The 72089-nt window shown below is 35.7% G+C and overlaps 2 protein-coding genes across 2 annotated transcripts; both read right to left on the bottom strand.

The window, feature by feature from the left end:
* Positions 1–37139: 37139 nt before the first annotated feature.
* LOC149173618 (subtilisin-like protease SBT5.3) lies at positions 37140–49209 on the bottom strand. The gene is made up of 11 exons (XM_089426759.1): positions 49099–49209; positions 48792–48889; positions 43616–43713; positions 43246–43428; positions 43017–43128; positions 41331–41883; positions 40278–40375; positions 39923–40168; positions 39694–39805; positions 39395–39608; positions 37140–37684 (listed from the first exon to the last, which is right to left on the bottom strand). Exons 1-11 carry the CDS (start codon positions 49207–49209, stop codon positions 37140–37142), a joined length of 2370 nt encoding a protein of 789 aa, XP_089282885.1.
* A 9559-nt stretch (positions 49210–58768) lies between these two features.
* LOC149173617 (uncharacterized) lies at positions 58769–62980 on the bottom strand. The gene is made up of 2 exons (XM_089426758.1): positions 60919–62980; positions 58769–60624 (listed from the first exon to the last, which is right to left on the bottom strand). Exons 1-2 carry the CDS (start codon positions 62978–62980, stop codon positions 58769–58771), a joined length of 3918 nt encoding a protein of 1305 aa, XP_089282884.1.
* Positions 62981–72089: the final 9109 nt, after the last annotated feature.

Below are 72089 nucleotides of genomic sequence, written 5' to 3'. Positions count from 1 at the left end.
AATTGTTCATTTCTATAATGTAAAGGAGGTTTCCCCCTCAAAGAGATTGATTTTGAAGTCGTTCATCTATCTTTTGTATCTTTTTGTGAGCTTGTTTCATAACATTTGGTATCAGAGCTTTGGATTCTAGGGTTTCGCTACTCCAAACAGGTCATCATGGAATTTTCGCTATAACTTTGTTTCTGCAATGTTTCAGACGTTAAAAAAACAACCCATTTGAACTGAAATTGTTCTGAACCTCAGGTCTAAATTTCAGATCTTGTCTCACTATATTTTCAAATATATGAGCTGAGGAATTTAGGTTTTGCAGACTCTCGAATTACATCCCAAATAGTTGGCCTTGGGAAAATCATCATAAGTATCTCTTGGAGCATCTGATTCAAATTTAGTAAAAAAGTGATAGAAATCAAACATATTGTAGTTTGTTGGGTATCATTTTTAGAACATAAGGTCGAAAGAGTAACACATGGCACATCGTACAAGTCGCTCTACTGAACTAGTCTATAATTAGGTCATTACGGGATATTGGACATAACTATTCCTTTGGGAATACAATTGTGATCAAACTTGTGGGGTTAGAAAGAGGACTTAGAGAGCTATGACAGACCAAAATTTCAGAACCTAAAGATCTGAAATTACAGGGTTATAGTCGTTTCAAGATCGAGCTCTTAAAATCAAGAAAAGGCAATATGAGGAAGTTTGATGGCAAGGATCTAGTAAATTGGATACTACAGATGGAACAATATTTTGATCTATATGAGGTGCAACTATTACGAAAGGTACTTATTGCATCTTATATTTAGAATCGAATCAATATTTATGTCATAAAGGTCTTTGTTCTTGTAAACCACTTGTCACATGGTCAATTTTCATAGAGTAAATGATATCACATTATGAGGATACAAAGAGAAACACCTTCTTTAGCCAATTGATAAATCTCAAACAAAAGGGTTCAATGGAAAAGCACATTGAGGAGTTTCAAAAATTGAATATAAGGGTGAATTATATTCTAGAGAAACATATGATTGATGTCTTCATAGGGACTTTAAAGGATAACATTCAACATGAGGTTCGTCTTTGGGAACCCAATTCATTGGAGAAGACATTCAGGTTGGCAAGACAAATTCAAAGCAAAATTATGGCAACAAGAAATCCTACCACTCACAATTATAAATACGGAAGTGTTTGATCCAAGTGGATGTTGGTGGCCACCCACCTATCCCATTTGGACCCCCACAACTGTCTCTTTCAGTCTTTTCAATTTCCTAAATTGTAGCACAATTTACTATTTTTAGCAATTTTTCGGGTCCTGAACTTCTGGAGCCGTTTTGAGGCCCTAAACGACGTTTTTTTGGGAATCTGGGGCAACATGGGTCTATGGACCCATGTTGCCTCCCAAACTGGTAGTACTCGGATAGATATTTCTAACGAGCTATCGTACGCGTCAAACGGAGATCGTATGCCAAAGTTACGACCCCGGCAAATTGATGTACAATTTACCCAAACGGGGCCCACAATTTGGCGTTTCATCTTCTAGGGTTAGATTTCGGAATGTTAAGGGTTTTCCATTGTTTATCAACAATAAATAGGCCTTCGAGCTTCATTGTAACACAGTTGAGAACAGTTCAGAGGCATGTAGCCACACATCTCTTCTCAGAGATAAGCTACCATCGCCCTAGCTAGTTTATTTCCATTTCTGGTTGTAAGCATATTTAAGTATTTTCCATTAATGAAATGAAGTACTATTTCCGTTGCATATCTATGTTTATGGTTATCTCTGTGTTTTATTGCGTTCCTGTTTAAATCTGGATCAGTGGTATCAGAGCGGTCTGCTTTTTCTCTGTTTTTTTTCGCATGTCCCCAACGAGGTCGGGATATAAGGAGTTAGGGCTTGAACTGGTCGAACCTTTGCAAGACCAGCCTCGCAAATCCCGACAGCCTCCCATGGCGGATGAGAAGAAAGACGAGGGGGCAGAAGATCCTATCAAAATCTTTCTCGAAGAAGCGCTCGAGTGGCAAAGAAACGCGATGATGGATACTTTGTGCAGATCCTTCAGCGGCTACCCAGAGGTGACGCATCGTCTTCCAACAGCTACTCTGGAAATGCCACACCGTTTAAGGTACAAGTTAATTTTGAAATCCCCATCTTCGAGGGTAAAATAGACGCAGATGTCGTAGATAAATGGTTAAATCTACTAGATGGGTATTTTTTTGTTCATGAATTTTCAAATCGGGAAAAGATTGTTTTCGCTCTTCTCAAAGTAGCCCCCCACGTCAAGGACTGGTGGGAAACCTACTGCGAGCAGAAGGATGAAAGTACAGGCTCACTATTTTCAGTCGCACCCACTTGGAATGACTTCTGGGATGCCATCAAGGAGCACTACTACCCTGTCAGAAGCTATGAGGACAAATACATCGAATGGACCACACTGCGGCAGGGACGAGACCAAGATGTGCCGGAGTTCACAAACATTTTTCATACCCTTTGCACACAGTTGTGTATCAAATATTCTGAGCTGCATCTGGTACTCAAATACCGGGGCTACCTACACAGATACATCCAGGAAGAGATGCGGTTCTTGAACATCTCCTCACTCGGCACAACATACCAATACGTTGTCAAAATCGAGCAAAAGTTCAAACAGAAGAAGCGAGACTTTGGATCTGCAAATCCGGAGCCCAAAGGACAAAGCTAAGGCAGGGTGACCGAGACAACCCGTCGAAGCTGCAAGAAAAGAACAACACCATGAAGCCAAAGAAGGACACAGGAAAGTGGTGTGAGTTCCACAAGGGTCCCACTCATAACACCAGTGAGTGTCGGACCAAGCAATCGTTGGTGGCCGAATTCAAGGCTTCCGAATCAGATGCATGTTCTGACCCTGAGCCAGAACCTGACAAGGGGAATGGCAAAGGGAAGTAGATCATTGATGTGGATCCCAGCGTCACTGTTGCCACCACCAAGATCCAGAAGAATGAACCTGAAGAACCAGAAGAGGGGGAATGTCTTTTCCACTCACAGATGTGGGTGAAGGGTTCGCCGCTGCAATTCATTGTCGACAGTGGCAGCCAAAAGAACCTCATTTCAGCAAAGTTCGTGAAGCGGTTGGGCCTACCAACTACAACACACCCACAACCGTACAGTATCGAGTGGCTTCACGAAGGATGAGATCTCAAAGTTTACCAGTAGTACCGCCTTATCTACAGCATCAAGCCCTTCACAGACGAGGTATTTTGTGATGTTACACCTTTGGATATTTGTGATGTATTATTAGGCCAACCATACCTGTGGAGGCGACATGCTGTGTATGAGTCAAGGCCTCGTGTTGTCATTATTTCTTTAAATAATTTGTTATACAGGATACCGGAGGTAGCCCCACCTACTGCCACATCTTTGATCACTGCTAAGAAAGACAGCAAGCTCATCTCCCAGACCAGGAAATTTATCTGTCTGGTTCACTCCCAAAGTAAGGGGAAGATCGTTGCTACATCCATGACCCCCTCAAAGGGTTCCTCCACGCAGCAGCAGCAGCAAAGGGATACAGTCATGATAGAACACAGGAACAACTTCTCCTCACCCACAGGGGTACCACACAAGTTTCAGGTGAGCAACAAAGTCTGGTTGCATCGACAGAGAGAACGCCTTACCAAAACCCATCAGAAACTCAGACCACTTCGACATGGTCCTTACACCAGTACCAAGCCTATGGGCCGCAATGCTTTGAAGCACAACATTCCTCCATTCCTTTGCCTGCACCAAGTGTTCAATATGGACCATCGTCGACCATGTTTCTCACCATTACTAGACACATCAGAGATTGCAAGACAAGTTCAGCAGATGGAGGAACTCAACGCAATGGGGACCATTGCTTCTTAAGGGGGGAGGAATGATCCAGGTGGATTTTGGTGGCCACCCACCTATCCCATTTGGACCCCCACAACTATCTCTTTCAGTATTTTCCGTTTCCTAAATTGTAGCATAGTTTACTATTTTTAGCAGTTTTTCGGGTCCTGAACTTCTGGAGCCGTTTTGAGGCCCTAAACGACGTTTTTTTGGGAATCTGGGGCGACATGGATCCACTGACCATGTTTCCTCCAAAAGTTGTATTATTCAGATAGATCTTTCTAACGAGCTATCGTACGCGTCAAACGGAGATCGTATGCCAAAGTTACAACCCCGGGAAATTGATGTACCAATTTACCCAAATGGGGCCCACAATTTGGCGTTTCATCTTCTAGGGTTAGATTTTGGAATGTTAAGGGTTTTCCATTGTTTATCAACAATAAATAGGCGTTCGAGCCTCATTGTAACACAGTTGAGAACAGTTCAGAGGCATGTAGCCACACATCTCTTCTCAGAGATAAGCTACCATCTCCTAGCTAGTTTATTTCCATTTTTGGTTGTAAGCATATTTCAGTATTTTCCATTAATGAAATGAAGTACTATTTCCGTTGCATATCTATGTTTATGGTTATCTTTGTGTTTTATTGCGTTCCTTTTTAAATCCGGATCAGTGTCGTTGCTCCTAGCCTTCCACAACCTACAAGGTTGACACCACAACAATTGGAAGAAAAAGGAGAAAATGACCTTTATTATAGTTGCGATAGCAAATATACTAAAGGTCATAAGTGTGATGAGAAGAAATTACTTTACATTGATTATGAAGAGGAGGAAGAAAATGATCAATAAATGTCAAAAGAATAGGATATACACCAAGAACCATCCCCAAAGAAAGAAGAAATGAATCTGACTATATCTTTTAATGGATTGGCAGGAATCACCACTCCTCAAACTCTCAGTATAGAAGGACATATGAAGAAGAAAAAAGTTCAAGAAGTGAAAGATCACATCGAGAACCAAGAAATGAATCCGACCATATCTTGTAATGCATTGGTAGGAATTACCACTCCTCAAACTCTCAAGATATAAGGACATATCAAGAAGAAAAAGGTTCAATAAGTGAAAGATCACATCAAGCATCAAGAAATGAATCCGACCATATCTTGTAATCCATTGGTAGGAATTACCACTCCTCAAACTCTCAAGATGGAAGGACATATGAAGAAGAAAAAGGTTCAAGTAGTGGAATATCACATGGAGCATCAACAACAAGTTCTCCAACTTTTAAAGGATAACGCCACTTTGGTGCAAAATCGAATGAAACAACAAGAAGATAAACATTGCAATGAAAGAATTTTTGATGTAGATGATTGGGTATTTTTACGGCTGCAACCATACAAACAAATGTCCCTTAAGCAAGACAAGAAGGATAATAAATTATTACCAAATTACTATGGTCCTTACAAGGTGATGCAAAATATTGGTTGATCCGGATTTAAATAGGAATCCAACAACATATAGAGATAACCATATACACAAAGATGCAGTGGAAATAATGCTTCATTTCATTAATGTAAAATATTGAAATATGCTTACAAATAGTAATGGAAATAAACCAGCTAGGGCGATGGTAGCTTATCTCTGAGAAGAGATGTGGTGACTACATGCCTCTGAACTGTGTTACCATGAGGCTCAAAGGCCTACTTATTGTTGAGAAACAATGGAAAACACTTAACATTCCAAAACCTAACCCTAGAAGATGAAACACCAAACTGTGGGCCCCGTTTGGGTAAATTGGTACATCAACTTCACATGGACGTAACTTTGGCATACGATCTTCGTTTGATGCGTACAATAGCTCGTTAGAAAGATCTATCTGAGCACTACCACTTTGGGAAGGTCAAAATCAATCCATGGATGCATGTTGCCCCCAGATTTCCCAAAAAAACGTTGTTTAGGGCCTCAAAACGTCTCCGGAAGTTCATGACCTGAAAAACTCCTAAAAATAGTAAGTTGTGCTACAATTAAGGAAATTGAAAATTCTAAGAGAAACAATGGTGGGGGTCCAAGTGGACTTGGTAGGTGGCCACCAATATCCACCTGGATTATTCCTCCCCCCTTAGGAAGAAATGGTCCCCATTGCATTGAGTTCCTCCATGAGATGAGGAAACTTTTACTGAACTTGGTCCCTTGTGAGCCACTTGCCCTGGTGAAGGAGTTGGCCTGCTTTGAAAACTCGATACAGTTGGATATCCTGTTGGCGAGTGTTCTTGATCTGTGTGTCCATGATCAGAACAGTTGCAGCTTGTTGCATGCAATCTAGATTTAATTATGTGGGTGTGAGCTGTTCTGCAATGTCGGATGTGTCTAGCAATGGTGGAAAGTATGGCCGCAGGCGGTCCACATTGAACACTGGGTGCAGGCCAAGGAATGGGCGAATGTTGAGCTTAAATGAATTGTCTCCCACAACCTTAGTAATGGTGTAAGGACCATATTGAAGTGGTCTCAGTTTCCGATAAGCCCCAGTAAGGCGTTCCTTTTGCAAATGCAACCAGACTTTTTCGCCCACCTAAAGATTGTGTGGCATCCGATGTTGATCATGTCGTTGCTTGTACTTGGCATTTTATTTCTCCAGAATGTCATGAACCTGCTCGCGAATATGTTGGATGTGCTCGATGAAGCTAGTTGCCTTGTCTATTTCGCACTGGACATGAGCCAAATCTGTGTGAGTAGCTACAAGTGGCATGGCCACATCAATGGGGCATAGTGGCTCGAATCCCAAGCCCACATGAAAAGGGTTGTGGCCAGTCGAGCTGTGAAGAGCTCGGTTGTAGCTGTGCTAAAGATAGGGGAGGCTCTCATCCCATGTGTGTGGATGCTTTGAATTGTACGTGCGCAGAATGTGTACAATCATCCTATTGACAACCTCTGTCTAGCCATCAGTTTGAGGATGGAAGTCTATGGACTTAGTGAGTTTGGTTTCCAGCATTGACCAGAGATTGGATCAAAATGTACTAAGGAAACGACTATCCCGATCTGAGATTATAGACTGTGGGATCCCAAAGTGCACCCACACTCGTTCAAAGAAGAGTTTAGCAGTGGCTTCTGCTGTGATATTCTTCTTGCAGGTCACCATAATGGCCATCTTCGATAACCTATTGATGACCACAAAACACAGCCATTTCCATGTTTAGTGGAAGGAAGGCCTAACATGTAATCCATGGAGATGGATTCCCAAGGTCGGCTAGGGGTAGGCGATGGGGTATAGAGGCCTTGCTTCTTGATGGTCGGTTTTGCAATGGCATAGGCAGTACATGATTTGATGTACTTCCTGACATCCTCTGAAAGATTCAGCCAATAGAAATAGTTTTGCAATACTGCCACCATTTTCTTGACCCCGAAATGCCTAGCAGCCCGATTGTAGTGTGCTTCCCAAATCATCTTGGCACGCTCGCTTGAAGGAACACAAAGGTGACCCAGGTGGCATAACAGGGCATCCTAGAGGTGAAAATTTGGAACATGTTGACCCTCCAAGAGTGTCTGGTATGTGTGGCCGAATTTTGGGTTGCTTTTGTAGAGAAGTGGCCAGTCAGAAGTCTCATGCCCATAAGAGTTGAGCACGGTGGTTAACGCCATGATCGGTGGTCAACTGAGGCAATCTGCAACATTATTGGTGCTGCCCTTCTTATATGTGATATTCAAATGGAACTGTTGCAGGTATGTAGACCACTTCTGATGGCTATCATTCTGCAATTTCGCTTGGGTCTGTATGAACTGCAGGGGTTGGTGGTCTATGTGGATGACCTTTTTCCTTCCCCAAAATGTAATGCTTCCATTGTTGGCAGACCTGCATAATGGAATACATTTCTTTATCATAAGTGGGATACTTCCGGACTGTGTCTGAAAGTGTTTCACTGTGATATGCCACTGGATGCCCGTGTTGAGTAAGGACTGCCCCAATAGCATAGTCAGAGGCATTTGTCTCGACCTCAAATGGTTGTAAATCTGGTAATGCGAGCACTGGTGCCGTGCAGAGGTGATCTTTCAACTCTATGAATTCCTTCTGTTGAGATTCAGACCAAAAGAATTTTTCTTTCGCTCCTCCCTTGGTGACTTGACTCAAGGGCCAAGTGATATGAGAAAACCCCAACACGAACCTGTGGTAGAAGTTGGTAAGACCTAGAAAGTTGCGGAGTTCTATCAGAGTGGTTGGAGATGGCCAATCCCGAATGACTTGGATATTGGCTGGATCCACATGCACCCCTATTCATCAATAATGTATCCTAGATACTGAACCTCGGTCATGCCAAAAGTGCATTTCTCCAAATTGGCACATAGCTTGTGTTGCCGCAGTGTTTGGATAACCTGTCAGATGTGGTGGAGGTGCTCTTCCCAACTCTGGCTGAAGATCAGAATGTCATCCAAGTATACCACTACAAATGAGTTGGTGAATGGCCACAATATGTCATCCATTCGCCTCATGAAGGTTGCAGGAGCATTTGTCAATCCGAAAGGCATAACCAACCATTCGAAAAGGACCTCCTTGATTTTGAAGGCAGTGTTCCACACGTCAGAGGGTTCGATTGGTACCTGGTGATATCCTGACTTCAGATCGATCTTGCTGAAATATTTTGCCCCCTTTAGTTGGTCCAGGAGGTCATCAATCCGCGGGATCGGGTACCTATTACGGACAGTGATCTTGTTCAGCACCCGATAGTCAATACAGAGTCTCCAAGTCCCATCCTTCTTTTGTACCAACACGATCGGGATCTCGCAAGGTGATGAACTTGGGCAGATGTGACCTTTCTACAGCAGCTCCTGAATCTACCTCTTGATTTCATTGTTCTCTAGAATGGAGCGCCGATAAATTGGTCCATTGGGTAGCAGCACACCTGGGGTCAGATCGATGGAGTGCTTGACCTGGTAGTGCAGAGGAACCCCTGTGGGGGAGGTGAAGATGTCCTCATACTCCTCCACGACCTTGTCCATCTGTAGTTGTCGTGTGGAGGGGCCTTGTCTGGAGGCTATGGCCACCGTCTTCTTCTTCCCTTGAGGGCGTATCATTAGGAAAAAAAAATTCCCGGTTTTTGAAATGAGCTTACTGCATTGTTTTGCAGTAATCAAAGGGATGGTTGTAGGTGGTGCTACCTTTGGTATCCTGTACAACTTATTTCCCAATGTAATAATAACAACACGCGGCCTTGATTCATACACAGCATGTCACTTCCACAAGTATGGTTGTCCTAATAATACATCACAAACTTCAAGGGGAGCAATGTCACCCAATACCTCAGCCGTGAACGACTTGATGTTGTATGGAAGGCGACACTGCTGGCTCACGCGAAGATCTCGTCCTTGGTGAAGCCACCCGATGGTGTACAGTTGTGGATGTGCTGTGGTCGGTAAGCCCAACCGCTTCACGACCTCTACCGAAATGAGGTTCTTTTGGCTCCCGCTATCGATAATTAACTATAGCGGGGAGCCCTTTATCCACATCTGGGAGTCGAAGAGACGCTCCTCCTCCTCTGGATCGTCGGGTTCATTTTTCTGGATCTTGGCAGTAACAACAATGGTGTTGGGATCCGCATCAATGATCTGCTTCCCTTTGTCATTCCCCTTGTCAGGTTCTGACTCAGAGTCAGAACATGCATCTGATTCTGAAACCTTTAGCTCAGCCACCAGTGACTGCTTAGCCCAACACTCACTTGTGTTGTGAGTGGAGCTCTTATGGAACTCACACCATTTTCCCATGTCCTTTTTCGGCTTCGCGACACTGTTCTTTGCTTGCAACTTTGGTGGGTTGTCTTGGGCTGCCCTGCCTTGGCTTTGTCCTTTGTTCTGTGGTTTAGGGGCACCTTTCCCTTGCTTCAGATTCACAGATCCAAAGTCTCACTTCTTTTGTTTAAACTTCTGCTCGACCTTGATGGCATATCGGTATGTTGTGCCGAGCAAGGAGATGTTCAGGAATTCTATTTCTTCCTGGATGTACTTGTGCAGGTAGCCGCGGTATTTGAGTATCAAATGCTGCTCTGAGTCCTTGTTACCCAAATTTGTGTGAAGGGTATGGAAAATATTGGTGAACTTCGGCACGTCTTGGTCCCTTCCCTGCCGCAGCGTGGTCCACTTTATGTATTCATCCTCATAACTTCCGACAGGGTAGTATTGCTCATTGATGGCATCCCGGAATGAATTCCAGGTGGGTGCAGCTGAAAATATGAGCCGGTATTTTCATCCTTCTGCTCGCAGTAGGTTTCCCACCAGTCCTTGACGTGGGGGGATTCTTTGAGAAGAGTGAAAACAATCTTTTCCCGACTCAAAAATTCATGAACACAAAAATAACCCTCTAGCAGATTTAACCATTTATCTATGGCATCTGCGTCTATTTGACCCTCGAATATGGGGATTTCAAAGTTAACTTGTACCTTAAAGGGCGTGGCATTTCCAGAGTAGCTGTTGGAAGCCGATGCGTCGCTTCTGGGTAGCCGCTGAAGGATCTGGGCAAAGGAATGAAATGCTAAAAGCCTCCACTTATATGCAGTTATGGAAACAAACAATTGTTTCTTAGGACATATTACTATCAGCCTTCGACTTAGAGAAGGGAAAAAAGCAGATAGCATTTCTCGAAGCCAAAGTACCGGCTCCCATGTCACCTGCAGATTACAAGGAATCTGTGTTCACTTTTAATGCACAACATATTCATCCCATAGACTAGATGGACATGCACAAACAAACAAGTTAGATGATATATTCCACACTCACTAACATTGCTACATCTGTCTCTAAATTGTAGGTATCACTAAATATTGTACTGTCCCAACTCAAGTTAGAGAATATTTTCAAGTATCACTAAATAGTTTTTCAAGTATGTTTTTTGCCTGTAAATGGCATGCTACTGCTTGGTGGTGCAAGACTAAGATCTGCAACAACAATTCTTATCTCCTCAAAATGATGCGAGAGCCCAAGTGGGTGTGTTGTACTTTCATTATCTACTATGAACTACATGGGAACTATATAGGGGAGAAACCATACTGAATATTGATATCCCGACATATTATACATGTTAAACATAAATCCAAATGCATAATCTGACACATACTACTCCAATATCGACAACGACTCTTTGACACTCCACCATCCACAACCGACTGCCACCCACCGTTAGTTTACTTTGAACCTCACAGTGTCCATGAATTTCACATGAAAAATTTTGGATCCTTCTTTTCCCTCTATCAATTTGTATGTGCCTCTCCTTTTGCAGAGCAAGCCAAGGCAAGGTCTATCCTTTAATGTGAAGTGTGATTTCATTCTCATTGTTAATGTATTATGTTCTCCATTGATAATTTATTGATATGTGTCTAATTTTTTTATAGATCTTGTGTTCCTCTACGCTCCTCTGAACCCATCAACTGGTATGAGAGATTTGGGTATACAAAGTAGTTTGTGCCCACCCATTCTTTTGTAGTTTGGTGATCCTTGGTAATACCCTACCTACAAGCCATCTACAATTATATTTCTAAAATACATGCAGTGCTTCTCAAGTAGATCCTAGTTTAATATTGTTCCTCCTAAGTAGTAGCAAGTCACATGTTCTCTACAAGAAGTCGTTACTCAAAATCAACAAGTCGCCTGTTCTCTGCAAGAAGTTGTTAGATTTCTTCTTCCAAACTTGCTAGATGAGGTAGAGGTCTTGGCCTGAAAGGACCATCACAGATTGCACCGGGACCAGGAGGGAAGCCATGTAAAAGAAAACAAAATAGGACGGTTGTTGTCGTAGGAGTGTGTAACGTAGAGTCTTTGTCGTGAGTGTTTTGGGTTGAATATGTAATTTTATGAATGTATGTGTATTGGAATGTGTATTAGAGTTATATTAGTGTGTATTGGAGGATTAGTGAATGTATGTGTGGAAGGTGTTTTTTTTAATTTATTGCTACTGTAGGCTCCACACATTTTAATGTTGGACTTTATGCTTTTTAAATAAAAGCATAGTTTATTAAATGTGAAAAAAGATGGAAGGAGATTGATTTTTATTTTAAAAGGAAGCTGATATATGATAAAAATAGTTATTAAAGGAAATGAATTTGGCCTTTATTTAAAGGTGTAGTAACTAAATTTTTATATCGTATAAGTGGAGTCTCGATTTATTTTGGGGGTGAATTTTATTGAGAATGGAGACAACAATTATTGATATGGAGAAGTTGAGCAGGGCTAATTTTTCCCTATGGAAATCACAAATGTAGGATATATTGATTTTGAAGGATCAAGATTTTTGATTGAGGGTGTAACAAAGAAACCCTCATTGATGACAGATGAGGAATGGAATAAGATAGATAGAAAGGTGATTGTGATAATTGCCAATATCTAGCAAAGAATGTGTATTTTAATGTGTCCAGAGAAAAGACAACAAAAGGATTATGGAAGAAGCTCCATGATATATATAAGAAGAACACCAAACAAAGTGTTCTTGATGAAGAAGTTTTACAATCTCAGAATGAAGGAGGGTGCTTTAGTTGCTGAGCACTTGAATTAATTCAATATTATTATGAGTCAACTTGCCTCTATTAAAATCATACTAGAAGATGAAATTAGAGATATTTTGTTAATGTGTTCTATGCTAGACAACTGGGAAAATTTACTTGTACTTCAACACTTGTAGATACCCTGAAGTTTGATGATGTCAGTGACAATTTAATGAATAAGGAGTTGTGACACAATTCAATTGTGGAAAACCGGGGAGGATAAGTTATAGCTCTAACTAATCATAGTAGGAGAATTGATCGAGGCTGACAAGAGTGATCAAGATCGAGAGGCCGATCGAAATCAAGGGGGGGCATTCTCATTTTCTTTCATTGTGTCAAACCCAGGCACATGAAGAAAGAATGTCGAGTCTGGAAGAAAGGACAAAAGGATCAAAGACCGACCAGTACAAATCACAAGTCATCCAACACAAATGAAGGTGAGATTACTACTATAGCCATAAATGGTGATGTGTTGTGTACTGTTTCAGAAGAAGATGCATTTTTATATACACCTAGCAGTAGATTTGATTGGATCATTGAATCTTGGGCATCTCACCATGTAACCCAATGCAAAGATAGTTTTTTACATATAATCTTGGTGATTAGGGTAGAGTGCATTTCGGGAATAACAATTTTTGCAGTATTGTTGGAGTGGGAGATGTCTAGATCAAGATGAAGGATAGACAAGATATATTTTTGAAGCAGCTCAGACATGTAACATAAATGTGCATGAGTTTTATCTCTATGGGGTGACTAGATGATGAAGGCTATTCCACAAGCTTTGGAAAAGGAGGCTGGAAAATTAGCAAAGGAGCATTTGTTGTGGCCAAAGGACCCAAGACCGAAACATTATGTACATTGAAGAAAATGATAGGGAAATGTGATTTGGTTGCTAGCAAAAAAGAAGGAAATTCCGTAGATGTGTTGCATAAGCGCTTGGGTCACATGAGTGAGAAGGGCTTAAAAATCCTTGTTGGTAAAAATTTATTTCCAAGTTTGAAATCCTACAATATTGATATTTGTGAGCATTGATTATATGGTAAAAAAGAAGGGTTTCATTCCTTAGAGGTGGCCAAGACAGAAAGAAAAAATTGTTAGAATTGATACACTCAGATGTGTTTGGTCCTATCAACATCAAGTCATTAGGAGCATCATATTTTGTAACATTTATAGATGATGTATCTAGGAAGGTTTGGGCCTACCCTATGAAAAATAAAAGTGAAGTTATTGAAATATTTAAAAAATTCCATGTTGCTACTGAAAGAGAGATTGACAAATTTCTCAAGTGCTTGAGAACAAATAACGGTGGAGAATATTACTCAAATGCATTTAAGGAATATTGTAACAGGTTTGGCATAAAGCATGAGAAGATTGTGCCTGGTATTCCACAACATAATGGTGTCGTAGAAAGGATGAAGCACACCATTATGGAAAAGGTGAGAAGTATGTTTTCCAATTCTGGTTTGGAGAAGAATTTTTGGGTGAAAGTTGTAAGGACAACTTACTACCTTATAAATTGATCTCCAGCTACAATATTGGATGGCGAGTAAGAAGTTGAATTATTCTCACTTGAAAATATTTGGATGTGAAGCATTTGTACATATTCCCAAAGAAAATAGAACTAAGCTAGATGATAAATCTATGAAATGGATTTTTCTCGCATATGTGGATGAAGAATTTGGTTATCGTCTACGAGGTCCAGTCAAACATAAAATTATTAAAAGCGAAGATGTTATATTTAATGGGTCAGAATTGTTTAAGAGGACTCTAGGTGAGGTGGAGGTTAAGAAAGTTATTGACAGGTTTGAAGAGCAATAGAAAAACATCCCACCAATGTAATAAAATGGACAAGAAGTTCAATACCAGGAAGGAAAACAAGTGGAAAGTGATGAACATCATGAAGAAGGAATATTGCGAGAACCTTTACATGAGATTCAACCTAATAATGCACCACCACAGTTAGTTTGCAAATATTCTAGGCCTGATAAGCCTTCACAAAGGTATCCTCCTTCAAACTATATTTTATTGAGTGATGAAGGTGAGCCTGATTGTTTTCAAGAGGCTTGTAAAGTTGAGCACAATAAAGATGTAAGAAAGCAATGGAGGAAGAAATGAAATCTTTGCTAGAAAATAAAACTTGGGAGTTGGTAAATCTCCCAAAGGGTAGAAAGGCTCTACAAAACAAATGGGTTTACAAGATTAAGCATGAAGGTGATGATAATAAGGAGAGGTATAAAGCAAGGCTGGTAGTGAAGGGATTTTACCAAAAATAAGGTATTGACTTCACCGAAATTTTCTCACATATTGTTAAGATGTTATCCATTAGAGTCATTCTTGGTCTTGTTAATACTTTAAACTTAGAATGTAAACAATTAGATGTAAAAATTGTTTTCCTTCATGGTGAATTAGAGGAATAAATTTATATGGAGCTAATAGAAGGCTTCATAGAAGAAGGAAAAGAATACCTAGTTTGAAGGTTTAAAAAGAGTCTCTATGGGTTGAAACAGGCACCTCGAAAATGGTACAATAAATTTGATTCATTCATGTTAGAACATGGTTTTCACAGGTTGGATGTTGACCAGTGTGTTTATATCAAGAGATATGATCAAGGAAAGTATATAATATTATTGTTATATGTGTATGACATGTTGATTGTTGGGCATGATAAGAATATGATCAATAGGTTGAAGAAGGATTTGGGCAGAAAATTGGCAATAAAGAATTTGGGTCCAGCAAAAAAGATATTGGGCATGAGGATCGCGCGTGACAGTAAAAACAAAAGGTTGTGGTTGTCATAAGAAAAACATATCAATAAGGTGTTTGACAAGTTTATTATGAAGGATGCCAAGCCAGTTGGTACACCCCTTGCAACTCACTTCAAGTTGAGTACTGAGTTATGTCCTAATGATGACAAGGAGAAGGAAGAAATCAGTAATACTCCTTATGCTTCATTAGTTGGAAGATTGATGTATTCCATGGTATACACACAACCATACATTGCATATTTAGAGGGAGTAGTAATCAGGTTCCTGCTAATCCAGGAAAACAACATTGGAAAATAGTAAAATTGATTTTGAGGTATCTTAAGGATACTAGTCATTATTGTTTATGTTTTCGTCATAATGAGGTTTTGCTTGAAGAATTTAGAGATGCAAATATGGTTGGAGACATGGACACCAGGAATTCCACTACAGGTTATTTGTATACATTTGCAGGAGCAACAATATCTTGGGTGTCAAGGCTAAAAAGAATAGTAGCTCTCTCTACAAAAGAAGCAAAGTACATAACAACAACATAAGCTTGTAAAGAGATGTTGTAGATGTAGCGATTCCTAAGAGAGATAGGAATAAAGAAAGACAAGTACGTGCTATATTGTGATAGTGAGAGTGTCATTCACATCGTGAAAAACCCATCATTTCACTCAAAAACCAAGAACATTGACTTAAGGTATCATTGGATCTGGCATGTGTTGGAGGAAGGAAAATTATCCTTGGAAAAAATCCATACAGATAGGATCCCTGTTGATATTCTCACTAAGATTATACCAAGAAATAAACATGAGTTACGTAGAGGCATGATTGGACTTCGTGTGACTTGATTAAGGACTCGTATTTGGCTTCAAGTAGAAGAATGTTAAACGTGAAGCCAAATGCAGAAGCTAACACATACTGCTCCAACGCCAACGTTGACTCTCCGACACTCCGCCATCCACAACCAACTGCCACCCACTGTCATTTGACTTTTAACCTCACAGTGTCCATGAATTTCACATGCAGAATTCTAAATCCTTCTTTTGTCTCTATAAATTTGTATTTGCCTCTGCCTCAGCAACGCAAGCTAAGGCAAAGCCTCTCGTGTAAGGCCATTAATAATATATTAATTTATCTCTGATTTTTTAATAAATCTTATGTTCATCTGCACTCCTCTGTACCCATCTACCATGCTAGTTTGCGCTTCTCTAAACCCATCAATACCATACTAGTTTTCATTAATTTCTTTCTAAATATTAGTGTGACTCTATCTCTTCAATATAAGTATACATTGATGATGCTCCTAAGTAAATAAATAGTGTTTTCGCTGATCACAATTAATGGCCTTATCGACATCCTTTCATGATTTCAAATCATGGAAGGTCATTTATTTACCAACAGCATAAATAATTTGTATTTGGTTCTCAGATTATTCGAAAGTATATATTGTTTTCAATTATTTAGTGGGGTGCATGGATAAAATGGGATTAAGATTCACAAATATGGCGCAAGGTTTTATTACATTGAAGTTCAAGATGACAATTAGAATATAAATAAAACATTTATTTAAAAAAGATATTTAACTTTAAATAAATATTATTAATCAATAAGATTCTACAATAAAAGATGGAAGGAGATTTTTTTTAAGTTATTGCTACTGTAGGCTCCACACATTTTTAATGTTGGACTTTATGCTTTTTAAATAAAAGCATAGTTTATTAAATTTGAAAAAAGATGGAAGGAGATTGATTTTTATTTTAAAAGGAAGGTGATATATGATAAAAACAGTTATTAAAGGAAATGAATTTGGCCTTTATTTAAAGATGTAGTAACTAAATTTTTATATCGTATAAGTGGAGTCTTGATTTCTTTTGGGGGTGAATTTTATTGAGAATGGAGACAACAGTTATTGAGATGGAGAAGTTGAGGAGGGCTAGTTTTTCCCTGTGGAAATCACAAATGGAGGATATATTGATTTTGAAGGATCAAGATTTTTGATTGAGGGTGTAACAAAGAAACCCTCATTGATGATAGATGAGGAAAGGAATAAGCTAGATAGAAAGGTGATTGCGACAATCCACTAATATCTAGCAAAGAATGTGTATTTTAATGTGTCCAAAGAAAAGACAACAAAAGGATTATGGAAGAAGCTCCATGATATATATGAGAAGAACACCAAACAAAGTGTTCTTGATGAAGAAGCTTTACAATCTCAAAATGAAGGAGGGTGCTTTAGTTGCTGAGAACTTGAATGAATTCAATATTATTATGAGTCAGCTTGCCTCTATTAAAATCATACTAGAAGATGAAATTAGAGATATTTTGTTAATGTGTTCTATGCTAGACAGCTTGGAAATTTTAATTGTACTTCAAAACTTGCAGATACCCTGAAGTTTGATGATGTCAGTGATAATTTAATGAATAAGGAGTTGTGACACAATTCAATTGCGGAAAACCAGGGAGGAGAAGTTATAATTCTAATTGATCATAGTAGGAGAATTGATCGAGGCCGACAAGGGTGATCAAGATCGAGAGGCCAATTGAAATCAAGGAGGGACATTCGCATTTTCTTTCATTGTGTTAAACCCGGGCACATGAAGAAATAATGTCAAGTCTGTAAGAAAGGACAAAAGGATCAAAGACCGGCGAATAAAAATCACAAGTCACCCAGCACAAATGAAGGTGAGATTAATACTATAGTCATAAATGGTGATGTGTTGTTTACTGTTTCAAAAGAAGATGCATTTTTATATACATCTAGTAGTAGCTTTGATTGGATCGTTGACTCTCGGGCATCTCACCATGTAACCCCATGCAAAAATAGTTACATATAATCCTGGTGATTAGGGTAGAGTGCATTTTGAGAATAATAATTTTTGTAGTATTGTTGGAGTGGGAGATGTCTAGATCAAGATGAAGGATAGACAAGATATATTGTTGAAACAAGTCAGACATGTAACACAAATGTGCATGATTTTTATCTCTATGGGGTGACTAGATGATGAAGGCTATTCCACAAGCTTTGGAAAAGGAGGCTGGAAAATTAGAAAAGGAGCATTGGTTGTGGTCAGAGGACCCAAGACCGAAACATTATGTACATTGAAGAAAATGATAGGGAAATATGATTTGGCTACTGGCACAAAAGAAGGAAATTCCTCAGATGTATCACATAAACGCTTGGATCACATGAGTGAGAAGGGCTTAAAAATCCTTGTTGGTAAACATTTATTGCCAAGTTTGAAATCCTACAATATTGATATTTGTGAGCATTGCATATATGGTAAAAAAGAAGGGTTTCATTCCTTAGAGGTGGCCAAGACAGAAAGAAAAAATTGTTAGAATTGATACACTTATATGTGTTTGGTCCTATCAACATCAAGTCATTAGGAGCATCATATTTTGTAACATTTATAGATGATGCATCTAGGAAGGTTTGGGCCTACCCTATGAAAAATAAAAGTGAAGTTTTTGAAATATTTAAAAAATTCCATGTTACTGTTGAAAGAGAGATTGACAAATTTCTCAAGTGATTAAGAACAAATAATGGTGGAGAATATTACTCAAATGCATTTAAGGAATATTGTAATAGGTTTGGCATAAAGCATGAGAAGATTGTGCCTGGTATTCCTCAACATAATGGTGTCGTAGAAAGGATGAAACACATCATTATGGAAAAGGTGAGAAGTATGGTGTCCAATTCTGGTTTGGAGAAGAATTTTTGGGCAAAATTTGTAAGGACAACTTACTACCTTATAAATCGATCTCCAGCTACAATATTGGATGGCGAGTAAGAAGTTGAATTATTCTCACTTGAAAATATTTGGATGTGAAGCATTTGTACATATTCCCAAAGAAAATAGAACTAAGCTAGATGATAAATCTATGAAATGGATTTTTCTCCGATATGCAGATGAAGAATTTGGTTATCGTCTGTGGGGTCCAGTCAAACATAAAATTATTAAAAGCAGAGATGTTATATTTAATGGGTCGGAATTGTTTAAGAGGACTCTAGGTGAGGTGGAGGTTAAGAAAGTTATTGATAGGTTTGAAGAGCAATAGAGAAACATCCCACCAATGTAAGAAAATGGACAACAAATTCAATACCAAGAAGGAAAACAAGTGGAAAGTGATGAACATCAAGAAGAAGGAATATTGCAAGAACCTTTACGTGAGATTCAACCTAATAATGCACCACCACAGTTAGTTTGCAGATATTCTAGCCCTCATAAGCCTTCACAAAGGTATCCTCCTTCAAACTATATTTTATTGACTGATGAAGGTGAGCTTGATTGTTTTCAAGAGGCTTGTAAAGTTGAGCACAATAAAGAATGGAAGAAAGCAATGGAGGAAGAAATGAACTCTTTGCTAGAAAATAAAACTTGGGAGTTGGTAAATCTCCCAAAGGGTAGAAAGGCTCTACAAAACAAATGGGTTTACAAAATTAAGCATGAAGGTGACAAAAATAAGGAGAGGTATAAAGCAAGGCTGGTGGTGAAGGGATTTTCCCAAAAATAAGGTATTGACTTCACTGAAATTTTCTCACATGTTGTTAAGATGTTATCCATTAGAGTCATTCTTGGTCTTGTTGCTGCTTTAGACTTAGAATGTAAACAGTTAGATGTAAAAACTGCTTTCCTTCATTGTGAATTAGAGGAATAAATTTATATGGAGCTGATAGAAGGCTTCATAGAAGAAGGAAAAGAATACCTAGTTTGAAGGTTTAAAAAGAGTCTCTATGGGTTGAAACAGGCACCTTGAAAATGGTACAATAAATTTGATTCATTCATGTTAGAAAATGGTTTTCATAGGTTGGATGTTGACCATTGTGTTTATATCAAGAGGTATGATCAACGAAAGTATATAATATTATTTTTATATGTGCATGACAGGTTGATTGTTGGGTGTGATAAGAATATGATCAAAAGGTTGAAGAAGGATTTGGGCAGCAAATTTGCAATAAAGAATTTGGGTCCAGCACAACAGATACTGGGCATGAGGATCATGTGTGACAATAAAAACAAAAGGTTGTGGTTGTCACAAGAAAAACATATCAATAAGGTGTTTGACAGGTTTAATATGAGGGATGCCAAGCCAGTTGGTACACCCCTTGCAACTCACTTCAAGCTTAGTACTGAGCTATGTCCCAATGATGACAAGGAGAAGGAAGAAATCGGTAATATTCCTTATGCTTCATTAGTTGGCAGCTTGATGTATTCCATGGTATACACATGACCAGACATTGCATATTTAGAGGGAGTAGTAAGCAGATTCCTTGCTAATCCAGGCAAACAACATTGGAAAACAGTAAAATGGATTTTGAGGTAACTTAAGGGTACTCATCATTATTGTTTATGTTTTGGTCATAATGAGGTTTTGTTTGAAGAATTTAGAGATGCAGATATGGCTGGAGACATGGACACCAGAAAGTCCATTGCAGGTTATTTCTATACAGTTGCAGGAGCAACAGTATCTTGGGTGTCAAGGCTACAAAGAATAGTAGCTCTCTCTACAAAAGAAGCAAAGTACATAACCGCAACATAAGCTTGTAAAGAGATGTTGTGGATGTAGCGATTCCTAGGAGAGATAGGAAGAAAGCAAGACAAGTATGTGCTATATTGTGATAGTGAGAGTGTCATTCACTTAGCGAAAAACACATCATTTCACCAAAAACCAAGAACAATGACTTAAGGTATCATTGGATCTGGCATGTGTTGGAAGAAGGAAAATTATCCTTAGAAAAGATCCATACAGATAGGATCCCTGTTGATATTCTCACTAAGATTATACCAAGAAATAAACATGAGTTATCTAGAGGCATGATAGGACTTTGTGTGACTTGATTAAGGACTCGTATTTGGCTTCAAGTGGAAGAATGTTAAACGTGAACCCAAATGCAGAAGTTAACGCATACTGCTCCAACACCAGCGTTGACTCTCCGACACTCCGCCATATACAACCAACTGCCACTCACCGTCATTTGACTTTTAACCTCATAGTGTCCATGAATTTCACATGCAGAATTCTAGATCCTTCTTTTCTCTCTATAAATTTGTATTTGCCTTTGCCTCAGCTAAGCAAGCTAAGGCAAAGCCTCTCATGTAATGCCATTAATAATATATTAATTTATCTCTGATTTTTTAATAAATCTTATGTTCTTTTGCGCTCCTCTAAACCCATCAATACCATGCTAGTTTGCGCTCCTCTAAACCCATTAATACCATGCTAGTTTTCATTAATTTCTTTGACTTTATCTCTACAATATAAGTATACATTGATGATGCTCCTGAGTAAATAAATAGCGTTTTTGCTCATCACAATTAATGCCCTTATCGACATCCTTTCCTGATTTCATATCATGGAAGGTCATTTATTTATCAACAACATAAATAATTTGTATTTGGTTCTCAGATTATCCGAAAGTATATATTGTTTTCATTTATTTAGTGGGGTGCATGGATAAAATGGGATTAAGATTCACAAATATGGCACGAGGTTTTATTACATTGAAGTTCAAGATGGGAATTAGAATATAAATAAAACGTTTATTTAAAGAAGATATTTAACTTTAAATAAATATTATTAATCGATAAGATTCCACAATAAGAGAGAAGACTTGAAAGCTAAAAAGCATCATCGAATTCACATTATAACCTCTTCTGGCCCAGTGGTGGAGCCTCTTGCCAATGATTAGATATATACTCAATATTTTTGTGAAATTATATTAACATATGTGGAATATTTGATCCTAGCTTCAGATTACTCAGATTCACCGTTACAAAAAAAAAATGAGCAGATGTTTACCCTAAATAAGCCAGCCTGGCGAAATGAAAAAATAAGAAACCCAACGACTTGGCCGTTATGGAAATGCGAAACATTTTAAATGCACACAGGTTGAATACGGTAGGTTAAATACACACGAGTCAAAATCAAGTTAAATTCAAGCGTGAAAAATTAGTGAACGGATACAATGAAGGAACCGCGAGTGCGGGCCCCCCTCTCCCTTATGTAAGGGACCTCTTGCCTTGCTAGCAGTCCGTCATTGGAAACTTTCATGGTCGATACTTCTCATCATAGCATTAGCACATACTACAATGTCTACAGTCTAGTGTCTCTATAGCGACGGCCAATCACTTAATTCATTTTTGCTTATGTGACATTAATGCTCACATATATTTGAAATGAAGACTCTTACTAAGAGCTTGTTTATTGCATTCAAAATATGACCTAGCCAGAGAATCTATAGGAATTCCACCGTCATTTACTTTTTCCCTAAACTTGTCAACTATCACCAATTAAGGAACAATGAGAGTGATTATTATTCTGACATCTCTCTTTAGTCACGACCTATACTTTAACTTGCTTGTTGGTCTCAGTCTTAGCTATGCTTAAAAACATGACTCAAATATTTCGTTTTGACTTTCTTTGCTAAAGTATAATGATTACACTTTTTCTTGAACTTGTTGCTCCAAACTTCTTTCTTCTTTATCTCTAGACCATGAACATTGGATTTTGTTCCTTGTTACAACTAGGATGTTGTCAATTCATTTCAACTCATTTTTCAACATGTTCACTTCCATCATTAAGAGTTTTTAGGTATAGTTCAATTGCAACTGAGTTATATTCTTCTTTTTCTGTTGCTTCTTCTTGGTAGCTACCAATACCTGCACACTCATAAACATTAGTGAGATTTACAACATAATCATAATTTGGGTTCTTCCCAATGTTATCTCTGTCTTCCTCTTGGTAGCTACCAATACCAGCACATTCGTAAACATTAGTGAGATTTACAAAATAATCATAATTTGGGTTCTCCCCAACTATCTTTGTCCTCCTCTGCCACATCTTTATACCAATTCTAGCACACTCATAAACATTAGTGAGATTTACAAAATAATCATAATTTGGGTTCTCCCAAACTTTGTCTTTGTCTTCCTCTGCCACATCTTTATACTGAATTTCTTTTGGCCCATCCAATTGATTTACAAGCAAAGTTACTCTATTTTTAGCTATAGACATACTTTCAGTGTTGATCCCAATTATGATGCTTTCAACACAATCATCATTTTTAACAATAACTTCATCAACTTCATCTTTCTCGCTCCACTTTATGTTGTACTTCATTTCAAGAATATCCCAAAAAAAATTTGCATCACACATTTCACCAAATTTTTATAAAACAATAGGCAAAATGTTTTCATTCAGAGTTGATATAATGAGAAGCAATGCTAATGCACCTCTACTCTTATCATGGGCATTTATTGAAGTTTCATGAACAAATTGCCATAAATCTACTGAACCAACTAGTTTCTCCATTTTAGTTGCACAAAGCTTAAAATTTTTACCTAAGAAAGATGATAAAACTAGCATTAATCATTTCAATGTTGCACCGGTGTCTTCAAATTCTTTCAGCTAATACAGATCTATATTTGGATTCATGTCTTCATTGATCATGAATTATATGGCTTGAAACATTCCATATTCTTCTTCTTCCATCTCATTCTTTATATTCAGCGCTTTCGATTCTCTTTGGCACTATTTAATTTTCCTTTGTTGACTCATAACTTTTATGCATTCTCATTTTATCTTCTTCTTCTGTGCATTATTAGTGCAATTATCCCTTCAATAAATCCTTCTACAATACTCTTCCATGGTTGTACATGCCCAGTTTTTACTTCCTTGGGAAACTCAACACAAGCTTCGATGTACATGTTGGTTCAACTTTCTTCCACATTACATTATCTGATTTTAGAAATTTCGACTTGCTTGAGGGCTTTAGGCACCACACGATAAATCCATTTAGGCTAATTGCACACCACAAAAGAAATGTTATGTGTTGGTGTTCTACCACACACTCCACTTATCCCACGTATCCACTTATTTCATGAGTCAATTCAGGTCTCCGTTGAATACTACACTAAACACCGCATTAGCCTTTTCCACGCTTCACTGTCACACAAAACTTCAAATGGTTGGGGCAAGAAATATCAAATATAAGATACCAAAAGAAATTCAAAATAAAAAACGACATCAACCAATGGCAACAACACCTCCTTTATATAAGTCTCCCAACACCTCCACCTCAGGTCCACAACTATCAATACATGCTTTCACTGACTGCACCTCAGGAAATCGAATTGAGAAAGACGCGGTCACTAGGTAGACTTTTGTTAAAAAATGGAAAGACAAATTAGAATGCAACCGACCTCCAAATTAGAATGTCAACATATATAGGCCTCCAACTCTTACTCCTAATGCAATCGAATTCCGATGATACAACAAATCCTTTACAACACAATAAGTTTTGAAAAAATCTAAAGTAGCCAAAGAAAATGCATACATGTTGAATACAGTTGGTTAGATGCACACGAGTCAAAATCAAGTTAAATTCAAGCGTGAAAAATTAGTGAACGGATGCAATGAAGGAACCGGGAGTTTGGCGCCCCCTCTCCCTTATGTAAGGGACCTCTTGCCTTGCTAGCAGTCCATCATTGTAAACTTTCATGGTCGATACTTCTCATCATAGCATTAGCACATACTACAATGTCTAGAGTCTAGTGTCTCTATAGGGACGGCCAATTACTTAATTCATTTTTTCTTATCTTAGGTTTTTTTCTTCCATTATGTGACATTAATGCTCACTTATATTTGAAATGAAGACTCTTACGAAGAGCTTGTTTATTGCATTCAAAAGATGACCTAGCCTCAGAATATATAGGAATTTCACCAACTATCATTTACTTTTTCCCTAAATTTGTCGACTATCACCAACTAAGGAACAATGGGAGGAATTATTATTCTGACACCTCCCCTTAGTCACGACCTATACTTTAACTTACTTGTTGGTCTCAATCTTAGTTACGCTTAAAAACATGACTCAAATATTTCATTTTGACTTTTTTTGCTAAAGTATAATGATGACACTTTTTCTTGAACTTGTTGCTCCAAACTTCTTTCTTCTTCGTCCTACTCTAGATCATGAACATTGGATATTGTTCCTTGTTACAACTAGGATGTTGTCAATTCATTTCAACTCATTTTCAACATGTTCACTTCCATAATTAAGAGTTTTTAGGTATAGTTCAATTGCAACTGAGTTATATTCTTCTTTTTCTGTTGCTTCTTCCTAGTAGCTACCAATACCTACACACTCATAAACATTAGTGAGATTTACAACATAATCGTAATTTGGGTTCTTCCCAACGTTATCTCTGTCTTCCTCTTGGTAGCTACCAATACCAGCACATTCGTAAACATTAGTGAGATTTACAAAATAATCATAATTTGGGTTCTCCCCAACTATCTTTGTCTTCCTCTGCCACATCTTTATACCAATTCTAGCACACTCATAAACATTAGTGAGATTTACAAAATAACCATAATTTCGGTTCTCCCCAACTTTGTCTCTATCTTCCTCTACCACATCTTTATACTGAATTTCTTTTGGACCATCCAATTGATTTACAAGCAAAGTTACTCTATTTTTAGCTATAGACATACTTTCAGTCTTGATCCCAATTATGATGCTTTCAACACAATCATCATTTTTAACAATAACTTCATCAACTTCATCTTTCTCGCTCCACTTTATGTTGTACTTCATTTCAAGAATATCCCAAAACTTTTTCGCATCACACATTTCACCAAATTTTTATAAAACAATAGGCAAAATGTTTTCATTTAGAGTTGATATAATGAGAAGCAATGCTAATGCTCCTCTACTCTTATCATGGGAATTTATTGAAGTTTCTTGAACAAATTGCCATAAATCTACTGAACCAACTAGTTTCTCCATTTTAGTTGTACAAAGCTTAAAATTTTTACCTAAGAAAGATGACAAAACTAGCATTAATCATTTCAATGTTGCACCGGTGTCTTCAAATTCTTTCAGCTAATCCAGATCTATATTTGGATTCATGTCTTCATTGATCATGAATTATATGGCTTGAAACATTCCATATTATTCTTGTTCCCTCTCATTCTTTATATTCAGCGCTTTCGATTCTCTTTGGCGCTATTTAATTTTCCTTTGTTGACTCATAACTTTTATGCATTCTCATTTTATCTTCTTCTTCTGTGCATTATCAGTGCAATTATCTCTTCAATAAATCCTTCTGCAATACTCTTCCATGGTTGTACATGCCTAGTTTTCACTTCCTCGGGAAACTCAACACAAGCTTGGATGTACATGTTGGTTCAACTTTCTTCCACATTACATTATCTGATTTTAGAAATTTCGACTTGCTTGAGGGCTTTAGGCACCACACGATAAATCCATTTAGGCTAATTGCACACCACAAAAGAAATGTTATGTGTTGGTGTTCTACCACACACTCCACTTATCCCACATATCCACTTATTTCATGAGTCGATTTGGGTCTCCGTTGAATACTACACTAAACACCGCATTAGCCTTTGCCACGCTTCACTGTCACACAAAACTTCAAATGGTTGGGGCAAGAAATATCAAATATAAGATACCAAAAGAAATTCCAAATAAAAAACAACATCAACCAATGGCAACAACACCTCCTTTATATAAGTCTCCCAACACCTCCACCTCAGGTCCACAACTGTCAATACATGCTTTCACTGACTGCACCTCAGGAAATCGAATTGAGAAAGACGCGGTCACTAGGTAGACTTTTGTTAAAAAATGGAAAGACAAATTAGAATGCAACCGACCTCCAAATTAGAATGTCAACATATATAGGCCTCCAACTCTTACTCCTAATGCAATCGACTTCCGATGATACAGCAAATCCTTTACAACACAATAAGTTTTGAAAAAATCTATCTTTAAATTTTGATCTAGAATCATGGAGAGAGAGATCAAATTCTTTTTAATACCACATAGACACATGACATTCTGGATGTGCCTAATATTACCATTAGGCAATATCACAGGAATATCTCCATACCCTTTAGTCTGATATGCTTCGTCACTTCCCAGGTAGATGTTAGCCACATTGTTTGTCTCCTTAAAATTTTCATACCAGTTTTTATTACATGACATATGAGTGGATGCTCCAAAATCCACAAACCAAGTTCAGCATCATCAATGTAAGAAAAAAGAGCAACATCAGACACAAAATAATTTGAGATCATGATTTGGATATTCGCTAGAAAAATGCCCTATATGCTTCTTGTGTCTATGTCTATTTCCATCAGTCTTATTTTTATAACAGTCTCTAGCAATATGACCGGTTTTTCCATAGTAAAAACGCTTAATTCCTAAATCATTTTAAGTGGATGACATACCTTGAAATCGATTTTTCTAAGATCGACCACCGCTTTTCTGTCGTCCTCCCGATTTCCCTTTGAAGAAAAATTTTCTTTACCACCAATGTTAGATCTGCATTCTGGGGCTTCTGATTCTTACATCTCTCTTCTCCCTACATCAAAATCCCTATCAACTCTTCAAAGGTCACAACTTTCTCCCTTGTTGCAAGCCTTGTAATGAACATTTGATAATCCTCTATCATACCATTTAAGGTAATTGTGACGAGATCAATGTTGGACACTTTCTCCCCTATTTCACCTAACTTGTCTCTCAGTTCTTTAATTCGTGAGATGAATGTAGAAACAAGTTCATTCTCTTCCATTCTAGTGGAGATAATGTTAGGCCCCTATACTACTAGTGTAACCCCTTATTGTTATTAGTATAACCCACTTATTATATTGATGTACCCATGTAGTGCCCATATTGTTACTATTGTGCCCCACAGAAGCCCACTATTGTTATTATTGTGCCCTTACATTATTATTGTTATGTCGGCTCTGATTATGTTATGACCCCTTAGACTCATATATATAGAAAGGAGGTCTTTTCATTTGTATCATCCAAGAATTGTTCATTTATGTAATGTAAAGGAGGTTGCCCCCTCGAAGAGGCTCAATTCTAAGGCGTTGATCTATCTTTTCTTGAGCTGGTTTCATAACATTTGGTATCAGAGCTTTGGATTCTAGGGTTTCGCTGCTCCAAACAGGTCATCGTGGAATTTTCGCTATAACTCTTTTTCTGTGAAGTTTCAGAAGTCGCAAAAAGAAGCCATTTGAGAAGACATCGCGCTGAACCTTAGGTCCGAATTTTAGAGCTTTTCGCGCGATATTTGCGGAGATATGATCTGAGGAATTTGGTCTTTTTCCAGACTCCTGAATTACATTCAAAACAGGTGACCTGGGTAAAATCATCATAAATTTCTCTCTGGGGATCGGATTGAAATTTCATAAGAAGGTATAGAAAGAGGATGGACTGTAGTTTCTTGTATGCATTTTCCAGATCCAAAGGTTGAAACAGTGACTCGTGGCACGTCGTACAAATTCGCTCTACTGAACTAGTCTATAATAAGGTCATCTTGGGAGATTGTGCATAACTCTTTCTTGGAGAATCCAATTTGAATGAGACTGGTGGAATTGGAAAGAGGACACAGAGGGCTACTACAGGTCACAATTTCGGAACTTAAAGATTCGAAAGTACAGAGTTACAATCATTTCAAGGTAGAGATCCTAAAATCAAGAAAAAGTAAGATGAGGAAGTTTGATGGCAAGGATCTGGTAAATTGGATACTTCAAATGGAGCAATATTTTGATATATATGGTGTACAACTATTACAAAAGGTATGTATTGCATCTTTATATTTAGAACCAGATCAATTTTTATGGTACAAAGGGCTTTGTTCTCGTAAACAACTTGTTACGTGGTCAATTTTCACGGAGGAAATGATAGCACATTATGAGGATACAAATAGCAACACCTTCTTTAGAGCAACACCACAACAATTGGAAAGAGTAAAAGGGCTTTGTGACATAGTGGAAAGCAAAATTATGGAAACCAGGAAGTGTACCCCTCACAACTATAAAGATGGAAGTGTTGTTTCTCCTAGCCTTCCACAACCTACAAGGGTTACACCACAAAAATTGGAAGAAAAAAGAGAAAAAGGGCTTTGTTACAATTGTGATAGCAAATGCACTAAAGGTCATAAGTGTGCTGAGAAGAAATTATTTTACATAGAATATGAAGAGGAGGAAGAAAAGGATCAAAAAACAACAAAAGAAGAAGATATATGCCAGGACCCCACCCCAGAGAAAGAAGAAATGAATCAGACCATATCTTGTAAAGCATTGGCAAGAATTACCACTCCTCAAACTCTCATGATAGAAGGACATATCAAGAAGAAAAAGGTGCAAGAAGTGAAAGATCACATCGAGAAAGAAGAAATGAATCCAACCATATCTTGTAATTCATTGTTCGAAATTACCACTCCTCAAACTATCAAGATAGAAGGACATATAAAGAAGAAAAATGTTCAAGAAGTGAAAGATCACATCGAGCATCATGAAATAAATCCGACCATATGTTGTAAAGGATTGGAAGAAATTACCACTCCTCAAACTCGAGAGATAGAAGGACATATCAAGAAGAAAAAGGTTCAAGCAGTGAAAGATCACATCGAGCATCAACAACAAGTTCTCCAACTTTTAAAGGATAACGCCACTTCGGTGCAAAATCAAACTAAACAACGGGCACTTAAAAAATGGTGACCTTACCAAATGGGAAGACTCTTCAAGGATGAGGATGTGGAAGCATTGTTTTGTGATATTTATATTATCCAACTAGATTGGATAAATGAAGCAAGGGATGAATGGAAGAAGGACGAAGAAGTATGGCCACTTATTCAAAAGTTGCAAAAGATCCCAATTCAAACAATATTGCCAGAAATTAAAGAGGAAGGAAAAATCATATTGGAACCTGGAGCAGTCACAAAAACAAGAACCTGACAAATACAAAATCGATCAATTTCAGAATATCTCATCAAGTGGAAGAACTTACCCGCTGAATATTCCACATGGGAGGACAATAATTTTATACAGAAGCATCAAGAACTACTCAAGCGTTGAGGACAATGATTTTTGAAGGAGAGGGGCATGTTAGGCCCCTATACTACTAGTGTAACCCCTTATTGTTTTTACTATAACCCACTTATTATATTGATGTACCCATGTAGTGCCCATATTGTTACTATTGTGCCCCATAGAAGCCCACTATTGTTATTATTGTGCCCTTACATTATTATTGTTATGTCGGCTCTGATTATGTTATGACCCCTTAGACTCCTATATATAGAAAGGAGGTCTTTTCATTTGTATCATCCAAGAATTGTTCATTTATGTAATGTAAAGGAGGTTGCCCCCTCGAAGAGGCTGAATTCTAAGGCGTTGATCTATCTTTTCTATCTTTTCTTGAGCTGGTTTCATAACAGATAATCTTACTCTTCAAAAATAGTACATGATTTGTATTTTTCGTTTCATACAAATCCTTGAATGTCACCCAAATGTCATTGGCGGTTTTGCATTCTCGGATATGAGGGATTATGTTGTAATTTACCAACATCTTCAACAACACCTTTGCTTTATTTTCCCTCTTTTCATTATCTTGAATTGATGTGGTTCTGGCACCATCAATCGCAATCAGCTTTGCTTCATCTCTGTTTGCAATTTTCCACGCATTAGAACCCTCAAGCAATGTCTGCAACTTGAACTTCCAGTTGGCGTAGTTTGACTCATCGAGCTTATTTCTCTCATTAAGATATGTCTCTACAATGTGATTATTCATTGTGACAAAACAATTTCAATAGTTCTCTGTTTTTAATTCATGAGCATCACCAGTAGCTTGTCTGATCAATAGATCCATGACTCTAATAACAGATCCATTGTTCCAATCTACAGATCTAGTAATCTAGCAACTGATCTATGGATCCAACACCAGATCCTCCAACAATTGGTATACGGATCGAACTCCAAATCCTCCAACGACAAATCTATGGATCTAACTCCAAATCCTCCAATACTCGATCTCCGGATCCAACTTCAGATCCTCAAATATACAAAAAATGCTAGACAGGACAACCAACACAGGTACATCTGGTCTTGGGCCACTTATAAGATGCAAAAAACACCAGCGCTAGTTCACCTTGCTGCAAGTCACGGTGACCAAAATTATCATAAGTTTTTGGACATTAGTGCGGGCGTAGCACTGACCACCAAAGTTGATCAACACTCTTTTGTTGTGTACAAGTAGTGTTGGTCAGCATGACCTCTCTTTGTTAGGGTCGCATTGATCAGGTTTACTCAGAAAAATAAGCACTCTGTCATAAACAAAAAAAATAAAATTATACCATCCACCAAGGCTTACTCGCTTTCCAATCTCAGCCACAAGGGCTCTCAATCACCAAGGCTCAACTCACCAAGGCTCACCACAGAACCAACTCATCCACCAAGGCTCAACGCAACCGCCAAGGCTTTGATACCATGTTAAAAAATGGAAATAAAAATTAGAATGAAACTTACAAACCGAAACTAGCAATTCACATGTGAGCAAAGCTACACCTGGAAACTACCCAAGTAGTACCACACTTTTCCATTGATCATAAAATCAGAAATAAATATGTGTACATTCAATTTAGGGAGATCACATCTATCTCCTAGAAAATAGAAACTAAGTCTAAACTAAGACACACACACAACCATGAAACTAACTTTCTCCATTAATTTCAACTACTTCCTCCTCCTCCCATGGCTCAACCTCCTCAGGGGTCTCCACTTAAGTCAAAAATGCTAGACTTATATCCATAAAGAAACTCAATCAACTCAGCACAACTCCTTAGGCTCACAATTGTACCACACCACCACACTTGTCCACACGCTATGAGTTCTCTAGGTCTCTTCTTCTCACATGGGGTGCTTTCTCTTCCTCACTCACTACACACACTGATATTGATCCATGCCACACTACACTGAGATTGATCCAAACTCAACAATGTAAAGCTCAACGCAATCTCCTCACACTTAGACTTGTGGTATCAGAGTAACCTACGATATTTTACAATCTGCTGCAAGTATTCTTTTCCACTCAGCAATAGAGTCTTTGGATCAGATCTTCTTGATGCATCCTCTTCTTCCATAGGCAAAAATGTATGATTAATACCATCTTTACCAAATTTGTATGTGTTATTTTTCCCATCATGCATAGGTCCTCTGTCATACTCCCAAGGTCTTCCAAACAATATGTGACACACATCCATAGGCATCACATCACACATAATTTTGTCTCTATATTTTCCCAACTGCAACTCCACTTCACACTGCTCATTCACTATCAACTGATATCCCTTTTGAATCCATGACACCTTGTAAGGTGTTGGGTGTTTCTTTGTCTTCAATTTCAACTTCTCCACCACTTCTGTGGAGACCAAATTATCTGTACTACCACTATCAATTATCATCTGACAACATTTCCCTTGAACCTTGCACACAGTCCTGAACAAGGTCTTTCTCTGCATTGGTTCAACAATTTCCTTAGCTAGCTTTAACGAAACTTTGTTAACTACCAAACATTGCCCTTTCTCTGGTACATTTTCTTCTTATATTACCTTTGTTGCTTCCTCTTCAGTCTTAACAAAAATTGCATTTCTCTGATTTATTCCTATATCTTTTGGGCACTCATAGGCTTTGTCTCCCAACTTGTTACATTTATAACATCTGACTTCTCTTCCTCTGCCTCTACCTCCTCTTCCTCTGGAAAAACTCCCTCTGCCACTTGCATCACCTCCTGTGGGTACATGCTGACTTGAGCTACTGTTGGCTCCATCTCTAGCTGTTGTAGACCTTCCTCTACCACCTTGACTTCCCCTTCCTCGGAAAGTACCTCTATTTATAGCATATTGCTTCCTCATGAGTTTTTCTTCAGCCTTAAATATCATCTGATAAGCCTCTTCTACTGTTTTAGGAGACAATACACTTATCTCATCTTGGATCTCCATTATGAGACCATTTACATATATTGAAACCTTCTCATATGTATCTTGTATTTGTCCTACTATTATGCTCATTTTGTAGAATTCCTCTGTGTATTCCTTCCCTGTCATAGACCTTTGTCTAAGATTTTGCATCTTCCTAAATAATGTCTGCTGATAATCACTTGGAAAAAACTTACCTTTCAACTTTGCCACCATCCTATTCCAATTTTTAATTGGTTGTTTACCAAGTCTTCTTCTTTCTGCCTGCATTCCATCCCACCAAAGTGCTGCATGTCCTTTCAATTTATCACAACAAAGTTCACTTTCTTTCCTTCCTTTGTTTCTTCATAATCAAAGAACTTATCCATGTCATTAATCCAGTCTATCAATCTCTTAGGCCTTAAACTTCCTATATAAATTGAAACTTCATGTCTAGGTTTAGATGTGGATCTCAACACTGACTTAAAGAATCTCATTTCAGGAGTTACATCTACATGTTACTCTTCTTTTGCAGCTCCAACTTCAGGCTCACTGACATCTCCAACATCTTCATCTCTTGCCATTTCCATTGCTTCTAATCTTGCTTGCATCTGTTGCATAGCTTCTAATACTTCAACTTTTGCAATTGGTCTTCCTCTTCTTTGACCACCACCTCTTCCTCCAAATCTGAAAGCCATGTTGGATTTCTTTTTCTGATCCTTCAGATCCTGTTCAGTGTCATTAGGCTGCTTTGATACCACAAATGGTGGTCTGGTTGCAGGTGTAAGGGATAATCGTTCAAATCCAGAATATCTAAGTCTGGAGGCGGATGAGTGAACCTGAAAAATAAATTCAAGAAGAACTTCACTTACCCCAAAACAGAAAGGAAAACAAACTATTGTTCATAAACTCCTCACATATGCCTTTCTCGCATCCTTTATTGCGTTAATTCTCCACCATCGATCCTCTTTCTTCAATCTGACGATTGGCACTTTCCCCACTCGCAAACTAGTCAGGTGATCCTCCACCGTTGATCAAGCCCGCTTGATCCAATGGTTGACACTTAATATCGCGTGGAATTATTGCCGATGTTTATCAAGCCGAGAGCACGCGAGAAAAGCATTTTCTTCATGCTACGTGTCGGCTACTGAATGGAATCGCGTGACTATCCCAAATTACCACTTACCTCCTTGAGCCCCCACAAAAACAACTTTCTCTCATTAAGACCGCTTTACTCTTCTATTTAACTTCGACGCTGGTTTACACGTGACTACTACAGATCTAATGGTTCAGTCGATCAGACGGTTCTAGGCTCCTCTCGAATTTATCAGACCTTTTCCCTTCTGCTACGATTTTAGTGCCTCCACCAGTTTAACTCTTCTCTATGGATTTTTGAGCTTAGCTAATTAAAGTTTTGTGGTTCGAAACACATTTGAATTAACTTAATACACAATGAATGAGGAATTAAACGCGATAACACCAGATCATACAGAACTCTAATTTTACGGGCCAAATTGGAATTCAACAATACACATAGATATTTCAAAGGAATTCAAACTCCGAGATTTAACCATTTATGCGCAGGATACGCAGAGATACAAAGAAATTTTAACTCTTTTACCGTCTAAATCTCCATAGCCAAATCTAGCCAAATCCTCTTACAATAGTTCAAAACTTACATAAATACTTTACATTCAACAATCTGATCCTCAATCAATGGATCAAATCTATCTAATCCTAAATAAATACTTAAACTACTTGATAAGTTCCAACACACTCAAAGTTTTCGGTTTCCTCCACCACAAGGAACACCTCACACCTTCTGACACATCACCGCAACACTCTACTACTCGGCCTCTCACAAGAAACCTTTCCACCATGTACATTGCCTAACAAGTTAGATCCATAGTAGTTTCCCCTTCAAGGCTGCTCCTCCATGCCTCTTCCTCATAGTGCTCAATGCACAACCATGCAAGAGTACCACTCAATCTTCACACCTCTGAGCCCACATGGTTCTAAAACCATATCATAAATAAAGACTCTAACAAAGAACTTGTTTATTGCATTCAAAATACAACAATTTATACAGAAACCCAGTTGGAGAATCTACACGGATTCCACCCAGTGTCATTTACTTTTTACTTAAACTTGTTGACTATAGCCAGCTATTAACTCCATGCTGACTAAGAAACATTGCGAACCATTATTATTCTAGAAATTCAGTCAAAATTAGAAATATATATATATTTTTTAAGATTAGAAATATATTTTTTAATTTACTGAAAAATAGAAATAATCAACATTATTGTCGCAGTCGCAGATAGTGGATATACACATTCAGTGTATTATTGACCTTTAATTAGTTTCATGTTCGCTAAAAATTAAATCATATTTGCTACCGTTAACATTAGGAATTTAATTTGAATTTTTGTTGTTCAGAGAAACTTGTGAGGACCATCACGTCAGTGCTGTATGCGATTGGTTGATAGTCTTTTTAAGCTGCTTCATTTATTAGTATGGTAGGTTTCAGAAACTATTATATATGGAAAATTCTGGAGCATTGTTAAAAATTAAATGCATTGCAGGGATAGGAATGACATGTGTTACAAATTAAATGCATTGCAGGGACAGGAATGACATGTAAGAGGATCACAGACGCAAACAACAATGTGATTTTAATTTTTTAGACTGAATAAATCGATTGCTGGACGTTTGTTATCATCTTTTTGTAATTTTTTAAATTATTTAATTTTAGCAAAATTACTCAATTTTAGCAATAGTGGGTGACGATATTTATTATCAATTTGAGTAGATTTGAAAGTTTGTTTTTTCTTTTTGAGTGGGGAGCGAATCTTTACTGAACAATCACAATACATCTTATAAAGCGAGCAGATTTCATCATACAATATGGCCGAAGCGAGTAGATTTCATCATACAATATCCCCGAAGTGAACAGAATACATCAACATCGGAACATATATGTCATCCTTGAATCAAACGCTGCCGCAGCAGCGCCCGACATCTACAGGAATCGATCCTGAGTGGTGCGAAAGCCTACCGCCCACCAGCGTGTCATGCACTCACGTGCAGATTTGAAAGTTTGTTATTATCTTCTTTTAATTGTGATAAAGGGTTTTATAAGATTTTGGATCAAGTCAATAAAATTTAACTGTTTTCATGGTATGTTTTGGAGTTTTTCAGTTTAAATTAAATTTTGGTTATGGTTAGTGTGACCATATTTATCATCAATTTCAGTAAATTTGAAACTCTGTTATTGTCTTTTTTTTTAAATAGTGATGAAGGGTTTTTCAAGATTTTGGATTAACTCAATAAAATTTAATTGTTTTCATGGTAAGTTTTGGATTTTTTCGGTTTAAATTAAATTTTGATTATTGTTAACATTTTTTATTTATTAGATATACAAATTTTAAAATTTTGATTTTAAAATATCATCTAATTAAAAGAAACAATTTGATTATTTTTAACTTTATTATTAAATAAAGAAATAGATAACTCCAATAAATTTTTGAAAGATATATATAATTTCTGATTAGATAAAAAAAAAACAAATAAAGATATTTAAAATTTTTTAAATTTACCAAGATTCACTAAAATGACATTTATTTAAATTATTGGCTCAAAAATATAGATACGCTTAGCAAAAAGATAAATTACACTATATTATTATTTAGTGTAATTAGTACGAGTGAACTAGATATCATATTTTAATGTGAAATTCAAAATAAATGAATAAATTAAATACATTTTTGTTTTTTTAATTGTTTTTTAATAATATATATAAAAGTACTTAAAAAATATAGATATTTATATCTTAGCCAATTATGTATATAAAAAATAATAATAAATAATAAATAATATATTAGTAATTAATGCCATTATTATTTACAAAATCTACCTAGTACCATGATGACTTTGATGAGATGATGAGAAGTTCATGACCAGTGTACATGAAAAAAACCTAAAGAAACTCCTCCAAAGTGATGACTACTATTAAATGAACGTTTTATCCACAGTGTATATATATAAAACATTATATAAACAAAATTGTAGAACAAAAATACATTAACACCACCATACAAAAGTTATAAAAACTTATAAATAACATGTTAAAAAAAAACCAAATTATTATATAACATCGTAGAATAAAACAAAAAAAACAACATTACTACACCAACAACACTACTTTCGAACATTTTTACACCGTAATAATACAAAAAATTAATAATAAGTGGCTAGTACCTTAATTCACACTGGTTACATTCACAACAATGGGACTTGTAACCGAATACTTGCCATGTTTCCATGTAAGGGACCCAAATGCGTACTGACCCAAACTCTTCACGGCTTTCAGCGACACATTAAATCTTCTCTTTTCCCCGCTGGTAGAAAAGTGAAGCTCTTCAGGCTCCACTGACACCGAAACTCCAACCGGAGGCTGCACTTTTGCTTTATAAGTCACCGGTCCCTCTGCAACATTTGTCACAGTTCTTCTTACAGTTGCTGACCCTCTCAGCGCCGAGACAGTGATGGAAGGATAGTTCAGGTTATAGATGTTTGGGGGTCGTTTAGGACAAGAGAATGCCCTTCCTGTTATGGCCTTGAGCTGCGTTGAATTATAATGCAAGCTGCAAAAAAATGTGTTGTAGTCTCTGAGTGATACATCATAGACTAGGCCAGGATCTCCAGCCTTATTTGGATACACATGACCTGCGCCATAGTTGAAAGGACCTGCTGTTTGCAGGGTTGAATCTTTAATTGCCGTTATGGTGTTGTCCATCTTTTGAGCTGTGATTTCAAAATATGAAAACCAGAAAAGAAAGAAGGTTAACAGATACTAAATTTATTTTAAAAAAGAGAATTGGCAAAACATGTGAAGATTTATATACTCAAATATATATTCAAATATGTATAGTGTGGATAGAATCTCATTTTTATTATTCAAATATTTATAGCGGTGTATAGAGTCTAATTTTTATTATGTTAATAGGTATACTTAATTTGGAAGAGAGTTTTTAAAATTTTAATTTTATTATCAATAATTATTTTGATAACTTTTCTAAAATATACTAAAATATTTTTAATATTATATATAAATTAAAAATTAAATCTATTTATAAAGTAGTTATTTAATTTAATTTTTTAATTAAAAATATGTAATAATTTATTTTCAAAATAGTTATGTAAATTTTGTCTTTTTAATTAAATTCATTAATTGAAAAGATATCATATGAAATTAGTTAATGGAATGAATTTCCATAATTAAAAATATTATTATTATAGAGTTTAGGCTTCTGATCCATATCAAGTTTGTGAGAGATTTTCGGCAAAAATCACATGGAATACCATTTGTGGATGCATTTCTAACCAACTCGTGTGGTTCATTCAGGACGATGAACCACACTAGTTGGGCGTCGACAAATGGTATTCCATGTGATTTTCGCTGAAAAATCTCTCACAAAATAATAATAATAATAATAATATTATTATTATTATTATTATCTATCTATCTATCTATCTATCTATCTATATATATATATATAATTATATAATTATAATTATAATTTTCATTAATAATTATAATAATTTATTTAAAATAAAGTTACAGGATAATTAACTTTTTATAATTTTAATAATTTCAAATGTACTATGAAATATAAGTTTTAGATGCTTATTATTATTATAAATTGATACTTATATAAATTGATGCTATAATTTTACAAGTCATTTAATCTATATAATTACACTAATTTATTTATTTATATAAAATATAACAAAATAAAACATCTTTTATTTAATTGATTTTTTTTATAAAATTTATCAAGTTAAAAATTATAAAAACATCTTTATTTAATAGAATTTTTTTTATCATGTTAAAAATTATAAATATGATAATATGGATATTTGAGTATTGAATTTTTTTTTACCGAATTGTAAAGGAATTTGGAAACATCTAGTTTTTAGAATAGACATTCCACTCATGTTAAATACAACTAAAAAAATGTAGTAGATGAATAAAATTTCCATTCAAAAAGAAAATAACTATAACTTTAGTTGCTTTTTTATTTTGGATATCTATTTGAAATGTTAGAGGTTTGGAAAAGACTATGCACAATTTAAATAAAAAAATTCAACTTAATTCCAAAAGAAATCCAGCATCATTGATATTTTCCATAAAAATTTTAAAGGATAAAAATTTATATTGAAGTTTAGAAACATCTGAAACTTTTAAAATTATTTTTAAAAATATTAGATTTCAATAATTTTATAAAATATTTATAAAATTTTGAATATTTTAAATTTTATACTAGTTAATTAAATATTTATAAAATCTTGAATATTTTAAATTTTATACTAGTTAATTGTGGTTAGGGAAATTTTTTTTTTTTTTTTACTCAGAAAAAGACATGAAAAATTAGCTATCAGCCCTGAAATCTCTGTGCCCTCTCAAAATGAAAAATCCTACAAAACTTTGTATGTGTACGAAGATACAGATACCTGTAGTGATAATGGCAGATAGGATGGCTGCTGAGCTCCAATCAGGATGTGCACTCTTCAGTAAAGCTGCAACACCAGCAACATGTGGGCACGCCATAGACGTGCCAGATAATAAATTGAAAGGTACAGATCTATCATCATATATATAGCCAGTTGCACTTGTTGCTTCTGAATATGCTGCAAGGATGCTCACCCCTGGAGCTATAATATCAGGCTGCATTGGAGAAACAGTCAACTTTCTTTTCAAAATATTACGATTCCTTACAATGGAAATGGATTTGTGGGGATTGAACGATAACCTTGAGTATGTTTGGAGTAAGAGAATTTGGACCCAGAGAGGAAAAATCTGCCATAATCGGAGCTGGCTTTACCCCTAATTGAGTTCTTGATAAAATGGAAGCGACAGGGGACCTGAATGAGCATAATTTAATTGGGCATTAATGTTTTTCATGCAATAACCAGGTTTTAGTACAAGTTAAAATGTTGCATTGAAATCCTAAAAGTTAAAAAGTTTCATTTAAATCCTACGCTGTCGATTTGATGTATTGAAAAACTGCGGCTCCATCAGTTGCATTCAAATGTGCAGCAGGAAGAAAATGAAGGTCTGCATCAATGTCTGTGTCGCCTTTGGGTGCATTGGCGAGAATCAGGCCTACTCCCCCTGCTAATCGAACGGTTAAACTTTTCTCAACTCTGTCAGAGATACCACGAAGGCAGGCGACAATTTTTCCTTTAACTTTTTTGGGATCTAATGATCCCGCGAAACAGAGTTGCCTGAAAATATTAGCGATTGAAACTGTTAAAACACAATATCAGAAAGAAGTGTGACTTTGATGGGATTGAAATACTATTCTTTGGTAAAAGGTAATAGTATGCAGCATACGCAGCAGTTTTATTTGCATGTCGGGCTTTCACCCTCGCTGATGATACCAGTGGATAAAGCTTTCCCTTTCGTAATTGGAACTGGTCTAGGCTTTGTCCCTGCCCTCAAACAAAAACACAGAGAGTAACATAATCAACTTTTCTAGCAAAAGTTTAGGATCTGATTTATTGATTTCAATGCCCTTCATTGCCAGAAAAAATTAGATTATCAAATTTTCAATTTTATGGACTGAAACAAAGGGAAATTTTCAATATGCATTATCGCCCTCTTGAAATTCTCTATGAAAAGAGACGTCTACTGTACTAACAGTTATCCTCATAATCAATAAACAATTAAATCTGACAATGCCTTCCAAGAAAACATGCAACATAAACATGATGAAATATATTTAGCCGTTCCATGTTGGGGGCATAGATTTCCACCCTCGGGCCTTATGGGAATACTGGTAAATGGAATTTCATAAGATGAATTAAACGCGCTTCACTACTTAACTAGAGAAGAAGCAATAAGCCGGCCGTCCCTGATGCAACGAAGAAATTTTTGGCCTCTTTGTTTTCAAATTTACTTGAAAATTGGTAGAGATTTGTTGGATTCATGAACACTTTAAATAAATGGTGTTATAGAGTTTTTAAAGGCACTGAATGTTGGATTTACCCGCCAGCCTTAGTGATTCTAAACCTTTACCATTCTTTGTGGGTGATGGGGTTTTTAATGGCTGGCCTCAATGTTTTTAGGGCAGTTAGTTGTATGTTTCTCCAATACTCTAATTTTTAAGTGATTTGGGGAATCAAAAGTGAGTTAAAGTTTTGATATTAGGTTAGAGTTTGTTATTATATTTAAAAAAAATGTCGGTCATAGTAAATTTTCAAACTTTTATCATTATTTCAAATGATTAGTTAGTCTTATATTTTTAAGATAGTAATCCCAAATTATAATTAATACAACATTAAATTCAAAAATACATTTTAAATAACGAAACATTATAATCTTTAAAAAATTAAAAAAATTGTAAAACATAAAATAATTAAGATACTCGATATAAACCATACTTACTATGTATGTTATATTGTTTCCCAGATAAACACTCGAAGGGTATGCTCTGTCGATGCTGCTTGCTCCTACAGTTATGATCCAGGGTGCCACATTTTGAACTGTCCCCGGTAGACCAAAATTTCCGGCGGAACAGACGACAACCCTGCCTCTTTGAACTGCATGGAACGATCCAATTGAAATTGTATCTTGAAAATAATCCGGATTGGGAAGTTGACCTCCTAGAGAAATTGAGAACACATCAACTCCGTCATGTATCGCTGCATCGAATGCTGCAAGAATATCTGCATCATAGCAACCGTTGCCGCCTGAATCTGTAGGCCAACACACTTTATAACTTGCAACTCTAGCATGAGGGGCTCCTCCTTTTGCAATCCCTTTTGCATGTCGATATATGCTTGCATTTTTCACGAAATTCCCCCCTGCTGTAGACAGAGTATGAGTTCCATGTCCACCTTTGTCTCGTGCAGAGAGAAAATCCCCTGTTTCAGAGAGATTCAAAGGCTTGTTTTCAGCATCACGCCCTTTGATGAAATATTTTCCCCCAATCAATTTCCTGTTGCAGACAGCAATTTGGAGAGTGAAACTTTGCTTCCATTGTAAAGGGCTTGCTCTCCAACCAAATTGTTAATGCAAAACACTCAGAGTGAACAATGATTCTAAGAATTGGGTACCATGTCCTACTTGTTCAAGCATGGATATTTTACAATGGAGTTGGCTTCTACTATACATCAACAAATAAAGAAACAAATACAGATATTGAGCATTCTCCAACAAGCAAGTTCGAAGTGTTTGCTTTCTAGGCAATGTAATGCAAGAAATAATAACCATAATAGACTGCAAGCAGTAAAACAAGAACAAATAAGAATGAGGGACTTTATACAAGAAACAATATGTATTATTCAGTAAATTTCAGTATATGTGACAATCATTTCTTAGAATCGTGCTTGCATGAGTAAACTTTTAAACCTTTACTATCATAATAAGTGGTTAATTGGCATGGAGATTAGTTCAAATCATCAATTTTCAATAAAATGAGAGTGACAATTACTCTAACATTATTTACCTCAAAATCATGCTTAATCAATCAAGTGACAAGTTATCCACCTCAAATATTGTAAATATATCCACCTCAAATATGGCATATTTACAAAGACCTTGAAAAAATAAAAATAAAAACTATCACTTCACGATACTGCAAGGGCTCTAGCAAAGTGCTTAAAACCGGCAATCAATAAACACTTACAATTTATACTACTACAAAAGAATACAAACTCAAACATACTTTTGGGAAACTGTAATCCTTCCTAAACAATTTGAAATTCTTCATCTTCTCTGGCCTTGTGTTTAACTTTGGAAGGCCATCCTTATTTGAATAGTACATTCCAAAATATGTTTAAAATTTGATGTAAACCACTTAGTCACTGTTTTACTTTAATAATGTCCATCATATTTCTAAAATATTTTTAAAATCTGATGTAAACGAGTTAGTCTAACTGTTTTACTACAGTAATGTCTATCATATTTCCAAAATATTGGGGAATTTGCAATGTATATACAAGATATCTTGTATTTCTCAGCCTGTAGATATTGATATAAAACTTCTCTTAAAAATCTGAAGAGAATGTTATCCGATATGCAAGTATGGTTAAACAAACTGAAAACTACTCTGACCCCTCATCAACGCACCTGTTGCAGTGTTCTGGACCGAATTGTGTTCCCTTTTTGCAGGACCCCTTCCATCGAGAAGGAATAGGACCTATATCCTTGTCATGAAAACTTGCAGATTCTGGCCATACCCCTGAATGCAGAAGAAAAGTAGCATCAGAATCAATAACAAATAAAATGAACTCACCTAAAGAATATATTAACAGGCACACGCACAGCTATTTGCAAGGCTACTGAAGTGGGTTGCTACCTGTATCAATGTGAGCAATAATAACATCCTTTCCGAAATGCCCCTTTCTCCATAGCGATCTCGCAGGAATATCTACATTCTCAGTTTGTCCAGCTCCTGCTTCTAAGCCAAGGAATCCCCATGAACGAGTTGTGTGTAGACTTCTTGCTTGGTTAGGAAATACAGATAACACCTCAGGGAGTTCTGAACAATAGCACCCAACAGTAAGGATTCCAAATTCAATTCAGTTAGAAAAAATATGGAAATTTCTATATATCTAAGAGTGAAAAACAAGTATTAATGGTAAGTAATTCACAAAAAACCATCGAAAATTCTTCGCATTCATTCAATGTGAAAGAGTGAAAATAAGCATTAATGGTAAATAATTCACTTGAGAGAGAAAGAGCATGTTCTTCTTCAAGAGTAGCAGCAAAACCATTCACGCTTCTGGTGTATGAGTAGAAGATGGCCTCCCTTGCTGCTTCCTTGCTGCATTTTTTCAGTGAAAAATTATATATATATAAAGCTAATCAGTATGATGATAATAATTATGTAATTTGAAGGTTTTAGGTTTTACCCTAGTCACACATGTTTCTTTTTCTGTGGACACAGAACTTAAAGAATGTTACCTATATATTCTACCATTTATAATAAAATAGTAAGTTATATCACTTTCTAATAATAAAATGTGTGTATTGGTTTGAATTTCACATTTTCGTGTACATATTTTACACTCACTTGAATTGAATTAATAGTATTTATAAATTAAATTTGTGTTTTTAATCATTACACATCTATATTAATTTATATCAAAATAATTAATTTATAATACATTACTCTTAAATTTAAAAATTAAATAATAATTAATATTTTTATTATATATATATATATTTTTATGTATCATATTTCTCTCTTAACATGAAAATGAATTTATATTTAAAGTTAAATGAAAAACCAAGTTAATAAATTGTATTTTTGAAAAGGGAATTTAACTATGATAACAAAATTTATAACATCATCCGTCATAATATAATAGTAATATCAAAGAGTTTCATGGGATTCCAAAAAGATACATAATGTATTTATATGGATTGCAATTATATCAATTTAGTAATAACAAAGAGTTTCATGGGATTCCAAAAAGATACATAATGTATTTATATGGATTGCAATTATATCAATTTTGTAAAGTTGGTGGTTATATTTAAAAAATAATATAAAACTAAAAATGAAGATCAAACAATAAAATAAACAGAGTAAGAAAACTATGTAAAAAGATTTATTTGTATATATTTGTTAGAATGTACTCTCAAATTTAATATTAGTAAAACAAATTTCAGATTCTCCAAATAAACCAAAAATAAATAAATTGAAACTATTTTATTGAAATGGTAAAATGAGATAAAAATATACTTTGCATGCACTTCTCAATATTATAAGAAATCAATGCATATGAAACTCTTAACTAATTGATACTCAATGCATATGAAACTCTTAACTAATTGATACTCATTCATAAAAATTGATACTCATTCATAAAAGTGGTGATTGAAATAATACATGAGAAATTAGAGTAGTATGGGGTAAATAGCTTTTTTTTTTTGGGCCAAATCAACAAGAAACATTCTAATGAAGAAAATAGCTAAATGGTATGTTGAGATGCTTCACCAACTAGATTTTGTTGTGAGTATTCAACCATTATCACTTATAACAGGTATAATTATTATAAAAAAAGAGTAAGGAAAAATATTTTATTTATGCTTGCTTTGTTTATGGGTAAGGAAAAGTATCTTATTTATAGTTGTTGTGTCTATTTTCTTAAATATTTTGCTCATAAAATAATTTTTATTTATATAAAAATGATTTTATAAACGATTCTAAAAATAAGAAAATTAATGTAAACAAACCAAAAGACTAGTAACAAGTAACCGATTTTGTATAACATGATATAGCCATTCAATGGTGACAAATTGGATTCGTTTATGTTTTAAAAGTACCATTGGTTGGATCACTTGTGGGGGAGAAACATGTAACACAAGGCATGAAGATTCCATATTTTTAAAAAATAAATGCAAAAATATCCATCTATGGAATTGAAAATTAAGGAATTTTTTCCTTAGAATATTGATATAAAAAATTATATTACATGGTTGTTCAAGTAATTGCTAATTTGATGTAGTTTTCCTAGTGTTACATTTTTTTCAAGATTTTTGTAAGAAAGTTGGAACATTTTAGAAAGTATTTTTATCAAAATGAAGTGGGAATTAAAATATAAATTATGATGAATAAAAAATGTGTTTGTAAACGTATAAGTAATGCAAGAAAATAGTGTACAATAAGAATTAGTATTTTGGAAAAAACAGTTATGAATTTAGGAAAAAGAAAATTGAAAGAAGAATATTTACCAAATGAAATAAATAGTGTATGACAAGGCATAATACTTTGAAAAAAAGATAAATTTAAACAAAATAATAAAAAAATTGAAGAGGAATCTTATGGGATAAAGCATAAGTCATTAGAAATACCATATAAAAGAGATTAATAAAAAAATTATGGTAAAAATTTAGTTGCGAGAAAAAGATATTTTAGGCACTTGAGAACACCCAAATGATTGACACATATTCTTAAATCATAATTGTGGCCATCCATTGGTTATAGTAGTGGGTTGGCAATGTGAAGTAATTGTTGCAAAGGTGGATGATACGGTTAAGGTGGTAGTAGGAAGATGAAGAGATAGTACTAAGAGAGGCTGAGGTGGTGATGTAGTAGGAGAATAAACCTTAATTAGAAAGAAAAATTAGATTAAAATAGGAAGTAGTTATTTTATATAAAGGAATTGTTCAATTCTCCCTTCTTCTATCCATTAAAATTACAGAGATAAAATAACACCACTTTTATAAATCTCTACACATAAAAATATGTTCAATTAAAACTAAATCTTCATAAAGAAGAATATATATGATAAAAATAATAGGAAAAGTACACAAAAAGAACACATTCTTCTTCTATCCATTAAAATTACAGAGATAAAATAACACCACTTCTATAAATCTCTATGCATAAAAATATATTCAATTAAACTAAATCTTCATAAACAAGAATATATATGATAGAAATAATAGGAAGAGTGACCCAAAAAGAATACATTCAAAATAGCATTAAGAACACATTCAAAATGGCATTATTATTGTTGGTTAGTGAAAACCTTCTTATTATTTATTATTAATAATTTGGATAAAAATTGGATTTTTATTAATAAAAATAATATTAGTTTTTATTATTATAAAATATAAATGTTATTTTATTAAATGTATTGATTTTTATTTTTATTTGTTATAGTGATAATTAAATAATTTTTTAATAGTGATAATTATTATGTTTAATATTTATTGAAATTAAATTAGATTTATGAAATTTTAATAAATATAATAATTTTTAGGTTAATTTGTTTTGTTAAATCAATATAGTTTTGATGGGATAAAATTTTAGGCTTGTAATAAATATTTTGAAATAAATATTTAATGTGAGTATATATAAGGCATTTGAAGAGAAAGTGATTTTTATTCACAATATCTTAGTTTTATAAGGATTATAAATTATTTTCTTTGATATTTTAGGAATTGTGTAACATGCCACTTTATGATGGAATTTGTGTTAGCTTGCTCTTATTTTAGTAATGTTAATTTTCTTCTTTATACTAACCAAAACAAAGATATACTTTTAATTTTCTAAATTATGATGGATTACCTCTTCATCATATCTTAATTTTCTATTATCCTCAAAAATTTTATGGCAACACAATTTGTCTTTAATTTTTTATGTAATAACAATTTTGATATTAAAATTATTCTACAATATCACATTTTCCTCCAGTCCCCAATGATGTAGCCAAGATTTAGCATTGTTATGCTAAGCTTTTGAAATCTATCGAAAATATTTTTGTATAGTCATTTTCTCAAAGGGACATTGCTCAATACTATAAGAAAGATAGGATAGGATAGATTTTCTTTAATTTTGAGATTATATGTTATAACATAATTTTGGTTTGTTTTATCTTTTCTTCACAATTCTTTAGAGATGTTATATCATAAATTCCACAACTACATAGTATACTAAGAGGGACAATAGTTTCAAAGGGGAGTTTCCTTTTACCTAATAGCTAAATATTCACTCATTTATGATTGTTTTTAAGTCCATAATAAGTTTTTCACCCTTTATTTATCATTTTCTCAATGTTATATTTATAGTTAAACTTCAGATAAAGTTTGATTCCTGACACGGTTCTTATCATACCTGAAATTACTGCAAGTGTTCTTTCAAAATTTAATTATCATAACCTGTCAACGTTAATTCACTTACATTGCACTCTATAATAAATCCTTTATATTGTAGTATATAATTAATCTTTAACAAATATTAATTGTTCTATTGAGATATACTAATAAGAATAATATCATTAGCCTACAAAACAAAATAAAAATCATTATTATACTAATTAGAATTAAGCCAAAACAATTTTCTTTTTTCAAACAATCTTTTAACTTGTCAATATATATGAAAAAAAACAAAAACAAAAACAAAAACAAAACTTTTCTAATTAGCTCCTATATTACAATCAACTTCTTGCAAGATTCTTAAAAAATGTGACAACCAAAAAACTCCCTTCCAAAATGAAACTCTATTTCAAAAATAAAACCTAAACCCATATCAATTTTTTAATGATTAATTTAATAAAATATAAGAATTTAATTTATTATTACAACAAATAATTATAACTCCAAAATCCATCTTAAGGTATTTCTTTGCTGAGTATACTTTTAACCAACCTTATTTTTCTTTTCCAAAAATAATTTTATATAATTCTTTAAAAAGTACAGTAAAGTTGTTTTTTTATCTTTATAATTATATAAATTACTCTTTCCCCATTACATCCTCTTAAAGATAACTATCTTAGCTTGAAATTTCTTCAATATTTTGTTCCTAAAAACAGAAGTCAGTTAATCACCTAAATATGGACTGGCTTAGGCTGTCCCAAACAGTCTTTCTAACTTTTTGAATGTTCATCTTCATGAAAAAAATATAATTTTTTCAATTATTTTATAATTTTTTTTAAAGAAAACATTCGTTTAAATTATTAAAGTTATTTCCGTTATACTATTAAATAATACAAAACAATTACTAATCAACCATATTCATTATAAATCAACATTAAAAAAACCTAATTAAAATTAAAGTTAAACAAAAAAATTCAACCACATGAACAAGGATACGATCTAAAACATACAGTTATGATTGTGCATCTGAGGTATTTCATAGGTAACAACTTCGGCCCATCCTTTAAAAATCACTCAGAAGTATGATTATGCTAAAAATGAGCCACATATTATGTACTGTTATTAACACATTGATGGAAAAGTAACGAAAGGCATTCTTATTAATACTATGAATATATTATAGAAAATTATTCATTTATACATTAATTGGTTCAGTTAGTTACTTTCTCCATACTAATAGGAATATATTATACAAAAATATTCATTTATATGTTAATTGGTTCAGTTAATTACCTTTCTAACACTGATCCCAGAAGCTCATGATGTGAATCAGCTACCTGTTGGTGGTCTGCATTGTCATCATGTTGTCCTCCTAAGTATACCACATATGACTGCTACATGAAGAACAATGATCAGGAATTCCAACTATGGTTTCAGACACAGAAAAAAACACCTATCCATGAAATATTGCTTTTGAAGTGTCAAGTTATTGTGTTCTTAAAAGAATTTAACAAACAAATATACCAACAACATATCTTTGATAATGTGATGACATTAGAACCTATAAAAGAAGAGTAGAGTACAAGCCATTTCTTCTTGCCTTCTTAGCCCCCGCAGTTGAATCTATGAATGGTGATAACAAGACGACCAGAAATACAAATGAACTTGTTTTCCCAACCATGGCTGCTGCTGCTTCTCCTCTGCGATACATGGTGCACAATTATTTCAAAGCCTTTTATACAAAGACCTTGGCGATGTACGAACCGATAATCGGAATTCAAAGAGATAAATGTGGCGTGTCAAATGCAAATTATCGGTTTTGAGGGCATTCTCGACTGCATAGAATTCTGATTACTTGACACACAGGGTGGCATGCCTTGTAGTGTGCGAGAATTATATGCGACAGGCATATTTTGGATGGTTTCCCCCTTAAAATAGGCGTGTGTAAACATAACTGTGAGATTCAGTAAATCGAGGAGGCAATGGATTAGTGTGGATGCAGTTGTAAGATTCGTAGAATTACTTTATCCATAAGGAGTATCAATTGTCTAAACATTAGGCCAACGATAGCGGGGACGACGTCGAAAATTAACGGTGAGGATGGATGGTGGTAGTGGTAGATGAAGTCATGTGGTTAGAACTTTAAAGTTTGAGAAAAAAAGCAAAAGTCAAAATTTTGAAAATAAGTTCGGTATTAAATTTAAAATATTAAAAAATATCATATATATATATATATATATATATACCTATAATAATTTTAAAAGTTTAATATATTAAATTTCACATTAAATTATAGTAATTCTCTTCTATATTAAAAAAATAAAAAATAATAATAAATTAAGAAAAAGGTGTTAATGATTAATATCTATTTAGCCAGTTCCTAATTGTTTCTAGATCACTATATAATTATGTTGACTAAGCAAGTCAAGACGGTTGGCAATGTGGCAAATGTTTTGGAAATGAGAATGGGTGCGAGTAAGAGCCATGTAATGCAAGAAAAAATGTTTTTAGTTTTCAATCCTCTTAGCCTCACATAGTTCTTTCATCCCAAGGTGTTTTGGTAATAAGCCAACCTCTAGTTTCACTTCGAAGCTGGTGAGAATGGATTCTTCTCTTTGCTTTGTTTAGTTCTTTCATCCCAAGGTGTTTTGGTAATAAGCCAACCTCTAGTTTCATCAAGACGGTTGGCAATGTGGCAAATGTTTTGGAAATGAGAATGGGTGCGAGTAAGAGCCATGTAATGCAAGAAAAAATGTTTTTAGTTTTCAATCCTCTTAGTCTCACATAGTTCTTTCATCCCAAGGTGTTTTGGTAATAAGTCAACCTCTAGTTTCACTTCAAAGCTGGTGAGAATTGATTCTTCTCTTTGCTTTGTTTAGTTCTTTCATCCCAAGGTGTTTTGGTAATAAGCCAACCTCTAGTTTCACTTCGAAGCTGGTGAGAATTGATTCTTATCTTTGCTTTGTTCATTTTCTTCTTAGAACTAATCAATATATGACAACAAAAGTTAATGATTAAAATATTTTTTAATACAAATATGTTTATTTATATCTTTAACTTCTATATGTTATTGAAATATTATATTTCCATTACAATAAATTATAAATATATAAATTTATAGAATTTAAGTGTGTATGGTATAAACAAAAATTAATATATAAAAATTGTGAAAATAAAGATAAAGAGACATGAAAAATTTTATTAAAAAATGAGGATGTTCTATGTAAATTAACAAAATAATGGTATCCTCCCAAAAGTAACTTATCATGTGTGTGTCTCTCCCTAGTTGTGACATTTAGACACAACATTCCATTAGTATAGACAATCTGGAATCCCCAGTTGTGACATCTAGACACAACATTCCATTAGTATAGACAACTTGGGTTTTTTTTTTTTAAGTTTGCATGTTTTAGACTTTAGGGTTTTCGTTAGGGGATTTTTGAGGTCTAAAATGGGTCTCCTAAAAAAAATGTGCAACCAAAATAAACTTTATAAGAATGAATAGGATTCAAGATGATCATGTCAACCATGGGGTATGATTCACTACTTTTGGAGTTAAAAATTGAAAAGATTAAAAAATAATAAAATACTAAAACTACTTTTTCAACTTGTATTTTCAAATTATCTCCCTAAGGTTTTACTCAAATTTCGAGCAAGAGCACTCGTTATATGAAAAATTTAATTCCTCATCCAAGGAGTACCCATGTTGCATACTGTCGATGGAACCCACTACATGAAAAATGAGAAATACATGAAAAACGTGATTGCAATCACATTTTTTCATGTATTTCCCATTTTCATGTAGCAGGGTCCATCGAAAGTATGCAACATGGGTACTCCTTGCATGAGGAATCAAATTATACATCCAACGAGTGTTTCCACTCAAATTTTGAGTAAACACATAGGGATATAAGTTGAAAATACGAGTTGAAAAAGTAGTTTTTTCTTTTCTCCCTCTAAAATTTGATGATGTAATATAATATTATTTTATTATTTCTACTATTATTTTATAATTTGCTTAGCAGGCACATTTTAGATCTCAAAATTCCCGTAATGGTTGTTTTTTAATTTTTTTATTACGAACCTCTTTGAATTTCTTACGATTTCATAACGATTTTGAAATGAATTTCAATAGAATTTTAGATGAATTTCATGAAATTATTCATGTTCATGTTTCACTTGTTCATGTTCAAGTTGAGACTTCTGAAACTCATCAAATAAGTTCACCAATGAATGAAATTCAAAGAACTTTAAATTTAATCAATTATGTTCATCAAATCCGGTGACTTGGGTGGTGACGAAAACAACAATGACGACAAAGATGGTGTGGTGGTGATGGTAGTGACAGTGAGTAGAAAGATGATAATGACAATGCGGATGAGGATGGTGGTGACAATGATGATAATGAGGACGAAGAGGCTGATGGTAATATTCTGTTTTCTGGATATGATTAAAATAGATTGAATCTACCCACGGTATTTACCGTAGTATTTACCATGGTATCTACCCACGGTATTCCCCTTCATTTTTTGAAGGAAAATAATAAAATAAAGCTTCCTGAGGATCCATCAAGCTTATAAAATGGGATAAGAGCTAGGCATTGGGATCATCCTGGAGTATCAGCCTCCTAGGCAACCATTTTGCGGGGGTCATGCAATTTTCCAAATGGGATAGGTTTGCTTCAAATATAATTTATATAAACTAATGAATAATGCATTTTTGTGTAATTACAAGTTTATAGATTCTAAAAAGAATCTACGTCTTTAGGAGTTTCGATGAACTAGCAGTTCTGGTCATGTGACAAACTGTAAAAGTCACAATTGGCAGACTAAGGTTTTAGGCAATTTTCTAGGAGTTGGGATAGATATCCAAGTAGTGTTTAATATGTTAGGAGATATTCTAGTTAATTAGAGTCATATATGTACGTATAATTGGATCAAGAAAGGAAGCTTAGAGAGAGAGCTTCTCGAGAAGCTCGAGAAGGGAGGATGTATAATTCTCTGTAAACATGTTTGAGTAATATAATACATTGAGGTTGCCTATGGTTTGTGTCTATTCAATTTATTTTCCTGGACATGTCTTGATACCCCATGTGAAGTGGGCAAGTTTCTCGATCACACTTAGTGTAACAAGTATGTTGTCGTGATGTTCAATTATTAATTTCTTGGAGGTCTGCCAATTTTTCCTAGGGTCATGCTATTATAAAGTTATGTAAGTCACCCATTTTACTCAAGAGAAACTAGGTCAAGGCCTTAGTTGAGATTTTGGAGTTCATTAATTTTATAGGGGAGGGTTGATAGAAATTGGAGTTCAAGCACAAAAATGAAGCCATAGGTTTAGAGCGAAAAGGTTTGGTGTTTGAATCTCATATTCAAAAGTCAAGGTACATGTTTGAATGACGGGTCATGGTGTTTGCAAAGAAACTTTGGGGTTGTTGTAGTTTTATCCCTTGCCTTTATCTATGCAATAAATAAACCCACGAAATCCAGTTTACAATCCCAATATTGCCAATAACCTGAAGATCACTATGGGTATGGCTGTCCTGATAACCTTGATAACCTAGAGCCCGATAACCTTATGGACCAAGAACCCTCAAGGAGTGGATTTGAATGACAAAATGACAATGAAAGGGGGATTTACGTTATCATCAGGGTTAGTAAAGGAAATTATAATCCAGGGGGTTGATAGTAGTCGAGTCCAGAATTAGGATGGTTATGTAAAGTGGTATCAAATTACTAGTATTTTCTCTTTGGAATGGAGAAAAAAGGAATCGATTTTTCTACAGGAGATTTGCAACTAGTAGAGGTATTAGAAAGTTTAGTGGTAGAGAATCCTGAGAATGATTTCAGGTAAGGGAACTAGAGTAAGAATATAGAAAGAAGATACAAAACTAGAGGATTTGGTGTAGATTGGACTAATTTCTAGCAAGAAATAAAGTTTGGGAGAATTGATAGTTAAACATACTAAAGAAAGGAATGCAAGAGATTTTGGAAATTCAGTGTTGATGACCTGGTAGGTAATCTAGTCTTTTCACTTTATTCTAATCTAGAAAAATAAATTGGTGGTTACATGTAGCAACAAAAGAAAGGAGAATTGTGCCAGATAACCCTTACAACAGAAACATTGTGGCCGAGAGTGGTTCTGGCTAAGGTTGGAAAGAGGACAATAGAGGATTTTATCAAGAGGAGTGAAGAGAACGAGGGAGTTCTCAAGAAGGGTGAGCAAAGTGTAGAAGCCATAGGAGTAGAGAAAGCTCAATAAGTTCTAGAGGAGAGAACCAATGATTCCAAAAGGCCAAGCATAAAGAAAATAAACTTGGTGAGGTTTCTTGTGGAGGCTTGTTTGTAGCACATATTGAGCATGGAGAAGTTGATCATGAAGAAGGGGAATGAAATTAATAAGAATAGTGATGATGAAGGTTTAGAGAGAAGCCACACAAAAATAAGTAATGATGAGTTTTACAGAAATATGGGTAAGTTAAAGGAAATAATCAGTGTGGTAAGTATGCTACTACAAGAAATGGAGAATGAAGACCAAATATGTGGATGGAATTTGAAGAAAAAGATCAAGTGGCATGTTAGACAAGAATATTCTACGATTCTTACAAAGAAGCTAATGCACCTGGTAAGCACTCAATTGAGAGATGAAGAGCTTAGATAAGTTGAGTGTGAGGAGGAGAGACTTCACTATTGTGAACCAAAACAAGAAACATTCTTTGGAGAAGTGGATGATGAATATGCTAATGAGAAATTGAGTGGGAGTCTCATGAATTTTTTAAAAGGTTCTCATTAGCCTTTTCTCCCCTCCTCTCTTCACCATTCAAGTCTGGAGCAAGCTCCTCAAATCTGGGTTGTCGTTGGAACCGTGATTGTGGGAAAAGACCTATTGCCTCAATGGAAGATCGACGGAATAGTAGAATACATCTCCAATAGGGATGAGATGCACAACACATTTCAACCTCGTATTCCAAATAATGGCCATGTGCTCAAAGAAGACATTAGTAATAAAAAGGTCAAAGTGCATTATACAAATCTTATTGGTGATGAGCGGGATGGAAGGCCGAAGCGGTGAAGACCTGATTGAGAGCAACGTGCAAACATGTTAAGGAGTTGTGTTGAGGAGCAACAATGTGCCACATCTAAGCTCATAAGACAGGATGCACAGTTAGTAATTTTTGTTTTTGTTTTATGAGAGGTAAAGAAACACTATCAACAATCATTCCACATGGGTGAAGATGAAGCCAAATTTTCCACAACAATGTTGCATACTAGTTTGCGTGTTCTTGAATTTTGAGTTTTGTAAGTGAAACATGTTGAACCTAATCAACTCAACATGTAAATGCAATTGGTTCGAATTGATCACTCTAGCAATTGCTAATTGAAGTTAGAAAAATTCAAGATGAAAGCACTGAGTATGATTCTAGAAGAAGTTGGTTGAAGCAACAATAGATGGACAAACAAGGTAAAACATTGTGTGTTGAAATAAAGCAGACTCATACTATATGTCATATACATTAGTAAGCAAGTCTAGAATGTTTGTAGTGGTCATTGTAAAGTATGTACCTAGTAACTCCAAGAGATGGAGTGTGAAATGTAAGCCTTGTAAGGCATGTGTATCCCCATACAGTTCGTGGTAATCTAAAAACCACTTTGTATTTGCAATGTCAATTTGTGGTAAGCTAGAAACCACATGTGAGAGTGAAGTGGGACAAAGATTCCTATTGGCATGGTTTAGGGTTAGCCGAGAAAACCCTTGGCCTGGTTGAGTTAGGTCTTTCGAGTGCCCTAGTGGCAAGTTTGTAGCCCAAAGTGGCTGGAGTGCCCTAGTGGCAAGGTTGTGGCCCAGAGTGGCTATAGTGCCTTCGTGGCTGAGTTGAGCCTTCGTAGCTATGTTGAGCCTTCGTGGATGAGATCCCATGGTGGCATGGTTGAGGGTGATTCAATAAAACCCAAAGCATGGTTATGAGTAATCTGATAAGACCCATGATGATATTGGAGGGGGATTTACAGGTACATGTACACGTGTGCAGTTATAATGGTTGACAGAACCATGTATGCGAAGGACATCCTATAAGACTGGCGGTTGCAACAGTTGGCACCCATGCATTCTAGTGGATGGTTTCTCCTTTATATGGACATCAACATATTCTTTTGTTATGGTTGACCACAACTAGACTTTACAAATTGATATCAAGATAAGTACTCATTAAGGGGGTGTATTGGAATATGTAATTCCTACTTGTCTCAGTTGTGTCTCTCTAACTAGAGGAGTCTGCTCCTAACTATGTTCCTAGATTTGTGTATGGTTGAGATATTCTCTCAACCAACAGATTTTGTGTCCAAGATAGTTTTCATATCTTGAGACAACACTCCTATATATATGTAAAATCATATTTGATTAATAGACAGTAAGATAGCTTGCACTATCGGTTTTTTTAACAAACCAAACATTAGATAAGATCTATATTATTATTATTATTGGATAGTGAGAATTATATAATCTATTGTTATTACGAAATGGAATTTATTTAATAATAGTAAATGCTATATAGTAGTTAATGCTTGTTATTTAGTTTAAATAAAAGTTAAAATGAAGAATTGAAGTTAGTATTAATGTTTAGAATTGATTTCATTTTGGTTTTAGTTAATCGTAATTCTGTATTTTGGTGCTCGAGAATCCAATCATACCTCATGACAATAATAATATCTTATTGTAATAATAATGTTTTTGTTCAGAAGGTTTTCTAGAAAGTTTTATATTTTTATAGATAGGTATATTTTAAAGGGTAGTTGTTCTTGCTAGATATATCTCTAAAAGATAAGACTAATATATTACTTAAAAAAATACATATTTTAAAAATGGAATTGTTTTATTCACTTAGTTATTTATGTTTTGAATTGATAACCATTTTAATTTATTCTAAATAATTTTTTTTGTTGATTTCTTATTGATATTAAGTAAAATTATATATAATTTTTTACTAAATTCAATTTATTTGTTAGAATTCATTTCATCTGATAACCACTATTTTTTTTATGTGCTTAAACCAAATTTTGTAATAAACAATAAAATAAATAACTAGGTAATATAAATAAATTGTTTTTATTTTTAAAATAATTATAAATAATTAAATGAATATATATTGATTTTCTAAGTGTTTAACTATTTTTAATATGAATTTAAAAAAAAAAAAAATTATAGTTAAAATCAATTTTCACTTAATTATTAATGAGTTTATTCCATTATATTTGAAAAAAATGGTTTAATTCCGTCATTAAAATTTTAAAACTGTTAACTAAATATATTATTTTTTAATTTTAAACTTGTTAATTAATAATATTTATTATAAAAATAATTTAAATATTAAAAAATAATTAATTTAAATTCTAATTAATTAATACTAAATGAGATTTCATTTTGTTATTATTAATCTTTAAAAAGAAGTAATCAATTTAGAATTTACCAATATAAATAATACATATTTGATACTTGTAAATCAATGTGGAGCAGATGAAAAAGTTGAACTCAAAACTAAATTTAAAGAAGTCATATGATTTTGGAATCTGTAAATTAAATTTGACATAATAATTATGTGCCTAAATTAATCTTCTCATTTCATCATACATATCAATGCTAGTTTGCTTTTATTCCACATATTTATAATTATGTTTTTCTTTTATAACGATATAATGTATAGATTGTTATACATTTAAAACAATAAAAGGAAAAACTAAAAATCAACCATTTTTTTTTTTCTGTAAACTGAGGTAGGAACTCTATTACTTCAAACATCGTAAAACTTACAACCAAGCTATATACAAAAATAAACAGGTCATTGCCCGCCCTTAAGGGAAACCGGGAACCGTCGATAGTTTTTAACTGCCATCCATAAGAAAAACATATCCAACCTATCTATCCATACAAAATTTTCTACTATGAGTTTCACAAGCAACCTATATCTTGTTTGAGACAATTCCATTAAGGATTACAAAATTGACAAAACTAAAAAAGTTTATGAAAACCTGTTGACAGCATAGTCCATTCCTTAGTGAGTTGGGATATCCATCTGTGGTTCACCTTCTGCCTTGATCTCGAAACCATTTTCCTTGAGCAGCTGTAGAATTTTGTCCAACTTATAATTTTGGACATTCAGAGTCATCTGTATATTCCTTAATTCTCTTTTGAAAGTAGGGAGTCCATGGACTAATTCAACCATTTCGACTGCAATTTGCTCCATGGCCCTAGCCAGGAGTCGTTTCATGCCCCAGTAAGCATGCAGAGATTGTTTGTATAAAGACAACCTTCCTCGAGTATGTCCAGGATCAGGAATAAAGTTCTGCCATTCCTCCATCTCTGGGTCTGAAGCTGCCTGCATAGCTTCCTCTTCCAACTGATCAATAACTGTTCTCATATGTTGGCTAGTGCCATGATTGTAAGCTTCCTCTGCTTCATTGATTTTCCTATTCATATCCCGCCTGGCCCTGCCTCTGACCCTACGCTGCGGTTGCCTTCTCCCTCTACCACCTTCATCACTGCTCGTTCCCAGGCCCCGATGAGTCCCCCGAACTTTCGGTGGCCGTCCTCTTCCACGTCGGCCACCCCTACCCTCCTCAGAGTCTTCTGGTTCCTCGCTCCGCCGTAACCGCTTCCCTATCTTCCCTCCTGTCCCCCGTCTCTAATCTTCATCCACTAAATAATCATGTATATCAAACTCCTCCTCAGATTTGTCAGGGATATCCAAATAAACGCGAGGTAATAATTCCGCTTCAACGGCTTTTCCCTTTGCGGCCTCGGACAGACCTTTTCCTGTCTGTTCTTCAACCTTACCCTTACTCCTTGTCCAACGACCATCTTCCTGCACCCTTCGCCCATCCATACTCGGCACTGTCGTGGATTGCATTCTACACTCACGCGCTCTCTTGATCCAAGTATTTGTTGTAAGTTGCAGACGATACACTTCGCATTTACAGGAAGAGCGTCTGATGACCCTCATCCGCCACCCTTCTAACTTAATAAAGACAAATCGTCTGACGCATGCCTTAACACTTGCCCCATTAATTTTACGATGATGTGAATCGTACCCAATGTTCTCATAACATCGCGCTGGTGTCCTCGACAACGTACCCAAAGCCTGCATTGGGAAAATCATCTCGCTCGTTTGGTGATCACGATCGCCGCCCTTATGATTATCGCTCTCCACGCGGTGCCTAAACCCCTGCCGATCATTAACTACCATGTCAGAACACCTCCCTTTCTGAATAGGGAAACAATTAATGATTTTCTTGTAATGTCATTGCCGCATCATAATCCATTTGTAATATATTTCGTAGTGCGCTCCATCGTGGATCCTCACGATATGCATCCCAGCTCACATCCATGAATCTTCCCGACGCCTCGCTACTCCAATTGGCCAAGAAATCTGCAGCCTGATTACCATTTCGTAAGACGTGAGTAGCCATCATATAGTCAATCCGACCAAGCAATTCTGCAATGTCTTGTATGATCGCAGTTGTTCGCCAGCTCGTCGCTACTTGGTCCCACCGTTTACCATTCCGCAGTTTGCATAGCATGTCAACTGTAATTTTAGAATCCCCTTCCACCTCAAGATTCCGGTAGCCATTGCGAACTGCAATTCGAAGTCCATTATAGAGGCCCCATAGTTCTGCTTCATTGTTGGTCATATCTCCGCCCCATTCTGCATACACCCACCGTGTTCGTCCTGAATTATCTCTGAAGAGGCCACCCCATCCAGCGTTTCCTGGATTGCCCTTTGACGCCCCATCAAATGTCAGTTTAATTCGCATATCCCCTGGCAATCTGAAGTGATTTGGACTATGTATCTGATATCTGTTTCCCCGATCCGGGTTAGGGAAAATCATTGTGTAGTCTAGAGACAAACTTACGAGGATTCGTTGCTCCTCCTGGGGCCCTTTCCAATCATTCTCATCCCATGCTTCAGATAAAATTGTCTCCTTGATTGATCTACAAATTGTTTCCCAAACTGTTGCTTGTGAAGAGGCTTGTCCTCTAAAAATTCGCCGATTGCGCTCCTTCCAGACTTCCCATATTGCAAAGCCAATCACCAAAGTCCACAATCTTCGAACAAATTTACACTGAAAATTTCCTTTACCCCAATGGAAAAATTTGACCCTGAGACTAGTTGGATCTCGATTTGTTTGGCCAAATAATACTCTGATTTCCTCCCATATACTCTGAGCATAGAGGCATCGATTGAGCAAATGCTCCAGATTTTCTTCCTCATGAAAGCACAGGTAGCATCGGGATGGTCCATGCATACCACGTTTTTGAATGTTTTCCCATGTTAAGATCCGGCCATTACAGACCAGCCACACAAAGAACGTTATTTTGGGCCACCATTGAGCGCCCCAGATCTTGTTCCATTCCAGTTGATCACCAACCCTTACCCCCCTCGACTTCCAATGATATGCTTCTTTAACAGTGAACATACCCCTCGTTGTTTTACCCCACCTTAGAATGTCGTGACCACCTCTAATCTTAATTTTACGTGAATCCATTTCCCGGGTATATCGATGTTCTGTCTCCATACTAATACCATTTGCCCAATCCCTAGGCGGCTTCCATATTCGCCAAATACCATGTACATCTCCTTGACGCCAATAATCTTTGATATGTATCATACCTGCCCTCTGTCCTAACACTTGAACCTCCTGAAGAGTATGGTCTCCATTTAATTTATGCCGCTGCTGCCACCCTTCATCCCAAAAATTTGTTGTACCACCGTCACGGATTTCCCAGAAAGCTAAATCTCTGACGATATCTTTATTGTTGCTTGCAAAGTTCCATATTTGTGATCCTCGGGGAGTTTCTACTAGACGCAAGCGATCTTCAACTGCGTCGGGCATGTTATATTTTAAATTCCATATTCTTTTCCATAGATCAATACCCCCCTGTACCCATCTCCACCACAACTTTGCCCCGAAGACCTGGTTAATAAGTTCAGGATCGCGAATGCCTAAACCGCCCTCCACTTTGCTTTGGATAACCTTCATCCATGAAACAAGGACCCATTTCCGTTGCTGTTGCGTACCACTCCATAAAAAATTTCCAAAAATTTCCCGCATTTTAGATAAAATGCCTTTCGGCGCTGCCATGATAGATAAGGAATATATGGGAATAGACAATAAAACAGAATTTAAAAGAACAATGCGGCTAGCCAAATTCAATGTTCGAAATGACCAATTAGCCAGGCGTTTTCTAACCCTTTCCAACAGACTCTACCAATTTTTTAGACGGTGGGAGTAAATATCCAGTTGGACACCCAGATATTTAGTTGGTAATTCACCCAGGTTGAAGCCTAAGACTCTAGTTAAATGCGCTTTGACAATTGCAGGAGTATTAAAAATAAAGGTGCAGGACTTGTCATTATTAATCGTCATACCTGAAGCCTTCATAAAAACTGCTAAAACAGATTTGAAATTTCTAACCTCTCTGATCGACGCTTCTCCAAATAGCATCAAGTCGTCAACGAATTGTTGATGTGTGAGAACTAAATTAGGTCCCCACAATCTGAGACCTTTGATTCTATGTTCGCTTACCTCCTTCTTGATCAGACGGCTTAACCCTTCCAGAGCTAATATAAATAAAAAAGGGGAGATCGGATCCCCCTGCCGAATACCCCTAGTTACATTAAAAGAGGCTGATGGAATACCATTGACCAATATTGAGAAATGAGGAGTAGAGATCATACTGGTAATCCAATGTATCCATCTGTTGTCAAACCCAAAAGCGGCCAATATGTCTTGAAGATACCTCCAGTTTAAACGGTCATAAGCCTTAGATAAATCCAGCTTCATAAGCATTCCCTGCTTTTTCCGCACCTTTAAAGAATGTATCACCTCCTGCGAAACTACTATACCGTCGAGTATTTGGCGTCCCTCCACAAAACCAGTTTGCTCCGGTGATATCAGATTTGGTAAAATATGCTTCAGTCTTTTGACAATCAAAGTAGAGATAATCTTGTAAATGACATTGCATAATGCAATGGGTCTGAATCCCTTAGGTTCATCCGAGGTGTTACTTTTAGGAATGAGGGTCAAAAAGGTTGAATTAATACCCGGCCATATATACTGTCTCATTCGAGATTCCTCCACCGCCTCCAATACATCGTTTCCGATAAAGTGCCAGCTAGCCTGAAAGAATTCTGCCGTATACCCATCCGGGCCTGGGGCCTTATTCTTACTCATATTCATGACCACTTCTTCTAATTCTTCCATAGTTACTATCCGCATGAGTGCCTTATTTTGATCCTGGGTAACTAATCTCGGTATCTCCCGGCATATTTGATGAATAGCCTGCCTTCGGTCCTGTTGATCCTCCGTTAAAATTCCTTTAAAATAATCAAGTAAGAGGTTTTCAATATCTTTCTGCTCTAACATTCGTTCTCCTTCCTCATTCTTTAGTGAAAAAATCCGATTTCTCTGCCGATGTTGGATCGTGGCTTGGTGAAAAAATTTAGTATTGCGCTCCCCTTCCCGTAACCAGCGGATTCTTGATTTCTGTCTCCACAAAATCTCCTCTTGTTTTCTGCGTTCCTCTAGCAGACTGAGAATTCGAGCTTCCTCCCGACTCTTTTCTTCATCTAGACCCTCCAAAATTATCCTCTGTTGGATGTTCTCCATTTCGCCTTCTAGTTTATGCTTTGCCTCAAAAATGTTACCAAATTCTTTACGATTCCAGTCCTTAATTTGCTGTTTGATTGCCTTGAGCTTCAGCTGAATGGTATGCATTTTACCTCTGCCACTAATGTTACTTCGTTTCCACCATTCTTCCAAATTTGTGATAAATTTTGGATCCCGCAACCAAAAAGATTCAAAACGAAAAGGTCTTCTTCCTTTGACCCTTTTCATATCAATCTCTAACCGGATGGGCCAGTGATCGGACCCCAAGGTCGGGAGAATCTGCGCTTCAATAAAGACATCACTGTTAAGAATTTGTTCTGATAACAAAAATCGATCCAATCTGGATGCAATTTGGTTCTGACCCCCCCGTCGATTATTCCAGGTATATATCCCATTGATTGTGGGGATATCGACTAACCGAAGATCTCTTATCATATCATTAAATTCCTCCATTGACCCGTCCTCTCTCCGTAGCCCCCCTCTCTTCTCATCTAAAGTCCTTATCATATTAAAATCCCCACCTATTATCCATGGGGAGTGGGGACTGAAACTTCGCATCATGTGGAGGTGCCTCAGAAAATCTTTACGATCCCTACAGATATTAGGCCCATACACCCCAGTAAACAAAATCTGTTCCCTCATCCCTACCAGTCGAAACAAACCAGAGAGTATCCTAGGCATAGCATACCAATGCTCAAAAATTACCTGCTCAGGGTTCCACAATATAGCCAAACCGCCAGCGGTTGCAATAGCATCTAAGGCCATAACCTCATAACCTATTTTCAATTTCCGAATAATATCTATCAACATCTGACTTTCCATTTTCGTTTCCTGTAGTACCATAATACTCGGCTTACCTGTCTGGATTCGTTCCTTCAAATATCTCTGTTTACCACGACTATTTAACCCCCTTATATTCCAGGTAAGCACAATCATTTATAATTTTTGGAGGTTGGTAAAAAAACCTCTGATAGAGGTATCACACGTCCTGAATTAACAAGAGTCTCGCCAACAGCTTGAATTGACTCATTCAAAGTTCTTCTACCTTTTTTCCTACCACTCTTACCAGGACTTTCTCCTTCCAAATTTGGTAAATCTCGATTATCAACAGCAGCTATCCGCTTCTCTTTATAGCGCTGAAAAGTCTCCTTGTATAATTTCTTCTCTTGTTCTGGGATAAACCGTTCATCGAGTTTTTTCCAGTCAGCAAGTAATTTCTTCAATATTTGTTCTTCCTCGATTCCAATTTCCTTTATCACCTCTTTGCCCTTTTTCAAGTTATCTATAGCAACGTCATTTCTTACTTCTACCTCCCCATCTGGTTCGCGGCTTGGACTCCTGCTTTTCCTCTTACCATCCTTTATAATTTCCATCGGAGCAGCCACATTAACCAAATGTTCGGGTTGTATTGGGGTAGATGCATGAATTTCCGTATCCCGGTTGTCCTGGGGTTCCTCGGCGTCCTACTCCTTAGATTCGTGGAGGATATTGAAGCGATTTATACTTTCAATTGGGGAATTCGCAACCTTAGTATTCTTTGCAGGAACCCCCGTGTTTTGTTTCTGTTTCCTCTGAACCTCCTGGAATGCTTGTTCGACCCCTTCCTCACCTGCACATGTTTGATTAACCGTCTTCAATTCCGGTTCAGCTGTGTCCGCAGTTACTAGTGGACAATCTCTCACAAGATGACCGTACACATGACAACGTCTACAACGAAATGGTATATGCTCATAATCAATGGGCTGTTGCCAGATTTCATCCTGATATTCAAGCTCGATAGACTCTGGAAGGGGGGGCGAAATGTTCATATATACACAAATGCGGGCATAAGAATTATATTTACCTCGTCTCGTAGATTCCGCAACTTTCACAAAAGTACCAATAGAGTTTCCAATTCCTTCCAAAATTCCAGGGTTCCAAAATTCGTCAGGGAGCCCAAATAGCCACACCCATAGCGGGGCTGCCATGATTTTTTCCTCATTAGGGTTGTAACGATCCTCCCAATAACGTATGAACAAACCTGCATTGTTCAGAAAGTAGGGACCATTTTCAAAAATCAACCATTTAAATTAAACATAAAAATGACAATAATATACAATATTCCCTAACTACAAAAATCCATTTTTTAACTACACATTTATAAAATTTAAATGTTTTAATAATTATTAAATGCATTAATGTTGTTATTTTATAAAATTTAAATGTTTTAATAATTATTAAATGCATTAATGTTGTTATTAATTTATTTCGTAGACCCACCCAGTATATGATACTTCTATAATAAGGATTTCAATTTTGAACAGACGAACACATTCGTATAGTGTTCAGAGATGAATAATAACAATAACGCTATCTTGACTCCAAAAATATAATATCAACCTATCATTATGTTAATCAAGTGTGACGTGTGAAGTACACTTGTTAAGAAGCATGGTGTAAAAAGATGTTCAAAATGATATACGATAACATTACAAATAAATGTGGATAAAAAAAATTAATAAATGGAAAAAATATTTTGTAAAGTTTTATGTTGAGAAATTGAAAATTATTTAATATATTTTACCAAAGTAATAGGTGGTCAAGCCAAAAGCTAATGCTTAATAGTTACTATCAATAGGCATAATAAAGAAATACTATAATTTTAAATCAAATATCACTAATATTATAAAATATAAATATTATTTTATAAAAACAATTTGTTTTTAATTATTTTTATTAATATTGCTAATAATAATGATGCTTAATATTTATTAAGATGATATTTAATTTATCAAATTTAATAAATATATTTTTTCTTGATTAATTTAGCTTTTTAGATTAATATATTTTAGATGAGTTAAAATGTTAGGATAGTAACAAATATTTTAAGATTATTATTTATTTTGGGTGTATACATGATATTTTAAGAGAAAGTGTTTTCAACTTCAACTCACTGAATTTGATAAAGATGACAAAATTTTCAGACCATAATGTTTTAAGAATTATCCAATTTGTACTTTCGTATGGAGTTAGTGAAGATGTGTTGTTATGTTACCCATGTAGATTTTCAATTTTAGGCTTAAAAAACATGTAGATACTTTTGATATTCTAGATTAGGATTAATCACTTCTTAGTAGTACATTAATTTTTTGATATCCTCTAATTCATTATGGTACCACAATATATCCTTAATTTTCTATGTAATTTAATAATTTTGATATTATTATTAGTATTATTATTTTGCATTCTCACCTCTTCCTTTATTACTCAATGATTTAATAGAGACATAGAATTTTATGCCAACCCTTGAGCCTTATATGCATGGATTGAGAAAGCCTTTTATCATCCATGTTATTTTACATTATTTATAGATAAAAATCAAACTTTGAATTAAAAAGAAGGAGTTGCAACTCACATGTGTGTACGACACCTGGGAGACCGCACTAAAAAACAAAGAGGAGACTCTCTCTCACATTCACTCTACATTACATCAAATGAATATTACAATATTAAATACATCACTGAAAAATAGGTAGTTGTAAACAACCTCCTAAACTCTAGGAACTAATCCTAAACTAAGGAGATACGTTACAACCATATAACCATTTCTCCATTATTTTTAACTCCCCCCCTTAATGGAGAAAGGGTTATTCTGCACTCCTAACATCCCTCTAAATAATTCAAACTTTACTCGCCCTAGAGGCTTAGTAAAAATATCAGCTAAATTATCACAAGTATTACAATACTCCACACATATTTATTTTGACTGTATCTTTTCTCGAACAAAATGAAACTGAGTGTCAATATGTTTAGTATTTTTATGGAAAACTGGATTGTATGCAAGCTTTATTGTGCTCTGGTTGTCAATTTTGATGCTGGTTGCTTCTTTCTGACTTTCGCCTGCATCACTAAGCAATCTCCTCAACCAGATGGCTTCGCATGTTGCTGCACACAACGCCTGGTACTCAGCTTCACATGATGATAATGCTACATTACTTTGCTTTTTGCTACTCCACGAGATAACCCCGGATCTAATACTAAATGCATAACCTGTGATGGATCTATGATCATCCAGGTCACCTGCCCAATCAGAATTTGAATAACCTGCTAAAGTAACATCATAAATGTCAGTGTATAAAATACCATAATTACAAGTACCACTAAGGTACCTCAACACACATTTTGTTGCAATCCAGTGACTTTCAAGTGGTCTGGACATAAACTGGCTCAGCACACTAACTAAATATGCCATATTAGGTCTAGTTGTCGTGAGATATATCAAACTTCCCACTAGCTGTCTTTACAAAGTGGCATCCACCTGTTTTGTGCCATCATCACTGCTTAACTTGAGATTCTGCTGCAATGGTGTTGCTGTTGTTTTACATTGTTCCATTCTGAATCTTTCCAACAGGGTTCTGGCATACTTTCCTTGAGTTAGAAAAGTCTGACCAAAATCTTTCCACACCTCCAAACCTAGGCAATAATGAAGATCTCCAAGGTCTTTCATTTCAAATACATGTGACATTTGCTTGATTTCTTTGATCAAATTATTTGCATTTCCTGTTATAATCATGTCATCCACATACAAAGAAATCAAAATGATTTGCCTCTGTTTATTTATCTTGGTATACAGGTTTGGGTCGTTGAGGCTCCTATGAAAACCATGTTGTATGAAAAATGAATCAATTTTCTCATACCATGACTTGGGTGCTTGTTTCAAACCATAAAGTGCCTTATGCAATTTACACGCTAAATGCTCCTGCCCCTTTTTCACAAAACCGGGGCACTGTACTAAATAAATTTGTTCCTTTAATTCTCCATTCAGAAATGCAGACTTAACATCTAGCTGGTGTAGCTTCCATTTATGTTTTTTTGCTAAAGAGATTAGCATTCTAATTGTATTTAGTTTAGCTACAGGGGCAAAGGTGTCATCGAAATCTATGCCTTCTTGCTGTGAATAACCCTTTGCTACCAGTCTAGCTTTGAATTTTTCTACACTCCCATCTGCATTTATCTTAGGTTTATACAACCATTTACAACCTATAGGGTTTTTTCCTCCAGGAAACTCAACTAAATCCCAAGTATGATTTCTATATATTGATTCAATTTCCTCATGCATTGCAGCCCTCCATTCATCTGATTTACTTGCTTCTTCATAATTTGAAGGTTCTACAATGTTTAAAATTTTGGACATTAAAGCAAAGCCTTTCAATCTTTCAGGTAGTCTAGTCTTCCTACCTAATATTCTAGGTAGAGGACTTACCTCAACTCTAGCAGTTTCAACACTTTCCGAGCCTGCATCATCACTTATTACACTATCTACTACTACTTCTTCCTATTTCTGCTCCTGCTGCTGCTCTTCATCTTCGTCACTGTTCATCTCTATCAACAATGGAATGTGGCTGTCACTGTTAGAGTCTTCCTTTTCTTCTTTAGTCTGTTCATGAAAAATAACATATCTGCTTGCAAAAACTTTATGAGTCACAGGATTATATAACTTGTATGCCTTATACTTTGTGCAATATCCTACAAATATATATTTCAAGGCTTCGGGGTCCAACTTCTTTCAATCTACTTTTGGTATATGAGCATAAGCTTTAGATCCAAATATTCTTAGATGACTAACTGCTGGTTTGAGTCCAAACATTGCTTCAAAGGGGGTTTTGAAGCCTAGACATTTAGTAGGACTGCTATTCTTTAAATAAACAACAGTATTAATGGCTTCTGCCCAAAGACCATTCGATATACTTTTACCTTGAAGCATACTTCTCGCGCACTACACAAGCTCCATTATGTTGTGGAGTGTGTGGCACCGTGAATTGCTGCATAATCCCATGTTGCTTGCAGAAGTTCATGAACTCTCCTAACCTATATTTTCCCCCTAGGTCCGAGCGGGAGAATATTTATCCTCTTTCTTGTTTGGTTCTCTATCATAGATTTGAACTCTTTAAAGTACGGAAAGGCTTGACTCTTTTTACTTAAAAAATAAACCCATGAAAACCTAGTGCAGTCATCTGTAAACAATAGAAAATAATATGCACCTCCTAAGGACCTAGTTTGCATAGGTCCACAGATATCTGTATGCACTAGTTCTAGGATGTCTCTTTCCTTTATGTTGACATGAAAAGGGAACTCTTGTCTATGCATTTTCCCTAATGCACATCCATCACATTCCAACTTGACATTATGAAAAATAGGGAGTCCATCGACCATACCTTTCTTATGAAGTAAGATGAGGTCTTCCAAATTTAGATGTCCAAATCTCTGATGCCAGAGATTTTCGACTGTTGATCCAGCTGCAACAATTGCTTTTCGTGGCATACTCTTTGCATCCAATCTGTACAAATTCCCCACGCGCACTCCTATTGCAACTGTTTCCATATGGCTATCCTTAATGACACAACCATTCTTAAAGAATTGCACCTGCATGTCTTGGTCTGTAATCATTAAGACAGAGATCAAGTTTTTCTTAATTCCTAGAACATATAATACATTTTTAAGATGTTTAATGTCGCCACTAGGTAGCTTCACAGGAATATCTCCACATCCTTTGATCTCATACCCACTGTCATCTCCTAGATAAATTTTTGATCCACATGCAGATTCTTCAAGAAATTCAAAACAGTCTTTCTTACCGGTCATATGTGAGGATGCGTCAGAGTCGACATACCATATGTCATCATCATCTCCCTTTGATGCTAAAAGAGCACAATCGACTGTGAATAGTCGAAGATCATGGCTGTGGTCCTCCTCTTCTCCAGCAAAATAGCCCTGATGTTTCCTCTGTTTTCCTTTTCTTTCATCTTCCTGCCTCTTATAACATTCTTTAATCTGACGACCAGGTTTCCCACAATAAAAATATCTCTTAACATAATTATCAGTCATACCTTTGAATGATCTCTTTTGAAAATAGCTGGCCCCCTTTTGCTGCTGCTACTGCGGTTGTTGGCGCTGATGTTGGTGCTGGTGCTGCTTTCCTCTATACTGTCGCCTCTTCACCATCAGAGCTAGGTCATTGCTCTGAGTTTTCAGATTTTGTCTTCGCTCCTCCTCCTGGAGTAGAATCACTGTCAGCTCATCAAATGAAGGGGCTTTCTCCCTCACTGACAGTCCTGTGATGAATGTCTGGTATTCATCAGTCATTCTGTTCAATGTGAGTGTAACTAGATCTGAGTCAGACACATTTTCTCCAATAGCTCCCAGTTTGTCTCTTAGATCCTTGACTCTGGCCATGAATCCACCAACGGACTCATTCTCGTCCATCTTCAATGCAAACAACTTTCCCTTAAGTGCCAGAACACGATTTGTATTCTGAGTCTCATACAGGCTCTTGATTGTTGTCCATATATCAGCGCTTGACTTGGAATCTCTGATATGTGGGATAATATTGTCCTTAACGGACATCTTCAGTATAACTTTTTCTTTCATTTCTCTTTTATCCCAGTCTTGTTCTTGGGTCACTGTTCTAGATTTCGACTCATTTCCCTCAACGATCGCCCATGCATTTACGCTCTCCAGCAAAGTTTGCATTTTGAATTTCCAGTGGAGAAATTCGTTCCATCGAGTTTGCTAGACTCGTGGAGGTATGATTCTATACTGTTGTTCATTTTCGCCCAACTGAACACCCTATTCGGCCACCACTGGGCAAGTCTGATCTGCTACAACCGAACAGATCAGGAACTTCACTGTGCCACCACCGGGCAAGTCCGATCTGTTGCCACCGAACAGATCAGGGACTTCACTATGCCACCACCGGGCAAAACCGATCTGCTACCACCGAACAGATCAACAAGCAAGCTCCAACATGCCACCATTGGGAAAAGGCGATCTTCTTCCACCGAACAAATCAAGGAGCTGCACTGCGCCACCACTGGGCAAAAATCCGATCTACTTCCACTGAGCGGATCACAGAGCTCTGATTCGCCACCACCAGGCATGTCCGATCTGCTACCTCCGAGCGGATCATGGAACCCCAATTTGCCACCACCGGGCAGGTTCGATCCAAGCGGATCAAGGAACCTCAATTCGCCATCACCGGGCAAATCAAATCTACTGCCACCGAGCAGAAATCTCCACGTGCCACCACCTGGCAACTCTAATCTGCAAAAAATTGCAGATTTCCAGAGAGAAAGAGGTTGGATTTATGGCGTTCTGAACAGCTACAAATCCGCGCCAATTGCAGAAAAGAAAATTTCACGGTGTCCACGGAAATTGACGCGCTTAACAACCACGGATCCACGCCAATTTCGTTATAATTTTGTTGGCGTGCTTATTAGCCCCAAACCCACACAAATGGGCGCTTCTGTTCTTTAAAAAATCGCGCCTTTCTGTTTTGTTCTGGATTGGCGTGACTGTCTTCAAAAAATCCGCGCCAATTGCTCAACCTTTTCTTCGGCTCAGAGATGATCAGTCATCTGAGACCCTTCGCTCCAGGTGTTACTGTAGTTCCACCTGATCACACAAACACATTTACATGCAATCCTATCACTACGGAATTGTAACTAATGATACATCCCTAAAAAAAAATGAGGCTATCTCTATCCTAAGCTCTGATACCAAGATAAAAATCAAACTTTGAATTAAAAAGGAGTTGCAGCTCAAGGTGTGTACGACAACTGGGAGACTGTACTCAAAAACAAAGAGGAGACTCTCTCTCACGTTCACTCTACATTACATCAAATGAATATTACAATATTAAATACATCACTGAAAAATAGGTAGTTGTAAACAACCTCCTAAACTCTAGGAACTAATCCTAAACTAAGGAGATACGTTACAACCATATAACCATTTCTCCATTATTTTGAACTTTTATCTAGCATTACTTATCTACCATCTACATGCCAACCCTTGAGCATTATATGAATGGACTAAGAAACCCTTTTATCATCCATGTTATTGTACATTTTGTATCTAATCATAGCTACATTTTCAATAGGGGCATAGCTCAATTTTATTAGGATATGATATATCATTTTTAATTTCGAGATTATATATTGTATAACACAATTTTGGTTTTTCTTTATCTTTTTTTTCATGATTCTCTATAGATGATATAACTTAAACTTCATAACCATATAAGATAAGAATGGGGACAAAAGTCTCAAAGAGGATTTTAGTTTTTATCTCATAGCTAAAGCTCCACTCATTTACAATTGTTTTCAAGTCCATAAAAAGTGTTCCTGTTTTTATTTATCTTTCTCAAAGCTGTAGTTATAGTTAATTTTCAGAGGAAGATTGATTCCTCCATATTGTTGTTCTTATAGGAAAATTAGTGTAAATGGTCTTTTGGGTTTAATTATCATAGCCTATTAATGTTAACACTTATATTATACTATATAATAAATATTTGAGAAGTTTTAGTTATTCTATTAAGATCATAAAAAATCTAGTCATAACAACAATTTAATTAACTTTAAAAACGAATAATGATAACTATACAAACTAAAGTTGAACTCATATAATCTTGATTTCAAACAATTCTTTATCTTATCAATATGTATATTAAACAAAATAAAAAATTGTTAACAATCTTGTTTCACTCTTATATTACTATTAATTTTTTCAATATTATTAAACTAACACAAAAAATATTAAAAAATAATTTCATTATTACAACACTCCTATAAAACAATAACTCTTAAATCACTACTCTTCTCTTAAATCACTACTCTTAGATTTATTTTAACTTAGTTAACTTTCCAATCAACCCCAACTTTCTTTTCTAAAACAATTTTATTTACCATATTTCATAACTTAAATTGTAATCAAAATCTCACACATAATTATAAGAATGATTCTTTCCACTTTCAACCTTAACTCGGCCTAGCCTAACATAGATAGAAGTCAAAATTATCCTTATAATTATAAGAATTATCCTTTCCACTTTCAACCTTACTTCCTCCTCCTAAGTATGGCCGTTTTTTATTGTCAGAAAACAAAATCGTTCATT

This window comes from Pinus tabuliformis, chromosome 4_2, assembly GCF_031772625.1.
Source record: "Pinus tabuliformis cultivar Carrire ecotype Pingquan chromosome 4_2, CPIR1, whole genome shotgun sequence".
In the NCBI taxonomy this organism is placed as follows: Eukaryota; Viridiplantae; Streptophyta; class Pinopsida; order Pinales; family Pinaceae; genus Pinus; species Pinus tabuliformis.
Note: the sequence above shows the minus strand (reverse complement) of the source record. Positions and strands in the feature narration are given on the sequence as shown.

What these genes read in the sequence shown, in the direction of transcription:
- LOC149173618 (XM_089426759.1), bottom strand. Translation starts at nt 49,209, where the DNA reads ATGTATCGCAGAGGAGAAGCAGCAGCAGCCATGGTTGGGAAAACAAGT. An exon ending in ACATGCTCTTTCTCTCTCAA is followed by an intron (nt 43,429 to 43,615) that starts GTGAATTATTTA and finishes GCTATTGTTCAG; the next exon opens with AACTCCCTGAGGTGTTATCT. An exon ending in TTACTCCAAACATACTCAAG is followed by an intron (nt 39,609 to 39,693) that starts GTTATCGTTCAA and finishes TCTCCAATGCAG; the next exon opens with CCTGATATTATAGCTCCAGG.
- LOC149173617 (XM_089426758.1), bottom strand. Translation starts at nt 62,980, where the DNA reads ATGGAAAGTCAGATGTTGATAGATATTATTCGGAAATTGAAAATAGGT. An exon ending in AGTTTTTATGAAGGCTTCAG is followed by an intron (nt 60,625 to 60,918) that starts GTATGACGATTA and finishes CTATCATGGCAG; the next exon opens with CGCCGAAAGGCATTTTATCT.